The sequence below is a fragment of the Heterodontus francisci genome, chromosome 15 (assembly GCF_036365525.1).
Source record: "Heterodontus francisci isolate sHetFra1 chromosome 15, sHetFra1.hap1, whole genome shotgun sequence".
NCBI classification, from domain to species: Eukaryota; Metazoa; Chordata; class Chondrichthyes; order Heterodontiformes; family Heterodontidae; genus Heterodontus; species Heterodontus francisci.
Genome location: NC_090385.1, coordinates 42344531 through 42400675, shown reverse-complemented (window position 1 = coordinate 42400675; position 56145 = coordinate 42344531). Strand labels below are relative to the sequence as shown.

The window sequence follows — 56145 nt, the reverse complement described above, 5'->3', positions numbered from 1 at the left end:
CCGGAGTGGAAGCTATAGTGGATGATCTGCTAGTTTATGGATGCAGAGACTCAATGGAAGAAGCTATTGCTGACCATGATCAAATTCTAGTGCGACTGCTGGACAGAGCTTGCCAGATGAACCTGAAGCTGAACAAGAAAATATTGCAATTAAAGATGTCCCGAAGTCAGGTACATAGGTCATGTACTGACAGCAAAAGGTCTTTGCCCAGATCCCGAAAAGGTGAGAGCAGTAGCAGTGATGCGGCAACCAACAGATATAAAAGCAGTGTAACGATTTGTTGGATTTGTCAACTATTTAGTAAAATTCTTGCCCAATTTGTTGTCAGAGTGTGAACCATTAGGCCAACTCACTGCCAAGGACGTGCAGTGGTATTGGGGCACAGGACAAGAAGCAGCATTCACTAAAATCAAGCAACTAGTGATAGCAACATCAGTGCTGAAATACTATGACGCAAATGATGAAGTTACCCTGCAGTGTGACGCCACTGAGACAGGACTTGGAGCAACCCTCATGCAGCAAGAACAACCGGTTGCATTTGCATCCAAGGCATTAATGCAAATGGAACGACGCTATGCTCAGATTGAGAAAGAGTGCCTGGCCATTGACTTTGCTTGTGAACATTTTCATCAATACCTACTTGGAAGAGATAAAGTGACAGTCGAGTCTGACCACAAGCCGCTACTATCTTCTCCAAAGCGACTGCAAAGAATGTTACTCCGTTACAGAGATATTATCTGGGCGTGACATACAAGCAAGGGAAACAGATGTACATCACTGACATGCTGTTGAGAACTGCACTCCCTATGAAGAAAGTAGAGGATGCTACAACAGAGTGTGAAATCTTCCAAATCCAACGTGAAAGCTGCAGCTTGACATGCTCTGGAAGTCATCAACCCAGCAGAGACATTGAATCTGACAGACACATGCCTTGCTCAAATCAGGTGAACTACCCAACAAGATCCAACTCTACAAGTGTTGCAAGAAGTGGTGATGAACAGATGGCCTGACAGCATCAGGACACTCCTGTGGCCACAAAAGCATATTGGGTATACAGAGATGAATTGACAACCCAAGATGACATCTTGTACAAAGGAAATAGAGTCATTATCCCTAAAGAGTTGAGAGGAGAGATGCTAAAGCACATCCATGCAAGCCACCAAGGAATAGAGTTGAGTCTGAGGAAGGCAAGAGAAGTGCTCTACTGGCCAAACATGAGCAATGAAATCAAGGACCACATCAGTCAGTGCAGTGCGTGCAACGAGTGCCAAGCTAAGCAAGCTAAAGAGTCGCTGATGATACATGACAACCCAGACAGACCTTGGATGAAGCTGGGAGTAGACCTCTTCACTCTCACAGGAACTGATTGTCTTGTCACTGTAGACTACTATTCTGACTACTGGGAGGTAGACCAGCTGACCTCAATGACTACCGGTGAGATTGTAGAATGCCTGAAAGCACACTTCGATCATTATGGCATTCCAGACATTGTGCTGACCGACATTGGCCCTTAGTTTATGAGTGAAGAATTCAGCCGCTTCATAAAGGATTATGAAATTCAACACCATACATCATCTCCACACTATCCCAAGTCCAATGAAGGCGGCAGTGAAAATCGCCAAAGGAATCATAAAGAAATCGAGCAAATCTGGCACAGATATATACAAAGCAATCCTCAAGTGGAGAAACACACCTACCGAAGGCATGGAAAGTAGTCCAGTACAAAGACTAATGTCACACTGCATCCAAACTACTCTTCCAATAGCAAAAAAGCTACTGAAGCCAGAAGTAGTAACAGGCGTGAGTGAAAATCAAGGTGAAATGGCAGAAAGTCAAATGTCACTTTGACAAAACTACCAAATCATTGCCAGAATTGAGCATTGGAGAGCTAGTTAGGGTACAAACCTTCGATGCTCTCAACAACAGTCAGCCCAAGTGGCAACTTGGGATCTGCATAGAGCAGTTGTTATCTCAATCGTATGCGGTGGACGTGAACGACTAGATATACTGTCGCAACCACGGACACATATGCATAACTGAAGAAGCTGTTCCGTCAAAGCAGGTGGCCAATCAGGAAGATGAGAACTCACCAACTGCACAGACCACAGAACAACCATCAGCCCCAGAGGTCCACAACACCCCAACAACGGAAATGGAACAAGAAGTTACCACGGCAACATGTGTCACGGGAACGACACTCACCGGAGAAGGAAAATCAACCAGATGATCAACCAACGACAATGCGCACGCACACCATTAAGAGACCGGCACGATTTAATGACTCTGTGTGCAATGCATGTGCAGAGACTGACAAGAATGATGAACTACTAATGCATGAGAACAGTTGTGTGCATAGTGGGTAACTTAGGCAACTCACAATGTCAATGATAATGCATGCAATTTTTTTTTGTATGAAAAGGGGGATGTTTGGGATAGAAATGCAATACTATATCAATGTGCCTCCTGGCTTGCCATAGTCATGTGATCTCTACCATGAAGGACTCTGACGGGGGGTAGCCGTTACGGGCAGTTTAATTAAAGACAGAGTCCACACCAGACTTGCCCTGTGAGCTCGTAACAGATAATGTGGTTACATGCAGCTATTGTCCTGGCAGCAATCTGCAGTTATGAACCACCACAATAGGCAGATGGTTTCATCTGAAGGATGGTATCTCTGACAATGCAGCACACTCTTGGTGATCAAGATGCATTCCCAATCTGTCCTGAGTTAGCTCATCACAGCTAGAGTGATGGTGGGTCCTACAATGAGGCTAAGGAAGAAACTTCTTCACTGTTGATAAGTGCCTGTGTGTGAATATTAGGTGAGATCAGGATTCACCCCAAGATCAAATAGCCAGCCAGTAAGCACTGTTTAAGCTCAAACATGAAAAGGGATCATTTGGCCAGTGGCTGCACTTAATTGAGGTGTACAAAATTATGAGGGACCTAGATAGAGTAGACAGGAAGGACCTGTTTCCCCTAGCTGAAAGGTCAGTTACCAGGGGGCATAAAATTAAGGTGATTGGTAGAAGGATTAGAGGGGACATGAGGAAAAACATTTTCACCCAGAGGTTGGAAGGTGCCTGGAATTCACTGCCTGGATCAGTGGTGGAGGCAGAAACCCTTAACTCATTTAAAAGGTACCTGCACCTGAAGTGCTGTAACCTGAAAGGCTACGGACCAGGTGCTGGAAGGTGGGATTAGATTGGGCAGCTAGTTTTTTCAGCCACGTGGACACGATGGGCTGAATGGCCTCTTTCTGTGCCATAGCCTTTCTATGGTTCAAAAGGACTTAATTGCTGTAAAATGCTTTAGTGTGTCCTGAGGTTATGAAAGGCAATATATAAAGGGCAGCATAGAAAGCCTTTTTTCGTACAGAAAAAGAGAAGGATCTGGTAGGAAATTATGATTAGCAGGAAGATGAGGACAATCTGGAAAATCATCCTATGTTTGGTTTAAGAAATCTCAGAAATGCACTAATAAGGACAGAATTCCCATAGAGAAAGGCATCCTCCTTAAATTCATAGAGACATCCAGATCCCTATGTCTGAAATTAAAACAGAAAATGCTGGAAATACTCAGCAGTTCTGGCAGCATCTGTGGAGAGACATAAACAGAGTTAACAGCTCAGGTCAATGAAAGGTCAACTCCACAGATGCTGCCAGACCTGCTGAGTATTTCTAACATTTTCTGTTTTTATTTCATATTTACAGCATCTGCAGTAATCTGCAGCATCTCTCCATCAGTTATCACCACTACCTCCCCACAACACTGTAATCTCCAATCTAAATTTTTGCAAGTTCTCAACAATGCACCCAGGTTTATTATGCAGACAGAGAGAGGCAGTGTAATGCTGAGTATGGTTATGCCAAAACTGATGATGAATGAATTGGCTAATTGTACCAGGCATGCACGAGTTTACATCCCTCTGAGTTAAGGGTATGAAAATGGAGACAGTACAAAGGGAATTGCAGTGAGCAGAGTTCTGCAGTTAGCTGACTCAGCCAAGGAGAGGTACAATTGGTCTCAGCACCTTGGGCCTGGGCTGGGAAATTTGGGCATGGTTCTTTTTTTCCCCAAAAATATACTTTATTCATCAAATTTGTAAAAATACATTAAATAGCAGTTCAAATTTAACATTACATAGAGTGCAATTGTTATGCAGGTCCGCATCTGCCAAGAATGAGGCATAATAATTTCGCCACATGGACATTATATTTCAAATTATTGCTGGGAAGAAGAGAAGGCCTGTTACAAGGGGTTGCCAGGCCACTGGCTGGAAAGACATTTTTGCACATTAACAGACAGTGTTTGTAGACAAAGGACCGTTCCCTGACACACACAATACACAGAACAGACGTGGTGAAACCAGTTAGTCACATGACCAACCTGCTTGGCAGTCTGGGTTTTTTTTCTGAATTGTACAGTTTTGAACTGAGAGCCTGCAGAAAAGCAGAATGCTCCTGGACTGAAACAGACCTCCTCTCCTGTCTGCTCCCATCTCCTTCTCATGGAACTGAATCCACTGAAGACACATGAACCCCAAGAGGGAAAAGTCTCCTACAGCAAGCAAGAAGCATACTGGGTCCCAATGAAAAGCAAGAGCTACCTACAACCAAGAACTCTACAGTGAGCTTGAGGACATGTAACAAAAACTCTTCATATATTGCCTCAAACTTTTCCACTTTATTTTTCTTCTGCTCCTTTATGTCTCTATTTGCATGTGTGTATCGCGTATGCATGCTAGCGTGGGTGCGTCGTGTATCCATAGGCGTCGACCGAATTAGAGTTTCAGTTTAATTAAATTTCACCTTTCTTCTTTAAACCTCAGAAAACCTGTTTGTGCTGGTTTCTTTGCCTTATAATTGGAAAGCGGTGAACAAGGATTCACCAATGGGGAGCTAAAAAAATAAAACCCTGTTACAGTAAGACCAGGTGAAGGCTGAAAGGCAACCCTAGACCTCTTTCTCACCTGGTCGTAGCAGCAATACAGATCAGTTTCTTTCAATACCGTACATGATGTGCCTCAGTACACTTGCCATTACAGGTTATATTTACAATGTACAGTTACATTACGTACCAAACATTCTCTGGTGCATACAGCCCGAGTGGTTTTACACGGGTTCCAGTCCCTCGGTTCACTATGGTGGGAGGGCCTTACACAGTGGCCTTTTCCCACTGAGCTTTGCGGTGGCTGCCCCAAGCTTTACTGCGTCCCTCAGCACGTAGTCCTGCACCTTAGAATGTGCCAGTCTGCAACACTCGGTCATCAGCAGCTCTTTGCACTGGAAGACCAGGAAGTTTCGGGCAGACCAAATTGCATCGTTCACTGAGTTGATGGTCCTCCAGCAGCAGTTGATGTTGATTTGGTGTGCATCTCTGGGAACAACCATAGAGCACTGAGTCCTGTGTTATGGAGCTGCTCAGGATGAACCTTGACAAAAACACTGTATCTCTTTCCAGACCTGATTTGCAAAGGCACATTTCAGAAGGAAGTGGGAGACGATCGCTTCCCCACCACAGCCACCTCGAGAGCATTGTGTGGAGGCAATGAGACTTCGGGCGTGCAGGAAGGATCTGATGGGGAGGGCCCTTCTCCCCACTAGCCAAGCTACGTCTTGGTGCTTGTTTCAAAGTTCTGCCGATGAAGCATTCTGCCAAATGAGTTGGACAATCTACTCGGGGAACCATCCGACAGAATCCAGCATCTCCTTTTTCTGCAGGGCCTCAAAGACGTTATGTGCGGACCACTGCCTGATGGACTTGCGGTTGAAGGTGTTTTCCTGTACAAACTTTTCCATGAAGGACAGGTGGTACGCCATAGTCCAGCTGAATGGAGCGTTTCGTGGCAACGTGACCAGATCCATCCTTTGCAACGTCGGGGACAGGCAGAACCTCACATAGTGACACTTGGTGTTTACGTACCTCGGGTCTATACACAGCTTGACGTAGCCACACACAAAGGTGGCCATCAGGATCAGGGTGACATTGGGTACGTTTTTCCCCCCATTATCTAGAGGTTTGAACATCGTGTCTCTGTGGACACGGTCCATTAAAGTGGAAGATGGCTTGGGTGATCACAACGGTGTAGGAGTGGGGTAAAAACAAGAAATGCTGGAAATACGCAGCAGGTCTGGCAGCATCTGTGGAGAGAGAAGCAGAGTTAACGTTTCGGGTCAGTGACCCTTCTTCGGAACTGGCAAATATTAGAAATGTCAAAGGCTATAAGCAAGTAAAGCGGTGGTGGGGCAAGAGATAACAAAGGAGAAGGTGTAGATTGGACAAGGTCACAGAGAATAACTGACCAGAAGGTCATGGAGCAAAGGCAAACAATAGGTTAATGGTGTGTTGGAAGACAAAGCATTAGTACAGATAGGGTGTTAACGGACTGAAAATTGAACAGCAGCAAGTACAAACATGAAAAAATGTGGGTGAGCAAACTGAACAAACTAAGATGAAATAAAATAAACATACAAAAAAATGTAAAAAATAAAAAATAACTAAAAATGAAAGTAAAATGGGGGGCCCCGTCATGCTCTGAAATTATTGAACTCAATGTTCAGTCTGGCAGGCAGTAGTGTGCCTAATTGGTAAATGAGATGCTGTTCCTCGAGCTTGCGTTGATGTTCACTGGAACACTGCAGCAAGCCCTGGACAGAGATGTACGCATGAGAGCGGAGGGGGGGTGGGGGGAGTGTTGAAATGACAAGCAACCGGAAGTTCAGGGTCCTGCTTGCGGACTGAACGGAGGTGTTCTGCAAAGTGGTCACCCAGTCTATGTTTGGTCTCTCCAATGTAGAGGAGACCACATTGTGAGCAGTGAATACTGCAATGAATACTACATTGAAAGAAGTACAAGTAAATCGCTGCTTCACCTGAAAGGAGTGTTTGGGGCCTGGGATGGTGAGGAGAGAAGAGGTAAATGGGCAGGTATTACACTTCCTGCAATTGCAGGGGAGGGTGCCATGGGAAGTGGACGAGGTGGTGGGGGTAATGGAGCAGTGGTCCAGGGTGTCGCGGAGGAAACGATCCCTTCGGAATGCTGACAGGGGAAGGGAGGGGAAGATGCGTTTAGTAGTGGCATCACGCTGGAGGTGGCGGAGGATGATCCTTTGGATATGGAGGCTGATGGGGTGGAAAGAGAGGACAAGGGGAACCCTATCACGGTTCTGGGAGGGAAGGGAAGGGGTGAGGGTCGAGGTGCGGGAAATGGGCCGGACACGGTTGAAGGCCCTGTCAACCACAGTGGGGGGGAATCCTCGGTTGAGGAAAAAGGAAGACATATCAGAAGCGCTGTCATGGAAGGTAGCATCATCAGAGCAGATGCGTCGGTGACGGAGAAACTGGGAGAATGGAATGGAGTCCTTACAGGAGGCAGGGTGTGAAGAAGTGTAGTCGAGGTAGCTGTGGGAGTCGGTGAGCTTATAATGAATTTTAGTAGACAACCTATCCGCAGACATGGAGACAGAGAAGTTGAGGAAGGGAAGGGAAGTGTCAGAGATGCACCATGTAAAAATGAGAGAAGGGTGGAAATTGGAAGAAAAGTTGATAAAGTTTTCCAGTTTGGGGCGGGAGCAGGAAACGGCACCGATACAGTCATCAATGTACCGGAAAAAGAGTTGGGGGAGGGGGCCTGAGTAGGACTGGAACAAAGAATGCTTGACATATCCCACAAAAAGACAGACATAACTAGGACCCATGTGGGTACCCATAGCAACACCTTTTACTTGAAGGAAGTGAGTGGAGTTGAAGGAGAATTTGTTCAATGTGAGAAAAAGTTCAGTCAGACGGAGGAGGGTGGTGGTGGATGGGGACTGGTTGGGCCTCTGTTCAAGGAAGAAGCGGAGAGCCCTCAAACCGTACTGGTGGGGGATGGAGGTGTAGAGAGATTGGACATCCATAGTGAAGAGGAGGCGGTTAGGGCCAGGAAACTGGAAATTGTTAAAATGACACAGGGCGTCAGAAGAGTCACGGATGTAGCTGGGAAGAGACTGGACCAGCGGAGAAAAGATAGAGTCAAGATAGGAAGAAATAAGTTCAGTGGGGCAGGAGCAGGCTGAAACAATGGGTCTGCTGGGACAGTCCTGTTTGTGGATTTTGGGAAGGAGGTAGAAGTGGGCTGTCCGGGGTTGTGGGACTATGAGGTTGGAAGCTGTAGAGGGAAGATCTCCAGAGGAGATGAGGTCAGTGACAGTCCTGTGGACAGTCACTTGATGTTCGGTGGTGGGGTCATGGTCCAGGGGGAAGTCGGAAGAAGTGTCTGTGAGTTAGCGCTGAGCCTCTGCAAGGTAGAGATCGGTATGCCAGACAACAACAGCACCACCCTTGTCTGCAAGTTTGATGACCATGTCGGGGTTAGACCTGAGAGAACGGAGTGCCTCAAGTTCAGAGGGGGACAGGTTAGAGTGAATGAGGGGGGCAGAGAAATTGAGATGACCAATGTCTCGCCGATAGTTTTCAATGAAAGGATCAAGAGCGGGTTAGAGGCGTGGGGTATGGGCCAGACCTGCACCATGTACAGCAACACTGAGAGCGCCCCGCACCTGATGACCAGGTTCTTACCTGCAACGGAGAGGGACTGTTGCTTCCACATTTCCGGTTTCTGTTTCATCATGGCTATGTGCTCCTTCCAGTTTTTGGCACACATCCCGGTCCCTCCGAACCATAACACCAGCGCCATCAGGTAGTCTGACCTGACGTTAAAGGGGACAAAGGATCTGCCAGCCCAGTTCTCAAGGAACCTGGCCTTGCTGTTGCCGTGACTTTCTTTGACTTCTGAGGCCAGCTTGAACTGGTCACAGATGCTCATCAGTCTGCGAACTGGCAGAGGATCCAGGGTACCTTCTCCCTGTCACTGTCCGGTTATGCTGGAAACTAATGTATGTGGAATGTAAGATGAGGACTGCATGGCTTTGGGCTCTAATGCCCTTCACAGTCAAACAGGCTGTCGATACCCACTGTGTGGGCTCAGGTACGAGAGGGTCGAGGGTGCCCATGAGTCAACAACTTCAGAAAAAGAAAACAATCGGAAGGAGAAATAAACTGGGAGATTTACTGGGGAATTAGGGAACATTTCTGCCTATATGGACCGGTTACCAGAAATATCAAAACTTAGCTTCTGCTCTTTTTAACGTTAATTCAGAATAAAGTTTTATTTTATCTTTTGTTCCCTTGTCTATGCTCCTCCTTCATGATAGAAGCTGCCAGCTCAGCTCCTGCTGCTTGTCTGTTATCTCCAGGTCATTTGACGGATAAGAGCATGTGTTGTGTGACCATCTTTGGGCAATACACAATCCGACTCCCTCTTCCTATACGCTGGAGAATTTCTTCCAGGCGGCAGAAGATGTTTCTGGAATATCCAGAACTCATTGATTTAAATTTCTGGGAACCGGATCTTGCCTGCTATTCCCGGGAAGAACACGCAAAGTGAAAGTGACACGATGTCGGAGCTCTGTTATAACAGAGGCTGCGGGTTGCGCTTCCAACTAAACAGCAACAGAGACGGTGAGTCACAAACTTCATCAAACTGTCTCTGTGTAATCAGAACAGCCTTTGCCGTAGCTATTGGCGTCCCCGCACTCGAGAGAATTCATTTTTGTTGCACAACTTTCTCACGAAGCTTCATTATTTTAGACCGTTCACAAAGCTTGTTTAGGCAAGGTAGTGCTTTGGAATATTTCTGTTCAATCTTTTTTCTGCTGGTCGCCATGCGGGTGAAAGGACCTCCTTTTCCCTCTACGTATGGTATAGCCAAAGAGTTTCATGCTCCACGTTCTCGCTCTATTCAGTATTCATATTACTTATAGGGGCTGGCATCTTTATCCTTACCAAGCCTCTGAAGACGACACTGCTTGCTTGGGTCATTAATGGTGTTCCAATGGCTCCGTCGTTAAGGCATTGCCCTCTATTGTACTGGTCCGTTCAAACCACAGAAGTTTACAGCACAGGAAATATTTGGCCCATCCCTTTAGTATTCTTGGCTCCCTGCTAGAGCAAAGCAAAACTATTCCCATTGCCCTGCCCTTTCCCCACAGCTGCTTCAAATGTTCAGCCATTTTCTCTTTGAAGGAAGTGGCTGCAGAGATAGTGGAGGCATTGGTCGGAATATTCCAGAACTCACTGGATTCCGGGAGGGTCCCAGCAGATTGGAAACTGTTAATGTGATGCCCCTGTTCAAGAAGAGAGGGAGACAAAAAGCAGGATCAGCCTAACATCGGTCATTGGGAAAATGCTAGAGTCTATTATTAAGGAAGAAATAGCAGGACATTTAGAAAAGCTTAACACAATCAAAAACAGAGTCAATATGGTTTTGTGAAAGGGAAATCATGTTTGAAAAATTTGCTAGAGTTCTTTGAGGATATAACAAGCAGAGTTGATAAAGGGGAACTGGTAGATGTAGTGTATTTGGATTTCCAGAAGACGCCACATAAAAGATTATTGCACAAGATTGGAGCTCACGGTATTGGGGGTAATGTATTCGCATGGATTGAGGATTGGTTAACTCACAGAAGACAGAGAGTTGGGATTAATGGGTCTTTTTCAGGTTGGAAAGATGTAGCTAGTGGAGTACCACAAGGATCAGTTCTAGGGCCTCAATTATTTACTATCTATATTAATGACTTGGAGGAGGGGCAGAGTGTAATATATCCAAATTTATTGATGATACAAAAATAGGTGGGAGGGCATGTTGTGAGGAGGACATAAGGAATCCGCAAGGGGATATAGATAGGTTGAGTAAGTTGGTAAAAACTTGGCAGATGGAGTTTAATGTAGGAAAGTGTGAGGTCATGCACTTTGGTAGGAAGAATCAAAAGGCAGACTATTATTTAAATGAAGAGAGACTTCAAAAAAGTGCAGCACAGAGGGATCTGGGTGTTCTTGTGCAAGAAACACAAAAAGTTAGCATGCAGGTGCAGCAAGTAATTAAGAAGGTAAATGGAATTTTGGCCTTTATTGCTAGGGGGTTAGAGTTTAAAAATAGGGAAGTCTTGTTACAACTGTACAGGGTGTTGGTGAGGCTGCACCTGGAGTACTGTGTACAGGTTTGGTCCCCGTATTTAAGAAAGGATATACTAGCATTGGAGGCAGTTCAAAAGAGATTGACTAGGCTGATTCCTGGGCGGGAGGGGTTGACTTATCAAGAAAGGCTAAACAGGTTAGGCCTTTATTAGAGTTTAGAAGAATGAGGGGTGATCTTATTGAAACATACAAGATTCTGAGGGGGCTTGACAGGGTAGATGTTGAGAAGATGTTTCCACTAACGGGGGAATCTCGAACTAGGGGACCTAGTTACAGAATAAGGGACACTCATTTAAAACTGAGATACGAAGGAATTTCTTTTCTCAGAGGGTAGAGAATGTCTGGAATTCTCTACCCCAGAGAGTTGTGGAGGCTAGATCACTGGAAGTATTTAAAGAGGAGGTAGATAATTTTTTGAAATATTGGGGAGATGAGGGTTATGAAGAGCTGGCATGAAAGAGGAGTTGAGGTCTGGGGCAAATCAGCCATGATCTTATTGAATGGCGGGGCAGGCTTGAGGGGCCGAATGGCCGACTCCTACTCCTATTTCTTATGTTCTTATGTGATGGTCCCTACCTGAACTACTCCTTTGGTAACATATTTCATGTTTTAACAACTTTCTGCATAAATACATTTCTGTTAACCTCTCTCAATTCACTTAATAACAATGGAAATTCATAACCTCTCACCACTGATTCCTTATCACAGACTCCCCAGCCAGAGGAAATACTCAGTCCCTATTCAGTCTTTCATAAGCCTTCATTATTCTAAAAGCCTCTATTAAATCTCCTCTTAGCCTTCTGTGCTCCAGTGGTGCCAGTTGTAGTGTATTGTTCTTTTGAAGTGACCATGTATGTTTGGTGCAGCATGTGCAATGTGCCATTAGACAGAATCGATCATAAAGTTTCAGTTTACAGCAACAATCCAGAAGGTAGAGCCGTGTGTTTCTTTCAGAGATTTACAAAAGCAGATTTACAATGTGAAATCTTACAATGGCTATGAGGACAGGATCTGTATTTACTATACAGCCAGGTATAATTCCCTGTGCTTTCAGTTGTGAACTCCAGGTAATACAGATTGTCAAATACGGATGCAGGACAGCCATTTTGTCTCATACACCAATGCAAGGGTAGTTTGGTCTGTTTAAACCTTACAGAGAATTATTGCAGGATTGTAGCACCCCATGAAATGTGCACTTGTTTCTTCCACATGCCATTATTACTTTTGATAATGTCTATGTGATTGTGCCTGTCGAACATTATCCTGGATCCTTGATCACGCACTGTCACTGCACTGACAATCAGGATGGTGATGGCTATGCCCAACTATCACATTTTGATGTGCACTCTGAGTCCTCATTTGTGTTCCCTCGTTGGCAGAAGTGGCTGCAACGATTTGTGGGTGCAATAGATGGCTTTGGAATCACCGATGATAAGAGAAAAAAGGCCTTACTTCTCCATTATGGAGGAGAAGAATTGGAAAATATTTTTGAGACATTTACGCCTGTGCAAGATGATTATGGCTCAGCAGAAAGTGCACTAACCGCTTATTTCATGCCCAAGAAGAATGCAATATACGAAACAATTATTTTACGACAAACCAAACAAGACACACGATTGAGACAATAGGCAGCCAAATGTGCATTTGGTGACGTCAAACAGGAAATAAAAACACAAATAATTGAAGGTTGCTTCTCCAGTCAAAAATGCAGAAAAACACTCAAGAAAGACAGAAAGTTGTCAGAGCTGCTGGAGCTTGCAAGATCACTATCCCTTTCAGAGTCTAGAGCTGCTGAAGTTGAGGCTGCCAACAACAACTGTCACACTTTAAGCTCAACTCCTGTGAACGGTGTTACTGCTTATGTGTCAGGCAATCACATGCAAAGCAACAACAGCAATCTCACGAACAAGATCATGACTTGTCCAAGCACTGTGCCGGTACTTAGCGACACCAGACATTATGCCGTGCTGCTGGCAAGCAATGTAAAGCTTGTGAGAAACTCAACCATTTTGCTCATGTTTGCTGCTCATCAACAAAATCAAGGGATGGCGCAGTGGTTAGCACCGCAGCCTCACAACTCCAGCGACCTGGGTTCGATTCTGGGTACTGCCTGTGCGGAGTTTGCAAGTTCTCCCTGTGACCATGTGGGTTTTTGCCGGGTGCTCCGGTTTCCTCCCACAGCCAAAGACTTGCAGGTTGATAGGTAAATTGGCCATTGTAAATTGCCCCTAGTGTAGGTAGGTGGTAGGGGAATGGAGGGAAGGTGGGGATGTGGTCGGAATATGGGATTAATGTAGGATTAGTATAAATGGGTGGTTGATGGTCGGCACAGACTTGGTGGGCCGAAGGGCCTGTTTCAGTGCTGTATCTCTTAAAAAAAACTTTAAAAAAGACTGTAGTACCGATACTACCAAAAAGTGCCATGAACCTGTACCACACCATAAGGGTGCAAGAATGTAGCCAATGTAGAGATACATGACCCTGAATATACTTTTGTGCTCTCCTCTGGACACAGCAACCAGCCACGTGTGACAGTGACCATTGGCTGCTCGACAGTAGATGCTCTCATAGATACAGGAGCATCTGTCAACGTCATGGGAGTTAAAACGTTCAACAACCTTCAGGACTGCCCCATTTTTTGCAAACCAAGGAATTCAAAAATCTTCCCCTACATCAGTAACAAACCATAGAAAGTTCTTGGGACTTTTGAAATGCTAGTCACATTAAAAGACACCAGAAACAATACTGTATTCTATGCATATCTGGAGAAAGTGACATGTTCATCAGTTTCCACATAGCAACAGATCTGTGCATGATTGCGGTCACATACACAGTTCTTACATGTACCAACAACATTCTTGAACTGTATGCTGACCATGGCTTTCGCCAAACTGAAGGGTGCTGCATTCAAGCTTCACGTAGATCCCAAGATGCGTCCAGTCGTGCATCAACATAGACAAATACCGTCCCATGTCAGAAAGCAGACAAGGAAGGAAGTTCAGTGCTTGCTTGATCTCAACATCATTGAGAATGTTAGGGATGAACCCACCTCTTGGGTCTCACCCATGCAAGTAGTCAAGAAACCCAAGTGTGAGAACAAGATCAGAATCTGCATCAATATGCAGTCACCAAACCAAGCAATCCGAGAAAGACATTTGACACTGACAATTGACGATATTATAGAGAAAGTAAATGGTTTTGCTAAACTTGACCTTAATGCAAGCTGCTATCAAATCAAGCTTGCAGACGAATTTAGTTATTTAAATGTTCTCCATTCACATCAGGCTCTTTCGATACAAAAGGCTCAACTTTGGAATCAACTGAGCAGCCGAGGTATTTCAACACATGATTCAGTCTGCACTGCAAGGGCTTGAGGGCACGCTGAATGTCAACGATGACATTTGCATCTACGGTCGCGCTGACACGCCTACATGCATGCCTACAACGTCTTGGAGAATACAGCCTCACCCTGAACAAAGACAAGTGCCTGTTCACTGAAAGCAGAATCGAATCCTTCGATCATGTATTCAGCAGTGAAGGAGTCTCACCTGATCTACGGAAAGTTGAAGCCATTGCAAATGCTGCAGATCCTACGAACGTGCATGAAGTCCGGAGTCTGCTCAGGCTCATCATATACTGTAGTCGGTCCATTCCTGACCTCTGTACACTGTCTGCCCCCTTACATGATCTGACAAAAGAGATCACCAAGTGACAGTGGTCTGAATTACGCAAACAGACTGTACATCAGATGAGCAAGTTGCACAAATGCCTTCTTTGACCCCAAGAAAACTAGCTAGCAGTGGATGCGAGCCCAGATGGCTTGGGTGCAGTTCTTGTGCAGAAAGACAAAGCAGGTCACCCATCAATTGTCACAATGGCAAGAAGATCATTAACGCCCTGTTATGATCAGGTGAGGAAGGGGTCTCAGGCTCCCCCTTTCACCCCTTCTCTGGTTTGGCCATAACAGAGTTTATTCTTTTAAGACAGTGATTTTAGCTTACCACCTCAGTGAGCCTTTGCTCACTGTTCCTCGAATATAATTACAAATGAACCAATCAAACAGGTTTTCTTTGGTTTAACAAGAAAGATGTAAGTTTATTGACCTTATCACTCTAAACTGGTTACAATTACTAAAACATGCGCATATCCACACTCATATGCCTACAAGAGGCACATACACACAAATAGATACAGAGGGGAAGAAAGAGTTGGGCGGTCGAAGTCAAGTTGGTAATAAATGGAATGTAAATACTGAGTTGTAATGTCCTTAACTGAAGTTAAAGTCTTGGAGTCCTTGCTGGGGCCACATGCACAATTTCAGGGTTGCTTCTCTGGTTCCAGAAGGCCGAAGGGAGGTTTAAACTGTCTCCATGGTAGTCGCCTGTAAAGTTCTATAGACTTGAGGCTTAGAAGCTGCCACCGTGGTTCACCTGGGACTTTGCTGGAGGGAGACAGAGAGAGAGAGAGAGCGAGATCCTTTCTCTTGAAGTTCAGATGTAGTCTCTCTTCTTTCCCTGAGGCACAATTCAAAAACCTCAGTGTTACACCAGCAGATGTATCATGTAACCATCTCTTTGTTTGAAACAGCAGTTCCTGGAGGATTGTTTAAATTTCAGAGTCTTTCAGACATACTCGGTTGGGGGGCGGAATTTGGCTCTTTCAAAGTGAAAAGGTGTCGACGTCTTTTGATTACCACTATTGACAAAACCAATCTCTCTAACTGAATCAGGGAGCACCCCCCATTGTTCCAGCTAGACTGGGGTAATTTACTTCTGTCTCTCAGCCAGCCTTTGTCTTCTCAACATGTAAATGTGTGTCACCATTCTTAGCTGTTCAGTTCTGCTTTTTAAAAAAAAAAGTTATTTGTAGTGTCCAGTAAAAATTTCTCAAGCAGCGTTACATACGATGAAATTAATATTTTTCCATTTGGCATGTGTGATTTCCGTCACAGCCCGTAGAACAACGATATTTGCAAAGAGAGAGAGAAGCACTCTCAATTACCTGGAGCATCCTACATTTTCATCTCTACTTGTATGGAAGCGAGTTTGAAGTGATAATTGATCATAGGCCACGAGTGAGCCTGTTTAACAATCAGCATAGCCACCTACTCGAATAGAACATTGGATACTCAAACTACAAGAGTACAAGTTTCATGTTAAGTATCAGCCAGACAAGCTTAACCCAGCGGACTACCTTTCGCACCATCCTTTGCTGACAACTACCAGTCGCAAGAACAGACTGCTGACAACATCTTAACTATGTAAATGCCATGCCAAAGTTGCTAAAATTAACTGACACAAAATGGTAACAAAACAAGATGAAGCGTTGCAGCTATGTATGACAGCTACGGAATCTCTAAATTGGAAAGACATGATTGAGAGAGCGTTTACAAACAAAATCGCTCACACGCTACAAGGTCTTCAGAGTGTTCGAAATGCATTCACAGTTGCAACTGCTTCTGAACTCGTGTTACACGGCAACTGCATTGTCATTCTGCAGTATTTAAGAGAATGTGTTGTAGAAATAGCACATGAGGGCCACCACGGAATTGTCAAAACAAAGCAACTTCTTCAGGAAAAGGTATGATTCCAGGAATTGGCCGCATGGTGGATCACAAAATCAATCAGTGTTTGCCATGTCAAGCAACCATCATGTCAAATCTGGACAGAGTAGATAGAGAGAAACAGTTCCCACTCGTGAAAGGATCGAGAACAAGAGGGCACAGATTTAAAGTATTTGGTAAGAGAAGCAAAAGTGACATGAGGAAAAACTTTTTCACACAGCAAATGGTTAAGGTCTGGAATGCACTGCCTGTGGTGGAGGCAGGTTCAATTGAAGCATTCAAAAGGGAATTAGACAGTTATATGAAAAGGAAGAATTTGCAGGATTATGGGGAGAAGGCAGGGGAATGGAACTGAGGGAGTTGCTCTTTCAGAGGGCCGGTACGGACATGATGGGCCGAATGGCTTCCTTCTGTGTTGTACTGATTCCGTAATCTTTGTGTTCCACTCAACATGTCTGAGCTACCTGCAGTCCCATGGACTGAAGTCAGTGTAGACTTCGCAGACTTGCCCACTAATGAGCACTTTCTTCTTGTAACTGACGCCTACAGCAGATTTTAAATCATAGGAATAGTTACCTCAGCGAAAGCAGTCGTCCCAAAGCTTGACCAGATTTTCGCATTGATTGGAGTCCAATGGTGAGAAGTGACAATGGACACCCATTCAACAGCGCTGAGATCAGTAAATTCACGAACTAGCTTGGCTTCACTCACTGAAAAATCACATCCTGTTGTACTCGAGCCAGTGGAGAAGTTGAGAGATTCATGCGTACATTGATAAAAGTGATTCATACAGCTACTGCTGAGAGCAAGTCGTGGAAGCAGGAGTTGTATTGTTTTCTTCGCAATTACAGAGCAACTTCTCAGTCGCCCACTGGAAAGCCTCCAGCTACGCTCACATTCGCACATCCTATGTCTTCCTGAGCAACCCCACAAAGCTACTAATTAACACACAGGCGAGTGTGATTGTGGACAGAAAGATCGCATGAAAGCAAACGCACAGCAAAACATGAAATTCAGAACTACACCGCTAAAGCAAGGAGACAAAGTGCTTGTGAAACGTGATGGTCATGTTGGAAAAAAAACAACCCCCTTTGACATCCAACCATTTGTTGTGACCAACACAAAAGGATCAATGATCACTGCTAAGTGTGGTTCACAAATCATCACACGAAACACATCATGCTTCAAAGTGTTGCAAACACCATCTGCAAGCGTTGCGTCTGATCTACACATCGACACTTCAGATGAAGCACATGGGTTAAACGAGACAACACCTGATGTCACATGTTGATATCCTACTAGTGAGCAAAATGTCTGCCATACTTAAGCGATTATGTTACAAACTGAAGTAATATGCAAACAGAACAATGTAAACAAACCATTGAAACTCTCATTTACCAAGAGGGGATGGATGTAGTGTATTCTTTTGAGGCCACTGTATATGCTTGCTGTTTCATGCGCTGTGTGCGATAATACAGTTTCAGTTTACAGCAGCAATCCAGAAGGCAGTACCGTGAGTTTCTTCCAGAGATGTACAATAGCAGATTTACAATGTGAGATCAATGTGTCTCAAGTTCCATCTCATAATGATAGCATCGTATCCCTGGCATCATCCTGGTAATTGACACTGTATACTCTTTATGATTTTTAATCTATCTAGTAACTTCTGGAAGTGTAACTGTATCATTACTTTGCTATTGTATTCAAATCCCTGCTTATAAAACCAAATGTTACTGGCCTTTTATGGCTTTATTTTTTTATTCATTCATGGGACGTGAGCGTCGCTGGCAAAGCCAGTATTTGTTGCCATCTCTAACTGCCTTGAGAAGGTGGTGGTAAGCCACCTTCTTGTGCTGCCGCAGTCCATATGATGTAGGTACACTCACTGTGCTGTTAGGAAGGGCTTACCAGGTTTTTGACCCAGTGACACTGAAGTAACGGCAATATAGTTCCAAGTCAGGATGGGGTGTGGCATGGAGGGGAAGACGCCCTTTGGTCTTCCCGAAACTTGCTGGTTTTCCAGCGCAAAGAGTTGTCCATGACCGAATGTTGCAGACTGGCACATTCCAAGGTCCAGGAGTACGTGCTGAGGGACGCACTAAAGCTTGGGGCAGCCGCAGCAAAGGCTCAGTGGGAAAGACCACTGTGTAAGGTCCCCCCACCAAGCTGAACAGAGGGGCTGGATCCATGGGAAACCCCTCGAACTGTATCGGGAAAATTTTCGTTTGCTGTAAAATGTAAAAATGTATATGGCATGACAAATGAAATGGAAGGGTTGTGAGGCAACTCATGATTGTATTGAAGGAAGCTGATCTCCTTTGCACTGTTTGTATTTTTTGACTCGGTGCTGTTTGAAACTGTTTGGTAATGTATTTTTTGCAGATTTTTATGAATAAAGTATATTTTGGAAATAAAGAAACAGGAGGGGAACTTGCAGGTGGTGGTATTCCCATGTGTCTGCTGCCATTGTACTTCCAGGTGGGTGAGGTCTTGGGTTTGGAAGGTGCTGTCGAAGGAGGCTTGGCGAGTTACTGCAGTGCAACAGTGGTGGAGGGAGTGAATATTTAAGGTGGTGGGTGGGATGCCAATCAAGCTGACTGCTTTGTCCTGGATGGTGCAAAGCTTTTTAAATGTGGGAGACAATTCAATGCATTTTGATTTCATTAGTGTACTGGTATGAAAGTGATAGCTTAAAGAATATAAGCAAGCATATCTCGTAATGCCCTTTGTCAGGGAAGCTTGCACAATTTGTATCACTTCTTCCCTTTTCACTGTTGTGCACTCCTAATTTTAGTATGTTCATTGTAAGCTTTTGCCTTTTTCTCCAACAGATGCTTGCTGTTACCATCCAGGGGTTCCCATCTTCCATGATGCACTCAAGGTAGGTTCAAAAGTACAAACTATTTCCAGGTATAATTAAATCCTGCTAAACACGGGAAATTAGATTGCATTGAACTGGGTGTTTTTTTTAATTTGTTCGTGGGATGTGGGCGTTGCTGGCCAGGCCAGCATTTGTTGCCCATCCCTAATTGCCCTTGAGAAGGTGGTGGTGAGCTGCCTTCTTGAACCACTGCAATCCTTTGGGTGTAGGTACACCCACAATGCTGTTAGGATGGGAGTTCCAGGATTTTGACCCAGCAACAGTGAAGGAACGGTGATATAGTTCCAAGTCAGGATGGTGTGTGGCTTGGAGGGGAACTTGCAGGCGGTGGTGTTCCCATGCATCTGCTGCCCTTGTCCTTCTAGGTGGTTGAGGTTGTGGGTTTGGAAGGTGCTGTCATGGGAGCCTTGGTGAGTTGCTGCAGTGCATCTTGCAGATGGTACACACTGCTGCCACTGTGCATCGGTGGTGGAGGCAGTGAATGTGGAAGGTGATTGGTGATATGCCAATCAAGATGGCTCGTGATGGTCGTGTTTAGAACATTTCTGTAAGGTATGATTCTGTGAGTATGACTATGTCAGGCTGTTGTTTGACTAGTCTGTGGGACTGCTCTCCCAATTCTGGCACAAGCCCCCAGATGTAAGTAAGAAGGACTTTGCAGGGTCGACAGGGCTGGATGTGGCATTGTAGTTTCTGGTGCCTAGGTCGATGCCAGGTGGTCCGTCTGGTTTCATTCCTTTTCTTAGACTTTGTAGCAGTTAGATACAACTGAGTGGCGTGCTAGGCCATTTCAGAGGGCAGTTAAGAGTCAATCACATTGCTGTGGGTCTGGAGTCACATGTAGGCCAGAATGGGTAAGGATGGCAGACTTCCTTCCCTAAAGGGCATTAGTGAACCAGATGGATTTTTGCAACAATCGACAATGGTTTCATGGTCACCACTAAACTAGTTTTAATTCCAGATTTATTAATTGAAAACAAATTCCACCATCTGCCATGGTGGGATTCGAACCCATGTCCCGAGAGCATTAGCCTGGGGCTCCAGGTTATCTGGGTACAGCCTCTAAATGTGAATTGTGGCCTATGTTTCATGACTCACACGCCAAAACTTTTCCCCATCTTTAATCCTTCATGCTATTCAACATTTCCAGTATCGGTCTGTTGAGCCAGCCCCTGGGGAGGAAATTGTCTGACACTCTGATCTGTCATTCCAAACAAACACTTGTGTGTCACATGGCTTCATCCTCTATGCTACTCAGTGGGTGAGACAAAGAGCCTGTAGGTGGAAGTTTGCAGTTACAAAGCTCTGAGTTAAAACACAATGCCCTGGTTAGGAAGGGGTTAATTGAGCCCAATGAAAAGTGTCAGTAATGAGCTCCAACAGCTGGTGGTAAACTCAGCCACCCAGTTGCTCCTGGGACTGAAATCAGAGAATGCACCTCGAGAGCTGAATAAAATAATGTAAGCAGGATGATCTCCCGACTATATGTTTCCATACTTGTTACCACAGCATATTCAAATTAATTCACACATTTCTAATTTCAATATAAAAAACATTACAATTACGCAATTAATTTTTTCACCAGAGTTTTCCTACCTCCTCTCTTGAAGTTAATGGAGTACAGTTCCATGGGTACTGGCCAACTCCGAAGTGATCATTCTCTACATGGGAACCTAAACAGTGAGTGTTGACAGGATATTTTATAGTGGGGCATTAGAAACAACCTGTTCCTGTTCTCACCTAATGTCCAAATACTTTACAGCAGAAGTCACTGGCTGGTGACCAGGCATTAAAAGAATTACAGTACTTAGAAAATAGGACATGGAAACAGGCTATTTGTCTCAACAAGTCCATGTTGGTGCTCATCCTCCACATGGACAGTCCTAATACCATGTACCTGCTCTCTTCCCATATCACGTTCTCTTTTCCATCAATCACGTATAAGAACATAATATCATAAGAAGCAGGAGAAGACCATTTGGTCCCTCGAGCCTGTTTCTCCATTCAGTAAGATCATGGCTGATCTGACTGTGGCCTTAACTCCACTTTCCTGCTTGCACCCCCATAACCCTTTATTCCCATGTAGATCAAAAATCTGTGTAGCTCAGCCTTGAAAATATTCAATGACCCAGCCTTCACTGCTCTCTGGGGAAGAGAATTCCAAAGATTAACGACCATCTGAGAGAATAAATTTCTCCTCATCTCTGTCTTAAATGGGAGACCCTTTATTTTGAAACTATGTCCCCTAGTTTTAGAATCCCCCATGAGGGGAAACATCCTCTCAGCATCTATTCTGTTAAGCTCCCTCAATTTCTTATATGTTTCAATAAGATCACTTCTCATTCTTCTAAACTCCAATGAGTAAAGCTCAACCTGCTCAACCTTTCCTCATAAGACAACCTCATCATCCCAGGAATTAACCTAGTGAACCTTCTCTGAGCTGCCTCCAATGAAAGTATATCCCTCCTCAAATAAGGAGACCAAAACTGTATGCAGTACTCCAGGTGTGGTCTCATCAATGCTCTGTACAGTTACAGCAAGACTTCCCTACTTTTATATTCCATCCCCTTTGCAATAACGGCCAACATTCCATTTGCATTCCCAATTATATGCTGTACCTGCATGCTAACCTTTTGTGATTATTGTATGAGGACATCCAGATCCCTCTTTACTGCAACATTCTGCAGTCCCTCTCCATTTAAATAATATTCTGAAATAAAAACAACAAGTGCTGGAAATACTCAGCAGATCTAGCAGCATCTGTGAAGAGAGAAGCAGAGTTAACGTTCCAGGTCTGTGACCTTCCCAGTTCTGAAGAAAGATCATTGACCTGAAACGTTAACTCTGCTTCTCTCTCCACAGATGCTGCCAGAGCTGCTGTGTATTTCCAGCACTTTTTGTTTTTATTTCAGATTTCCAGCATCCGCAGTATTTTGCTTTTATTAAATAATACTCTGCTTTTTACTTCTTCCAACCAAAGTGAACAACCTCACATTTTCCCACATTATACTTCATCTGCCATATTTTTGCCCACTCACTCAACCAATCTATATCCCTTTGCAGACTCTCTGGGCCCGCACATGTGGCTTTTACTCTCCGGAGCTGATATTATACGCGGCGGCTCATTTACATGTCCGGGGTGAACCGCCTTTCCCGATGATGTGGAGCGGGCAGGTGCTCCTTGCCCAGCAACAGCATCCGGTGCCAATGCACAAGTGCCAGTGCCAGTTTTAAAGGGCTTCAAGCCCTTCCATTGAATTTTACTTTTTAAAGTTACAGGCAGTATAAATTTAATTTAAAAAATTTAAGAAAAGATTCAAGCCCCTCTCCCACCGCCTCCCCCATGACTAAACAATTTATTACTTGCCCTCTCCCCCTGACAAAAATGTACTTGTGATCCCGACCTTCCCCTCCTCTCAAAGTTTATATACTATGAACTTTACCCCTTCCCACCACCCCCTTGAAAACGTTTAACCCTGCTCACCCGCCTCTCGCCCTAAAAACCTATCTCCCGCTCCCAACTAGCGTTCCGTCTTGGACCTTCGTACAGAGATCTGAAGGCGTGGGAGTCCCAGCAACCTACCTGAATATTGCAGTGGAACGGTCAATGGGAGCAGGTAGGTCATTAATTCATTAATTTACATTCATTTAAATATTTAGATTCTGCTCCCATCGCCGAGGAGCAGAGGGCTGCCATGAGGCCTCGCCCCTGCCAGTAATCTGGGGCGGGGCCTTCCTGGCATCGAGGCCTGTGGCAGCCCTCTCCCAGAGGCATTTTCCGGTCCCCCCTCACCCTCGGCCACGACCTCGGAGGGGGCCGGTAAAATTCAGCCTTCTGTGTCCTCCTCACAACTTGCTTTCCTACCTATCTTTGTATCATCAGCAAATTTGGCTACAATACACTCGGTCCTTTATCCAAGTCATTAATATAGTTTGTTAAATAGTTGAGGCCCCAGCACTGATCCCTGTGGCACTCCACTAGTTACAGTTTGTCAACCTGAAAACGATCCATTTATCCCCCATTCTCTGTTTCCTGTTCTTAACTATTGACATGATTTCTACTTCAGTCACCAACTCGGATAGGGTTATGAGGCTGTAGACTAAAAAAGGTTTTTCCTACTGTCTATCCTCATCTTTTACACTCAGTCTTATATCTGTACCTTAGAACAAGAACCCTGCCTCATATATTCCTTCCCTATCCCGGGTGTGCTAATGTCTATTACAGTAGCTCTATTGCCTTAATTGAGATCAGTATTGACCAGGGATTGATCGGGGATATCAAACCTGACTTATGTTATACAGTTGTACATTTGTTTCACCATCACACGTCAAACATGTCCTATTTTACATTATATATTAGCCTACTGGAGAGGAACAATGGCAGAGGGCAAATCACACTCACCCATCAAGAAGTGAACTGGCACAATCAGAGTTTGGACAATCAGCCGAACTTATATAATGGTGGCAAACTCTCAGCATCGGGAATACAAGTCATTGGCAGCTCACCGTTTGGGGAGCTGAAAGTTAGGCTGCGGGACTTACAAGCCTATCATCTCTAATCCCTGTGGCAGAAAAGAGTTTGGGCTCTTGCAGTGGTACATGGAACTAAAGAATGTCCATCTCAGGACTCAACTGCTATGAGATGTCCCAAGACGTTCGCATTTACACATAGCAAGCAGTAATTTCACACATTGCTACCACTCTGGTAACACCAAGGAAGAGCACTAGTTTAGGGTTAAGTGTTCACATAGAGATGCCGTCTTTTAGACGAGACGTTAAACCAAGGTTCTGTCTGCCCTCTCAGTTAGATGATAAAGGTCCCTTGGCACTTTTCAAAGCAGAGCAGGGAATTTCCCCCAACGTCTTGAGCAATAATTATCCCTCAGCCAACATCACTAAAACTGCTTAATTGGTCATTTATCTCATTATTGTTTGTGGGAGCTTACTGTGTACCAATAGGCTGCCATGTCTCTGTATGTTACAACAGTGAGTGCACTTCAAAAACCACTTCATTAGCTGTGAGGTGCTTTCAGACATCCAGAGGTTCTAACAAGCTTTTTTATGCATGTTCTTTCTTTCTTTCATCAAAGAGGAAACATGGTAGTACAAAGAAATTAGGGTATATAACAACCTGGAGTGAGTTTCCCACTTACTTTCTTACATTACCACCTCATTTATCTTCAGTAATAATCATGCCTAAATGTGTGGTCTCCATTCAGCATCTCTCCATGACAGCATGGCAGGAATTCAGCAACTTAGTACCTGGGGTGATGCAGACAGTTCTAACTTGGTGCCTCTCTTGGCTTTGAATCCTTCTGGCTGTTGTCCAAAATAGCAGGCATCAGATCTGCTGTGCTAATGCTTGTCAAATTGGGCAGGTGGGAAAAAAGCAGAATGATTATAATGGTTTCCTATTTCACTTAGGGATGGTCCTGCTGCAAAAAAAAGACAACTGACTTTTCAGAATTTCTGGCAATCCCGGTAAGTAATCTTCAGTGTTCACATTAATACTAGGTAAAGTCGGATTGTCATATTAGTTAATATTTTTAGAAATAATGGGGTCAATTTTACTCCCCTGCATCTCTGAGTTCAAGTGGACTCTGCCCAATGGGATCTAAACTCACTCGTATTTGTGAATCAGGTCATTATAATGGCTCTGATGCTCTCCCCCGGTGCAGAATGTCCCTTGGTTAGGGTTTGTGTGCAATGATGGAGGGGCAAACTTTACTGCTGTACTAGGCCTGAGAGGATTGCAGCATGAATAATGGCTGTCAGCTTTGCATCTGCTGACCAAAACATGAAAAGGCCTGAAGCCATGGTGCATGTCCCACTGACTGCTTCCTGGTGGGACAAATATCAAGCTTGCAAGCCTTTTTGGTGCCTCCAGAGATTTTCTGCCCGTCCCTTCTCATATCTTCCAGTTTTAGTGAGGTTGTGTGCTGTGGCCGGAGCTACTTTTGGGCCTCTGCCAAGCAAAATCCCAGGAAAACAAGTTAGTGGGTCTGGTGATAATATTTCTGCCTCATTAACCATCACATTTACTTACTTGTGCTTCTCCAAGAGCAGGCAATCCTCGCCACTCTCAGGGTATCACGGCTGAACCTTGCTTTTATAAATCTCACCTAATATTCACAAACACACATTTTCCAGCAGGAGAACAAGAATATGAGCAGGAATCGGAACCCTGGCTAAATTATCTTTTTTCTATCACCGGCCTAAGTGCTGAGGCCAATTGTACTGGCTGAGATCAGCTAACTCAGAACAGTTTAGGGCCTTATCTGGCACTTTTCTGGTCTGCATGGTTCAATACGATATTGGATAGTGCACGTATCAACCAAGGCAACAGGAAGTACTCCCATTTAAAGTTTGTTTTGACAGATTTTATTTTCACTGCAATTGTGGCGCATAAAACAGAACAAAATCTGTATTTCCGAAAGTAAGAATTTCTACATCACAGGGCTGATTTCCCTGATGTTTGCACCTGGTGCACTGGTTGGGAAAGTGAGAGAGTAGGTCTAAGGCCTGCTTCTTACCCTATTCATTGAGAGTGGCTTTCTGCACCCATATCCTGCTTTGTGCAAAAATGGCCAGCACATGTCTCATGCAATGTCCTCATTAAGTCACCCAAAATTATTTAAATGCATGTAAAGTGCCTGCTAGTCCTATTTCAAGTTTTTCACCAGGCATGCGTCAGCCTCAGTAAGTACCTACTTTGGGCTGGATTTTGTTGTCTTGCTGCCGGGAGTGGTGGCGGGTGCAGAAAATGGTGCCCGCCCCGCGCGGGATCCGCGCTGCAGCACCGCCACGATTCTGCGGCAGGCGGCCACTTAGCATATTCATAGCGGCCGCCACCTCAATCACATGGCAGGACGGCATTGGCGACACCATTCACAGCATCGCCTGATGTGGCAGCAGGTGCTGGCGCCATTTTTAACAGGCAGCCAGCTATACAGACAGTTCAACAGAATGCAGAGTTGACCCCTTCCCCACCTCGGTGGCACCAGCTTTCCCTGGATGGGAAATTGAAGGCGCGTGAGTGCCACGCATCGCCCCGAAGATTGGGAACTGAAATTAAGATCGCTGCAGGTTACATTTAAATTAATGCAAAGATCTAATTACCATATGGAAAGCAGAGTCCCGTCGCAGAGCGACTGAGGGGCCACCACGGAGCTTCCCTGCCTCCGGGAAGATTGGGCCTGGCATTCCCAGTGTTGGGTTCTGTGGCGGCTGCTGCCGCTCCGATTCTTCGGCCTCTCCCTGCCACAGAACCCGACGTCGGGCTGGGTACAAAATCCAGACCTTTAAATGAGCACTAGAGAGAAGGACCAGTCAGACATTTGGGGAGTGCAATCCTAAAGGTAAGTGCCATTAGCATTTTCACAAATTATTTTACTTGCATTATTTGGTTCATTATCAGAATTATTTTGCATATTTTTCATTATGTGGGCTATGGTTTGGGGTTTAGCCGAATAATACTTTTTCCTAGTTTTTTTGTGAAGGGGTTGTTGCACTTTGAACCCACGGTCTACTCACAGCTGCAATTCATGTTGCTGCAACCCCAGTTCAGAAGTTTGGCATCCTGCTGGGTGTAATCTCTTTCTTTGCTTGTTTTGGATGTAGGTCTGAGGAGGGTGATCTGTTCACTCCTGTTTACAAAGAAGAATGTGAGGCAGGCTCCCCACACACTTCCTTATCCAGTCAATTATGTCGACAGAACCAAGATGCAGCTACCTAAGTACATTTGATCTAAGTATATATACCCCTGGAAACTTTTAAAGTTTGGCCAGGAACAAATAAATCAAAAATATATATCTCAAATCAAACAAGACTGTCAATCAACATGTCTGCTGTGTTGATCTAATAAATGTTAGACCAGATGCATTTGTCAGCAGATTACAAGTTTTATTGGCTTTTATGGAGCAGCCATGGAACAACTATCAAGAAATATTGATCCAAATGAGTTTGGAGTCAGTCACTTAACATCCCAGCTCATTTGTCTCCTAGAATGGATACTGTGGCTGAATGAAATGCAAAATCAAATTCTGGGTTATTTATGTAAATTATCCTGGCTTTAATCCAAAAATTACCATAATAAAAATAAACCATGGATAAAAAAGCAATGTTTTGTCACAAACACTGCGTGGAAGCTTTGCCAGTTCCAGAATTCTTATGAGAATTTTTTCCCTATAAAGTTTAACTAGGCCAATAACCTGAATTGTTTTGAATGAATTTCCAGTATTGCCAAGGAGAAGCTAATGTTGCTGAAACCTGATGTGCAAAGTTAGGACATTTGTTGGATGTTTCAGTAGCACTTTGATCTTTGCTAACCAACTCATCTATTGTTTTTCCACATTTTGTCAGCCAGCTGCCAAAGAGTCTGTGATAATAGATCTAAAATAATGGTTTATGATTGCTCTTCTGTCAAAGATCCTCCTGTTAGGATAGCCAACTGTTCTCTGTAGTGACTCTTTGAAATCTATTTTGGTTGAGAATTTTGATTCATTGTGAATGTACATTCTTTTTGTATCAGCTTGATTTCAAAGACAAGGGAAGTATTGAACTCTGATCAATAGCCTAGTGATTGCAAATTAAGCACTGTAATCTGCTTTTCTATGTTAATGTTTCTGCTTAATTCTACGTCCTAGAATTTCCAATTTCCTCCTTTACCAAAAATCACTAGCTTGTAGGCCCCGGATGAAGTGCTGAATTGATTGGTTTAATTGAGCATTCTTGCTGTGCCTCAGGGATGCACGAAAGGCCACCACTCTAACGTAAAACCTCCAGAACCTCTGAAATCCGAAGTGACATGTAACAAGGATCCAACAGATAACTTGAAGCCACAGTTTGACACAGAGTACATCATCAAGGGAGCCAAGTCAGCAGAGTCAATGAAGAGAGAAAGACCAAGGTACCATGTTTGCACACAGTAATTGGTTTAAAGCATAGAGACAATCTAGCAAACACCTGCTTGACTCTCATATTCAAAAGGCAAAATTACAACAACAAGGAATAAAACAGTAATTTGAATGGTCTGAGGACTGCAAAACTGACCCATAGGATTGGAATTAATTTTTCGGCCCAACTTGGATATACAAATAGATTTGATTACTTATTTCACCATTGTGAATTTGACAAATATCTGCACTAGGTTGATAATCTTGTTCAAAGCCATCTATTCGGGAAACAGAATTGTCATATTGGTGCAAAAGGGAGCATTCTTCTGAGATTAGGTAAGGCACCTTGTCGGCACACTGCAGAGGGAGTTTTATCCTGCATCTAATTTGTGCCAAACTGTACAGAAAATAATCAAAAAGACTAATGGAATGTTGGCCTTTATATTGTGAAGACTAGAATACCAGGGGTTAGAAGTCATGCTTTAACTGTACAAAGCCCTAGTTAGACCACACCTGGAGTACTGTGAGCAGTTCTGGGCACCACACCTTTGGAAGGATATATTGGCCTGGGAGGGAGTGCAGCGTGGATTTACTAGAAAATCATGAGGAGGGATTACAGAAGCTTGGATTGTATTCCCTGGAATTTAGGTTAAGGTTGATTTGAATGAAGTTTTCAAGATATTAGGGGGAACAAATAGGGTAGATAGAAACTATTTCTGCTGGTTAGGGGGGCATAGTCAAAAAATTAGAGCCAGACTTTGAAGGAGTGAAACTGGAAACACTTTTACACACAAAGGCTGGAATTTTACGGCCCCCTACCACCACCCCCGGGAGTTAGCTGGAGGGGGGCTAAAATCGTGTAGGAGGTAAGGGGCGCCGTTCCCATCGCCTACCCACCCCTGCTGCTATCTTATCAGCGGCGTGGGAGGTGGTAAATGGCCTGCCAACCCCAGGCCAATTGAGGCCCTGAAGTGGCCCATTAATTGCCACTTAAGGGCCTCTTTCTGTTACTGCTTGTATCTTAACAGCGGCTTCCGGCACTTCAGCAGCTGAGGAGGCCACACAGTAATTCCTGGCAGCCTCCTTGCGAGCTGCGGGGTGGTGGGTGGGGGATTGCTGATCGGGCACCCTGTGCCCCATGGAGAAGCCCCCCCCCCCGCCCCAACAGTATGAGCCACCCCTGCTAAAACTAACACCCCTGCCCTAGACTCCAACCCATACGCCGCTCGCTGGGGCCCAGCCAATTGTCCCCAGCAAGGCCCGAACCCCACTTCACTTCCTGAAGGGCGACATCCATCGTCCTCTTCTTGCTGGGTGCAGTTCCAGAAATGACCTGATGGCGATGCTGGGACTGAGGGACTGCAGGCTCTCTGGCTGGCAGCTCTTGAAGGCGGCACTTCCTGCCTCAGAGGCGTGGAAGTCCCGACCGAGGCCAATTAAGGGCTTAGGGCATGTAAAATTACAGCCTGACTTCCAGGACCAGCGGAGGCAGACTCGCCTCTGACTTTTTAGCCGGTGGGCGGGGCTGCCACTGCAACCTAAAATTTTGGCCAAAGGGTGGTAGAAGTTTGGGACTCTCTTTCCCAAATGACAGTTGATGCTAGATTGATTGTTCGTATTAAATCTGAGATTGATAGGTTTTTGTTATGCGAAAGTATTAAGGCATATGTGAAAATGGTGGGTATATGGAGTTAGATCGTGGATCAGCCATGATCTCATTGAATGGCAGAACAGGCTCAAGGGGCTAAATAGCCTACTCCTGTTTCTACTTTCCTAGACATGACCTGAAAGTGCTTGATAGAGTAGTAGGGAGTTTTCTGCTTTATTTAATCCATGCTGTACCCAAACTGTGTGCATTTGGTGACTGAGGGGACATAATAGGACAGCATTGGAAGCTTCATTCTCTATCTGGGAGCACTTGACAGTACAATACAGAATGAGTTTACTCGATTTCTAACCCATGCTGCACCTGACCTGAGAGTGCTGGACAGGGCAGGCTAGAAAGGAGTTTACTCTGCATCTAATCTTTTCTCCACTTGCCCTGAGGGTGGTGTTGCTGACTTTGGAGGGGTGTCCCATTCCCCACTTCTGAAAATCATCCCTTTGAATAGCACTGATGCACCTATTAAAATAGTAGATCTGAATAATCTGCATGATAGGTTGCTTTTGTTAATTGTTTTCTTTATTCTGATAGTTCTGATGAACCGTTGGTAAAACTGCCTCAGAAAGTCTCTAAATCACTGCAAGAGTCTCTGGAGAAGCTCAGTGAATCAACTCAGAAAATAGGCACAAAGGGAGGTAAATACTAGAGCAACAACAAACAACAACTTGTATTTATCTGGCACCTTTAATGTAGTAAAATGTCCCAAGGCACTTTGCAGCAGCGTTATCAAGCAAAATCTGACACCGAGCCACATAAGGTGATATTTGGGCAAATGACCAGAAGCGTGATCAAAGAGGTAAGTTTTAAGGGCAGAAGGAGGAAGGAGAGGCAAAGAGGTTTTGGGAGGGAATTCCAGAGCTTAGGACCTTGGCAGCTGAAGGCATGGCCACCAATGGTGAAGCAATTAAAATCGGGGATGTTCAAGAGGAGCACAGATATCTCGGAGGGTTCGAGGAGATTACAGAGATAGGAAGAGGGAAGGGCATGGAGGGATTTGATAACAAGGATGTGAATTTTAAAATTGAGGCGTTGCTTAACCAGAGGTAGGTAGACTCTAAGGGCTGAATTTTAACTCCCAAAAACAGGTGGGTTGGAATTGGGTTAGAGACTTAAAATTCAAAAAATCTGAACCAGGAACCCAACCCACCTCAAACCCACCCTCTTCTGGTTTAAACAGAGGTGGGATGAGTGGCAGACAACCAATCAATTTGCGGGAGGTGGGTTGGTCATTTAAATGGTATAATGAATCTGCGTGCCTTCATTTCAACAGTGATTCTATTTTTCACTAATGTCAGCCGGGTTTCCTAGTTCTTGGGAACACAGCAGGTGAAAGGGGGTGAGTAGGATTGAATCCATGAGGCAAGTGCCTTTGCAGTGTAGCTAGTGGGTGAAGAGGAGCAGGGGTAGTTCCCCCAGCCCCAACAACACCCTCCCCTCCATTATCGAATGCCCTCCAACCACCATCAGACCCCCCAACCACCATCCATACACCACCCCCACAACCATCAGATCCATCTGCCGCCATAGGACCCCACAACTGTGATTGGACCCCCCAAGGATGATCAGAAACATCCCGAATGATCAGGAGCCTCCCCCATGTTTGGGACCACCCTGTGAATTTGACCCCCGCCCACGATTGGGCCCTCTTCCCCTGCCACCTGCTCCTCACCACACACCCCCACCCCGCTACTGGCACAATCTCTCTCATTCCCCACTAAATCTACCTGCTCGCCTTGGCTGCGGCCTTGTGCTGCAAGTTTCCCAACCCAACAAACCTCCTACCTGTCAATCAGGCTGCCTGTAGGCAGGAAACCGACACAAAAAATTTAAAGTGTATGTTCAGGAAACCTGTTCTTTTAGTTTTTGTTTTGACCTCCAAACCACAGCCCCCCACACAGAATGTGCCTGTGGGCTAAAATCCAGCTTTAAAAGAATCTATTATTTAAAAAAAAATTCATTCTGGGGATATGGGCATCACTAGCAAGGCCAGCATTTATTGTCCATCCTTAGTTACCCTTGAGAAGGTGGCTGTGCCTTCTTCAACTGCTGAGTGTGGTGAAGGTGCTGCCACGGTGCTTTTAGGAGGGAGCTCCAGAATCTTGATCCAGCAACAATGAATGAACGACGATAAACGTCCAAGCCGGGATGGTGTGTGCCTTGGGGGGGCACTTGGGGTTGATGATTTTCTCATATGACTGATGCCCTTGCCCTTCTAGGTGGTTTGGTGGTGGGGGCGGGGCAGTGGGTCGCTAGTTTGGGAGCTTCTGTCAAAAATTCTGCAGGTAAATTCGCATCCAGTGAAATGTAGCTCCTGTACTGCTGGAGCAGGGGACTGAGATTTAGGAAAGGCTTGCTGAAAGTTAAAAGTAGTCTCAAAGGGGCCATAGGCATCTCTCTCCATTAGAGAGAGAGAGAGACAATTGGGATCAGAAAGATGTTTTTCTTCCTTCAGACTTGATGTTGTCTGTGGAGGATGATAGATCAGAGTTAAAGAGTCAAGATATGAAGATAGATGGATGTTCTGAAATCTTGGGCTGGATTTTTGAGTTGGGGCAGGAAATGGAAGTCAGGACCATTTCCGGGTCCCAAACCCATTCCTGTGGGAAAACAGAAATGAGTTCCAAGTTTCATGGGGGCGACCCCTGAATTGATAGGGAGACGGATTTGGCAGCCAATTAGCAGCCGCAGGGGTGGGAATGGAAGCAGGGAAACTCAAGTGCGGGCCTTCTTGAACCACTGCAGTCCATGTGGGGTAGGGACACACACAGTGCTGTTAGGAAGGGAGTTCCAGGATTTTGACCCAGTGACAGTGAAGGAACGGCGATATAGTTCCAAGTCAGGATGGTGTGTGGCTTGGAGAGGAAGTTGCAGGTGGTGGTGTTCCCAACCATTTGCTGCCCTTGTCCTTCTAGGTGGTAGAGGTCGCAAGTTTGGAAGGTGCTGTCCAAGGAGCTTGGTGTGTTGCTGCAGTGCATCTTGTAGAAGGTACACACTGCTGCCACTGTGCGTCGGTGGTAGAGGGAGTGAATGTTTGTGGATGGGGTGCCAATCAAGCGGCCTGCTTTGTCAGGAATGGTGTCGAGCTTCTTGAATGTTATTGGAGCTGCACCCATCCAGGCGAGTGGAGATTATTCCATGACACTCTTGGCTTGTGCCTTGTAGATGGTGGATAGGCTTTGGAGAGTTAAGAGGTGAGTAACTTGCCACAGGATTCCTAGCCTCTGACCTGCTCTTGTAGCCACGGTATTTATATGGCTACTCCAGTTCAGTTTCTGGTCAATGGTAACCCCCAGGATGTTGATAGCGGAGGATTCAGCGATGATAATGCCACTAAATGTCAAGGGGAGATGGTTAGATTCTCCCTTGTTGGAGATGGTCATTGCCTGGCACTTGTGTGGCACGAATGTTATTTGCCACTTATCAGCCAAAAGCCTTGATATTGTCCAGATCTTGCTGCATTTCTACACGGACTGCTTCAGTATCTGAGGAGTCGCGAATGGTGCTGAACATTGTGCAATCATCAGCGAACATTCCCACTTCTGACCTTATGATTGAAGGAAGGTCATTGATGAGGCAGCTGAAAATGGTTGGGCCTAGGACACTACCCTGAGGAAGTCCTGCAATGATGTCCTGGAGCTGAGATAATTGACCTCCAACAATCACAACCATCTTCCTTTGTGCTAGGTGTGATTCCAACCAGCGGAGAGTTTTCCTCCTGATTCCCATTGATTTCAGTTTTGCTAGGTCTCCTTGATGCCATACTTGGTCAAATGCTGCCTTGATATCAAGGGGAGTCACTCTCACCTCACCTCGAGTTTAGCTCTTTTGTCCATGTTTGAACCAAGGCTATAATGTGGTCAGGAGCTGAGTGGCCCTAGCGGAACCTAAACTGAGCGTCACTGAGCAGGTTATTGCTAAGCATGTGCCAATTGATAGCATTGTTGACGACACCTTTCATCACTTTACTGATGATTGAGAGTAGACTGATGGGGTGGTAATTGTCCTGCCTTTTGTGTACAGGACATACCTGGGCAATTTTCCACATTGCCAGTGTCGTAGCTGTACTGGAACAGCTTGGCTAGGGGTGCGGCAAGTTCTGGAGCACAAGTTTTCAGTACTATTGCCCGAATGTTGTCCGGACCCATAGTCTTTACAGTATCCAGTGCCTTCAGTCATTTCTTGATATCACGCGGAGTGAATCGAATTGGCTGAAGACTGGCATCTGTGATGCTGGGGACTTCAGGAGGAGTCCAAGATGGATCATCAACTCAGCACTTCTGGCTGACGATTGTTGCAAATGCTTTAGCCTTATCTTTTGCACTGATGTGCTGGGCTCCCCCATCATTGAGGATGGGGTTATTTGTGGAGCCACCTCCTCCAGTTAGTTGTTTAATTGTCCACCACCATTCACGACTGGATGTGGCAGGACTAGAGAGCTTAGATCTGCTCCGTTGGTTATGGGATCGCTTAGCTCTGTCTATCGCATGCTGCTTACACAGTTTGGCATGCAAGTAGTCCTGGCTTGTAGCTTCACCAGGTTGACACCTCATTTTGAGGTATGCCTGGTACTGCTCCTGGCATGCCCTCCTGCACTCTTCATTGAACCAGTGTTGTTCTCCCAGCTTGATGATAATGGTAGAGTGGGGATATGCCAGGTCATGAGAATGCAGATTGTAGTTGCGTACAATTCTGCTGCTGCTGATGGCCCACAGCGCCTCATGGATACCCAGTTTTGCATTGCTAGATCTGTTCTAAATCTATCCCATTTAGCACGGTGATAGTGCCACACAACACGATGGAGGGTATCCTCAATGTGAAGGTAGGACTGCGTCTCTACAAGGACTATGCAGTGGTCACTCCTACCAATACTGTCATGGACAGGCGCATCTGCGGCAGGCAGATTGCTGATGACGAGGTCAAGTATGTTTTTCCCTCTTGTTGATTCCCTCACCACCTGCTGCAGACCCAGTCTAGCAGCTTTATCCTTTAGTACTCGGCCATCTCGGTCACTCGTGGTGCTACCAAGGAACTCTTGGTGATGGACATTGAAGTCCCCCACCCAGAGTGCATTCTGTGCCCTTGCCACCCTCAGTGCCTCCTCCAAGTGCTGTTCAATATGGAAGAGTACTGATTCATTAGCTGAGGGAGGGCAGCAGGAGGTTTCTTTGCCCATGTTTGACCTGATGCCATGAGACTTCATTGGGTCCGGAGTCGATGTTGAGGACTCCCAGGGCAACTGCCTCCCGACTGTTTACCACTTTTCTGCCACCTCTGCTGGGTCTGTCCTTCCGGTGGGACAGGACATACCCAGGGATTGTGATGGCGGTGTCTGGGACATTGTAAGGTATGATTCCGTGAGTATGTCTATGTCAGGCTGTTGCTTGACTAGTCTGTGGAACAGCTCTCCCAATTTTGGCGCAAGCCCCCAGATGTTAGTAAGGAGGATTTTGCAGGGTCGACAGGGCTGGATTTGCCATTGTCATTTCCGGTGCCTAGGTCGATGCTGGGTGGTCCGTCCGGTTTCACTCTTTATTGCCCATGTAGCGGATTGATATAACTGAGCAGCTTGCTAAGCCATTTCAGAGGGCAATTAAGAGTCAGCCGCATTGCTGTGGGTCTGGAATCACATGTAGGCCAGACCAGGTAAGGACAGTAGATTTCCTTCCCAAAGGTCTGGTCTGCCCCAAACAGCGCATGCAGCCCTCCTCTCCCATGAAAATCTCAACACCCCCCCATTAACAAACTCATGATGAGCTTCTCAACCACCTTAATTGGCTCTAATCAGGGATTGGGCAGGATCGTGATGCCACCCTCCCCCAACCCTGAACACAACCAGGTGGGACTGGCATTGGGAAATAGGCACGCTGCCCAGCGCCTGTGTTTTCAGGCCCCATCCGCCTCTGTGACCACCCCCAGCAGGACCTGAAAATTCAGGCCCTTGTTGGATTATCTTTGGGCATCAAAAAGTATTTATATTGAATATTCCCTTGGATGATTAAATGGGTCTGTGATGTTCTTTGAATTGTGTGTATGTGCTATTTAGAAGGTTTGGATTTGATGGGCCAAAAGTGCTTTTCTCATTCCATGCATTCTTATGTTCTCATCTCCATTATGAAAATATATTACTAATTTAGCCCATAATGCTGCATCATGTCACTATTCAAGAACATTTTTCAATTGATGATAATGATTCCCCACTTCTTAGTTATTAGATTGGCCAATGTTAGAGGTACCTGGGAGGAGAGTTTCAGCGGTAACATATCCAGGTTAAAGTGGCGAATGATTGAACTAAACCTGTATTATCTTCTATTTCAGAGGAAGACCCCAGTAGTGGAGTTAAAGTGGACACTTTATGTAAACATGCTGGCTGTAAGAAGGTGGGTTGTACTCTAACTGTACTCTAATTTTATTCAGATTAAGAGTTTGTTTTATATTTTTTCTCCCTTTTGATCAGGGCTTTATTAATAGGGGCATAGCGTACTAGAGCAAGACAATTATGTAGAACTTATACAAGACACTAGTTCGACCTTAGCTGGAGTATTGCGTCCAGTTCTGGGCATCGCACTTTAGGAAAGATGTGAGGGCATTGGAGAGAGTACAGAAAAGATTCACGAGAATGGTTCCAGGGATGAGGAACTTTAGTTATGAAGATAGATTGGAGAAGTTAGGACTGTTTTCCTTGGAGAAGAGAAGGCTGAGAGGTGATTTGATAGAGGCATTCAAAATCATGAGGAGTCTAGACAGAGTAGATAGAGAGAAACTGTTTCCATCCCGTGAAAGGATCGAGAACAAGAGGGCACAGATTTAAAGTAATGGGTAAGAGAAGCAAAAGTGACATGAGGACAAACTTTTTCACAGAGCCAGTGGTTAAGGTCCGGAATGCACTGCCTGAGGACATGGTGGAGACAGGTTCAATTAAAGCATTCAAAAGGGAATTAGACTGTTCTCTGAAAAGCAAGAATGTGCAGGGTTACGGGAGAAGACGGGGGAATGGAACTGAGTGAATTGCTCTTTCGGAGAGCCAGTGTGGACACGATGGGCCGAATGGCGTCCTTCTGTGCTGTAACAATTCTGTGATTCTGTGACATTGTCACCACACTACTCTCCCCGGCTAAGACTACAGGCAGGTGACCTTCTCGCCAAGTCTGTGCCGTGCATTCCTGGAGCTGGTGGTCTAGGAGGTGGTCTGGCTGGCAATTCTTTCTCCAAGTGTTGTTCTTTTCTTGTGTCAAAATGTCTGGCATTTGCTTGGACCTGAATCTGTGACCTGTTTGTCCATGGGGCATCACCTCTTGCCACCTTCATGGAAACAGTAACATGGTGGTCTTGGGAATGGTAGCATAGCAGTTATGTTACTGGACTAGTGATCCAGAAACCTGGATGAATGTTGTGGAAAAATGAGTTTAAATTTCACCACAGCAGCTGCCAATTAATTAAAAAACTCTGGAATTAAATAAAAAGCTAATATCAGTAATGGTGAATATTTAACTACTGGATCGTAAAAACCTCTTGGTTCACTAGTGTTCTTTAGGAAAGAAAATCTGCTGTCCTTACACAATTTGGCCTACCTGTGACTTCAGAGCCACAGCAAGGTTGTTCACTATTAACTGCCCTCTGAAATGGTCTGACAAGCCACTCAGTTGTATTCAAGAAGGCAGCTCACACCATCTTCTCAACGGCAATTAGGGAAGGAAAATAATTGCTGGTCTTTCCAGCAATGACCACATCCTGTGAATAAGTTAAAGAAAAATTTCCATCAATAAAGCGTGCTTAATGTAGTAAAGCAACACAGGAGTATTAGTTTGACACTGAGCCACATAAAGACATATTAGGACAGGTTTCCAAAAGCTTGGCCAATGAGGTAGGTTTTTGAGGAACGAATTAAAGAGAGAGGTAGAGATTTAAATAGGGAATTCTGGAGCTTAGGGCCTACCCATCATGGGTCAGTGAAGTACTAGCACAAGGGAAGACCCAGGAGAAGGCACATTTCCTTAACTTTGTGATGTCCTTCCCTGTAGTGCTCTTCTTTCATTTTCTCTGACAGACATTTCAAGGGCCAGAGAGTGATCTGGAAACATGCAACTTTCATCCTGGAATACCCATCTTCCATGAAGGGTGAGTTTTCACAACAATAATAACAACTCCTTGAATTAATTCATTGAAATTTACTGAGTTACATTTCTATGAGCTTTATCAGTCCTCCAATATCTTGCCTGAATGGCTATTATTGTGTAAGAAAGTGAATGCCATCTGATTATTTTGACTGCAGAGGGCATCACAGTCATGCCTGATCCTATTCTTCCCCAAAACCCACACATGCACTTTTTAGCAGAAGTCAATGGATAGCAATCAAAAGTGAGAACTTTTGCTGATTTTCACCTCCTTAGCCCAGGGACATGGAGACCAATTGTAGTGCCAATCTGCAATCTCAACTGAGATTGACCAACTCAGCACAGACTGCTGTTAGAGCCATGATCGTTTTGAATGGCAGAGCAGGCTTGAGGGGCTGAATTGCCTACTCCTGCTCCTAGTTCTTATGCTCTTAGAGCTTGGGATCTTCCTGATCCATGCAGATTGTTACCATGTGGTGTAATTACCTCTGGGCCATTGGAGCTCCCTTCCCTTCCCCTATTGACTTTCTCTCCAATAAGTTCCCATTTGTATATATTTTGCAGGTATGTCAGTGTATGAGTCATAGAGTCGTACAGCATAGAAACATGCCCTTCGGTCCACCATAATGCCTATCTATACATGCCGACCATAATGCCTATCTATACTAGTCCCACCTTCCTGCATTAATTCCATATCCCTCTACGCCTTGCTCATTCAAGTACCTGTCCAGATGCCTCTTAAATGTTGCTACTGTTCCTGCCTCCACCACCTCCTCAGGCAGCTCATTCCAGATACCCACTATTCCTTGTGTGAAAAATGTACCCCTCTGATCCCCTTTAAACCTCCTCCCTCTCACCTTAAATCTATGCCCTCTAGCTTTAGTCCCCTACCATGGAAAACAGACTCTGGCTATCTACCCTATCTGTGCCTCTCATAATTTTATATACCTCTATCATGTCCCCTCTCAGTCTCCTTCTCTCCAGGGAAAACAGACCCAGCCTATCCAATCTCTCTTTATAACTCAAGCCCTCCAAACCAGGCAACATCCTTGTGAATCTTTTCTGCACCCTCTCTAGCTTAATCACATCTTTCCTGTAGTGCGGCAACCAGAACTGCACACAGTACTCCAAATGCGGCCTAACTAAAGTTATGTACAACTGTAACATGACGTCCTAACTCTTGTACTCAGTTCCTCGGCCGATGAAGGCAAGCATGCCATACGCCTTCTTCACCACCCTGTCTACCTGTGTTGCCACTTTCAGGGAAGTATGTACTTGCACCCCAAGGTCTCTCTGCTCAACAACACTCCCCAGGGCCCTGCCATTCACTGTATATGTCCTGCCCTGGTTTAACTTCCCAAAATGCATCACTTCGCACTTGTCTGCGTTAAATTCCATTTGCCACTCCCTTGCCCACTTTCCCAGTTTATCTATATCCTGTTGTAACCTTAGACAACCTTCTTCACTGTCCACTATACCACCAATTTTGGTGTCATCTGCAAACTCATGCCCCCTACATTCACATCCAAGTCCTTTAATATATATGTCAAACAACAGAGGGCCCAGCACCGATCCCTGCGGCACACCACTGGTCACCGGCCTCCAATCTGAAAAGCAACCCTCCACTACCACCCTCTGCCTCCTATCACCAAGCCAATTTTGTATCCAATTGGCTAGCTCACCCTGGATCCCATGTGTTCGAACCTTCTGGACCAGCCTACCATGCAGGACCTTGTCAAAGGCCTTGCTAAAGTCCATGTGGACAACGTCCATCGCCCTGCCCTTGTCAATCCTCTTGGTCATCTCCTCAAAAAACCCAATCAAATTCGTGAAACATGATTTCTATTCTATTCCTAATCAGACCTTGCCTTTCCAAATGCATATAAATCCTGTCTCTCAGAATCCCTTCCAACAACTTTCCCACCACTGATGTAAGGCTCATCAGCCTGTAGTTCCCTGGCTTATCCCTGCTGCCCTTCTTAAATAAAGGCACAACATTAGCTATCCTCCAGTCTTCCGGTACCTCACCCGTGGCTAACGATGATACAAAAATCTCTGCCAGGGCCCCAGCAATCTCCTCCCTTGCTTCCCACAGCATCCTAGAATGCATCTGGCTAGGCCCTGAGGATTTATCCACCTTAATGCGCTTCAAAACTTCCAACACCTCCTCCTTTGTAACGAGAAGTATTCATTTAAGACCTCGCCCATTTCCTGTGGCTCCACACATAGATTACCACACTGATCCTTAAGGGGACCTACTCTCTCCCCAGCTACCCTTTTACTCTTAATATACTTATGGAATCTTTTAGGATTCTCCTTTATCTTATCTGCCAGGGAAATCTCATGGCCCCTTTTCGCCCTCCTAATTTCCTTCTTAAGTGTACTCCTACATCCCCTATACGCCTCGAGGGACTCGCTTGATCCCAGCTGCCTATACCTGACATATGCCTCCTCCTTTGTCCTGACCAGACCCTCAATATCCCTCGTCAACCAAGGTTCCCTAAACTTGCCAGCCTTACCCTTCCATCTAATAGGAACATGCCGGCCCTGAACTCTTCCTATCTCACTTTTAAAAGCCTCCCACTTGCCAGACGTCTCTTTGCCTGTAAACTGCCTCTCCCATTCAACTTTTGAGAGTTCCTGTCTGATGCCATCGAAATTATCCTTCCCCCAATTTAGGACTTCAACCTGAGGACCAGTCCTATCCTTTTCCATAACTATCTTGAAGCTAGTAGAGTTATGGTCACTGGTCCCAAAGTGCTCCCCCACTGACGCATCAACCACCTGCCCATCCTCATTTCCCAAGAGGAGGTCGGGTGTAGTCCGTTCTCTAGTAGGGCCATCCACACACTGCTTCAGAAAACTATCCTGGACACACTTAACAAATTCTTCCCCATCTGATCCCTTAACACTAAGGCAGTCCCAGTCAATATTAGGGAAGTTAAAATCATCTACTATTACAACCCTATAATTGCTACACCTATCTGTGATTTCCCTACATATATGCTCCTCCAATTCCCTCTGACTATTGGGGGGCCTATAGTATAATCCCATCAAAGTGATCACCCCTTTTTATTTCTAAGTTCAACCCATATGGCCTCGCTGGACGTTCCCCCCGGGATATCCTCTCTAAGTACTGCTGTAATGTCTTCCCTAATCAATAGTGCACTCCCCCTCCTCTCTTACCTCCACCTCTGTCACGCCGGAAGCATCGGTACCCCGGAACACTGAGCTGCCAGTCCTGCCCAACCCTCGACCACATTTCCATAATAGCTATAATATCACAATCCCATGTACCGATCCATGAGTTCATCTGCCTTACCTGGAAGGCTTCTTGCATTAAAGTAAATGCAGTTTAGCCGACCAGACCTTCCATGCTCCCTGTCCTGCCCCTGCCCGGCCTGCCTACTGGATTTGCTTGCTTTAACCTCTGCATTTGCCTCAACTATCTCATCGTAGAGACTACTACTTTGGGTCCCACCCCCCCCTGCAAGACTAGTTTAAACCCTCCCGAGTATTACTCGCAAACCTTCCTGCAAGGATATTGGTCCCCTTCCAGTTCAAATGCAACCGTCCCGCTTGTACAGGTCACCTCTGCACCAGCAGAGATCCCAATGGTCCAAGTAGCTGAAGCCCTCCCGCCTACACCAGCTCTTCAGCCACGCATTCATTTGCCTTATGCTCCTATTCCTACCCTCACTAGCACGTGGCACAGGGAGTAATCCTGAGATTACAACCCTAAAGGTCCTGCTTTTTAACCTTCTGCCTAACTCCCTATATTCACTTTGCAGGACCTCATCTCTCTTCCTGCCTATGTCGTTAGTACCAATATGGACCACGACCTCTGGCTGCTCACCCTCCCCTTTCAGAATGTCCTGCAGCTGATCCAAGACATTCTTGATCCTAGCACCAGGGAGGCAACATACCATCTTGGAGTCTCGTTTGTGGCCACAGAAACACCTATCTGCATCCCTTATGATAGAATCCCCTATCACTATAGCTCTTCCAACCCTTTTCCTCCCCTGCTTTGCAACAGAGCCCTCCGTGGTGCCACGGACCTGGCTGTTGCTGCTTTCCCCTGGGAGGTCATTCCCCCCCAACAGTATCCAAAGCGGTATATCTGTTTGAGAGGGGATTGGCCACAGGGGACTCCTGCACTACCTACCTGTGCCTACTACTCCGTCTGGTGGTCACCCATCCCTTTTCTGCCTGTGCGGCCATTATCTGCAGTGTGACCATCTCACTAATCGTGCTATCCACGACGTCCTCAGCATTGCGGATGCTCCACAGTGAATCCACCCGCAGCTCCAGCTCCGTAATGTGGGTAGCCAGTAGCTGCAGATGGATACACTTCCTGCACATATGGTCATCAGAGACACTGGAAGCGTCCCTGATTTCCCATATAGCACAGAAGGAGCATATCACGGGGCTGAGCTCTCCTGTCATGACTTACCCTTAGATTAATTAGTTAGTCCCTTAATTAAAAAATATTAATTACACTGGGGGTCTTGTTCTACCCACTACAATCTAAAGTCCTTAATAAGCTACACTGAATTTAAAAAAAACACTTTAGTAGTACTCACCTTATCACCAGAGGTTTTTTTTTCAACAAAAAAAAACTTTCCCCTTATTTTTTTAAAGATATTTAAATGCACTAACAGCAGTGACTCACCAAACAATCAGCTTGCAGCTCTCCTCTGACGTCACTGTTGGCTTTTTTTTTCTTTTTTTTTCACAACTTCGGCACGCTGGATGTGCTCCTCTCCCGGAAGGTAAGAGCAGTATGGCAGAAAGAAGATTTCAAAAGATAATATTGAAAACTACGAGAACAAAGTGCTGACAGATATAGACTAAAGGGTAAATGTCACATTCCCAGCATTCATTTGCACCTGAAGGTAGTGTGGGTTGGGGAATTAGGACTACAACATTCCCCTGGGGTGCAGCTCAATACCAGGGGAATGTTTTCACTGCATTTTCTGTAAATCTCACTACTTAAAATGGCCACAACAGGTGACATGGTCGCACAGTGTATTTGAATTTTGCTACTCTGTGCCACAGAGCATCAGGAGGTGATAACTTATTCATGTTTGCCATGGCATTGTAGGAAGTGATGGCCTGGGCGAGTGTTTCTTAATCGGAATGGAGGAATGGAATATTGAAGAGAGTTACTTTAAGAAAAGGAGAATGAATATTGGGAAGATTCATTGCAGGGACAGAAGGAAGGAACAGTGCAGAGAATTGCTGAGGGGATGGGCGTCAGAGGGAGAATCTTTGCAAGGAGGGACTATCTGGGAGAGCATCACTGTAGGCAGAGAGGGGGAAACAAGGGAAATACTGCAAGAGAGAGGGAGCAAACAGTCAGTGCAGTGATGGAGGCAGAGAACATAGAATGAGTAACTGCGGGGAGGGGTGAACACTGCCAGCTGCCTTCCCAGACCTGCTGTCAGTTGATTATAGAACCCCATCATCAGCTGCTTCATCAATGACCTTCCTTCAATCATAAGGTCAGAGGTGGGGATGTTCGCTGATGATTGCACAATGTTCAGCACCGTTCGCGACTCCTCAGATACTGAAGCAGTCCATGTAGAAATGCAGCAAGACCTGGACAATATCCAGGCTTAGGCTGATAAGTGGCAAGTAACATTCGTGCCACACAAGTGGCAGGCAATGACCATCTCCAACAAGAGAGAATGTAACCATCCCCCCTTGACATTTAATGGCATTACGATCACTGAATCCCCCACTATCAACATCCTGGGGGTTACTATTGACCAGAAACTGAACTGGAGTAGCCATATAAATAACGTGGCTGCAAGAGCAGGTCAGAGACTGAGAATCCTGCGGCAAGTTTCTCACCTCCTGACCCCACAAAACCTATCCACCATCTACAAGGCACAAGTCAGGAGTGTCATGGAATACTCACCACTTGCCTGGATAGGTGCAGCTCTAACAACACTCAAGAAGCTCAACACCATCCAGGACAAAGCAACCCGCTTGATTAGCACCCCATTCACAAACATTCACTTCCTCCACCACCGACGCATAGTGGCAGCAGTGTGTACCATCTACAAGATGCACTGCAGCAACACACCAAGGCTCCCATGACAGCACCTTTCAAACCCGCGACCTCTACCACCTTCTCAAGGGGATTTAGGGATGGGCAATAAATGCTGTCCTAGCCAGCGATGCCCACATCCCATGAATGAATAAAAAAAAAAGCATTGTTCTTGGGAATGGAATGTGGCACAGAAAGTTATGGAAGGCAAAATAAAAAAGAGTTTATTTTGAATTGTTCAGTTTAAAAAAAGCTGCCTTTTGCTTTATGGAAAGAAAACTTAGAAGAAACTCAGACCTTTGGAAAAATATTGTGGCGACGTTTGGGCTACGACAGTGCTCTCAAAATCTTTCAATAGTTGGATGAATAAATTGAGAGACAAAGATGATCAGTAGAAATGTTTTGCAAGGAATGCAACTGTTCAAGATAATGGAGGAGGATTTTGGAATTTTGCCTGATTTAACTTTTGAGGGCAGGGAATAACTTTGCTTGAACCTTTTTGGGCTTGATGGGCCAAATACCATTTCTCTTTCTATGTTTTTATTTTCTAATAGAATGAAATATTGGAGCTGCTGTAAGATAAAGACTACAGAGTTTGAAGACTTCATTGAACAGCCTGGCTGCGTTAAGGGCAAGCATCTCTGGACCAAGAAAGAAGCGGTAAGTCCTATGTGGGATCCCATCTGGTCTGCGATAAAATGAGCCAGTCTGGATGAAAAATATTCCTGTTTTTGTACAGTTAGCTACAGATTGAATCCAGTCTGCCAGACACTTTTGCAGTAGCCTACTAGTGTAATCTATTATTGACCTAATATGCACATGCCAGCCTCAGATAAAGGAGTTCAAAGATGGTGAAGTGAGAGATCACTTCAGCCATTGGGATATTGTAGCAAGGATATTCACCAGTTAATTACTTCAGGAATTACTACTGGCTCCCTGTGATGAAGAATCCATCATGCATAAAACCCTGAAACTTTTAGATTAGATTAGAGATACAGCACTGAAACAGGCCCTTCGGCCCACCGAGTCTGTGCCGAACATCAACCACCCATTTATACTAATCCTACACTAATCCCACATTCCTACCAAACATCCCCACCTGTCCCCATATTTCCCTACCACCTACCTATACTAGTGACAATTTATAATGGCCAATTTACCTATCAACCTGCAAGTCTTTTGGCTTGTGGGAGGAAACCGGAGCACCCGGAGAAAACCCACGCAGACACAGGGAGAACTTGCAAACTCCACACAGGCAGTACCCGGAATCGAACCCAGGTCCCTGGAGCTGTGAGGCTGCGGTGCTAACCACTGCGCCACTGTGTTTTATCTACTTGCTCCCAGAAGATAGATGAGCCGGTAAGTGACATAGAAAGGATTTGGTAAGTGCACTGGCAAGTGTGAAACTGAACCATATAGACTAAGAAGGACATAGGTTTTATTCCCAATCAGTGCTGGGCAATCTGATCTCGGCCAGGCTACAAGGTGCATGCTGTGGTGAAGGCTGACAGCAGGAAAGTGCAGCAGGTGAATGAAGTGCTAAACAAGTGAAGTGCCTTCCAAGAAGTTGGCAATCACTCGTCAAGCAGTGAATGCACTCTCTGAGAGAAGTGCTTTGAATAGCAGCCTCTCACCTGGTCATGGCTGCAGCGCTTCAGTTTCACTGATCAAAGCCTTCCCAATTTGTCAGTTTCACTGAAGAAGCTCTTCAGGCTGTGCACGTGCCTCGGTGACTGGTGAATTGCTGGCAGGTTGGAAAACCGTTGCCTTGGCTTGAAATCCAGAATTGAGGATTAAAACAGCACTTAATTTGCTTTTTAAGTATCTTAATTGGTTTCCTGACAGATCCAAGGGGGGGGGGGGTGTGACACAGTGAAACCCGGAAGATGGCAGGATGATGTCAGGATCCCGACTCAACGTCACTTTTAAGGGATTTAACTCCCCACATGCACACAAATCTGCCTCCCCTTACCTGGGAAAATTCCCCCCCAAAAATGTCACAAGTAGAATTAATGTCCATGGTGTGCGAAACCTCAACTGACTATTGAATCATGATTCATACTGTATAAAGAGAACCCTACCCATATTGCCATAGCTGTGTGATAGTTACTTAGCTGTGCATTTATGAATTTGAGACAACCATTTCCTTGAACTGGCCTGGCAGTTGACATAAATGCACATTTTTCACCCACAAGTATTTACCATGCCCCTGTCTTATTGTTTTAGGATAAAAAACTGGTTGGCTGCCGGCATGACTGGCACCAGACTGGCAGTGTGGTAGTCATCACAATCTATGCAAAAACATCTAACCCAGAGCGCAGCTACGTAGATGCTAACCGTACAATGGTAAGTACAACATCATTTAAACCCTAGAATTTAAAAACCTTCAACAAATACAGATGGAAAAATAAGAGAATCTTAAATCAGAACTTTTATTTATTTTTGGGAAACTTGAGTGAAAGCTTTTAAACATAAAAGATACCATAAAGGAACTTTAGGTGAAAGTGGGTGCTGCTGTAAGAAGCTTCACTCTAGTTGTTTTGGAGGAGGTGCAGCGATAACAGTGAACTAAAGCTTTTTTTATTTTATTTATTTTTTTATTTATTTAGAGATACAGCACTGAAACAGGCCCTTCAGCCCACAGAGTCTGTGCCGACCAACAACCACCTATTTATACTAATCCTACATTAACACCATATTCCCTACCACATCCCCACCATTCTCCTACCACCTACCTACATTAGGGGCAATTTACAATGGCCAATTTTACCTATCAATCTGCAAGTCTTTGGCTGTGGGAGGAAACCGGAGCACCCGGCAGAAACCCACGCGGTCACAGGGAGTACTTGCAAACTCCGCACAGGCAGTACCCAGAACTGAACCTGGGTCGCTGGAGCTGTGAGGTTGTGGTGCTAACCACTGCACCACTGTGCCGCCCACAAGCTTGGTAGGTACTAGGCCATAGAAGGCAGATCTTTAGGACCTGATTCAACTTGGGTCCCACCAGTGCATCACCTGTCTGATACTCAGTGGGGAACAGTGTGTAAAGTGGCTGTGCCTTGCCAACTACACAGGGCAGGATTTTTAGGTGCTGATGGGGGCAAGAGCGGAGGTGGGCAGGCACGGAAATTCGGACTGCTTGTCGGCATGCTGGTTTTGTGTGGCTATTCCCGCCGTTAGCAATTTTCCCCAAGACAGGGTTAGGCGGACCCAGGCAACCTGCCCGATTTGGAAATGAGGCCAATTAATCTTGTTGACCAGCTTACTGTCAGTTCATTAAGGGTCAGTTTGAAATTTTGGTGGGGGCGCACGGGTTGCACACTGGATCAGGGGCAGTCCAGGTACATGGAAGTGGCAACACAGCGGGGAGCCAGTCATGGCTGTGCCATGAACTTAGCTGGGCCCATAAAAGGGAGCATGGCTGAGAGGGACACTCAGCCATTGGCACACAGATGCCATCAGGTGTGCAGAGTTTGCAGAGAGAGTGTTCTTACGAGCTCGGCCAGTGGAGGGGGTTGTGACCCTCCTGGCACCGTGGGGGCATGGTGGGTGGTGGTGGAGTGGTGATGGTGGAGAGATCATTGTGGGTGTCTGTAAGCAAGGCAACAGCTGGTGATGGGATTATGGTTCTCAAATATTGGGTTGGATTTTACCAAGCCCACGATGTCAGGCTCCGTGGCAGGGGGGAAGTGGGGGGCGGAATATGGGTTCGGCAGCTGCCCATCATGGAGGCTAACGCCGGAGGGCCCGGCCTAATCCTCCTGGCGGCGGCTAGGCTCTGTGGTGGCTCCCCTGCTGCTGAGTGACGGGAACTGAATCTAAATATTTAAATGAATGACTTGAATAAATTTAAATAAACCTACCTGAAATCTTCCGGGCCCACTGCGATCTTCGTCGCGACAGCCGTCACTCCCACGCCTTCAAAACCCTGTCCAGGGAAAGTTGGTGTGACACTGTGGGGAGGGTGGAGGAGTTAAGATATTTAGTGCAGGGGGCGGGGAACGGGGTTAAATAAACACAATGGGTGTAGGGGATGGTGGGAAGGGGTGAACTTTAAACTTTGTGCAGTTTGTGGGGGGAAGGTCAGATTTAAAAGGTAAGTGTTTTGGTGGGGGATAGGGCAAATACTTAATGTAATTGTTATTGGGGGTTGGGAAAGGAGCTTAGAAATTTATTTGATAAATTTTGGGGGGAATATCTTGAAAAATGTAAATATGCCGGTAAGGCTGCCTGCCCTTTAAAAATGGCGGCAATGCCTACGCACATCAGCTGACTCCATTGCCATCAAAGGAAAGCCCGCCCCCTCCACGTGATTGAGGGGGGCTGGCCGCCCCAGCTATTTAAATGAGCTGCCATGCGGGAGATAGTGGCGGCTCTTCGGCATGTGGCGAATGGACTCCTCCATTCTCAACCCATGACCCCGCACTGCCTCAGGGAACTCTTGACATGTGGGTACACAGCTCACGCTGCTTGCTGGTCCAAGTCGAGCCTCCTTTCTTGTAACTCCCGAAGCCCTGCATCTGCACCCAGCTGAGCATGGCTTTGTCTGACCTCCATCCTCTGAGGGGGACTGCGCACTGCTGCCTCTGCCTCTCTAACCTCCTCCTTCACACCAGTGCCCTACTCTTCACCCAGTCCAACGCTATTTAAGTGCATGCAAGGACCCAGCAACATGAGTGTATCTGCGCTGGTGGGCGCGCTTGTAAGATGTGACATTGCTGGCTGTGTTGTTACGGTTTCTTGCAATGGCCCTGGGGTAGCAACAGGATTCAGGCATTCCCCCTCCACAACTGATCCTGTGGGAGACACAAAAAGTAGATCATAAGAACAAGCCTTTGACAGCAGTAGCCTCTGCAGAGCTGAGGCTTCCAAATGCAGCTGATGTGATGGGTATGCCCATCTGTCCTTGCCCCGCTTGGTCCTGCGGGGCCACCCTGGCAAGTTCCATCACTGCCTCCTCCACTGCACTGACAATGGCGAGCTGGGGCACTCCTCCTCCGATGACAGCCCTCTCCCTGTCATTATGTGTCCTTTCCTCCTGCAGTGACAAAACTGCTGGACTCTCTGACCAATGCCATTGGCTCATTTACATAAGAAGCTGCATGTATCAATGCTGCCAGGTTATCAACGGTGCTATGGCTCCAGGCATTACTGAGGGGTCAGTAAGTGCCTCGGGCACACATTCCTCACAAATTCAGGACCAGCATATGCCCTCAGGCTCCTCAGCTCGTGTGTCTGCTGGAGGTTGAATACCTGGAGGCCTGTCAGCAGGGTCTCTTGTTGCACTCACTTTGGCAGGGCAAAGACGGTCATTAAACTTGTTGCGGCGCCGCATCCAGTTCCTCCATACTACACTTATGCTGCTGACAGTCTCAGCCACCGCCAGCCATACCTGTTTTATTTGGCTATGTGGCCTTCTCCTGCCACCCTCCGGAAAGATGACCTCCCTCCTCTCCCTCATGGCCTCCAGGAGTACCTCAAGGTCTGCATCAGTGAAGCGTGGGGCAGCCCTGCCCCGGGTGCCAGGCCTTGTCTCGCTTCCTGTCTCCCTGGTGCTTGCATTCCTGCTTCCTAATGGCTGCCACAGTTATGGCTGTCGTGATGCCTTTAAATTGGGCCTGCACTTTCAAGCCCTGTCTCCATCCCACACCTGCTGCTGCTAACTGGCCACCCAAACCATCCTCCAGCCAATTGGCAGTCCATCTCTGTGCAGGGTGTGTCCCCCCCCACCCACCCCTGGGCCGGGGTCAGGATCTGGGAATGGTCCCAACATCACGTTGCTGACCCTGGAGGCAAACTCCTGCCCATAATTTCAGGATTGTGTCAGTTCCTGGAACCAGATTTGAGCCAACCTTTTCTGAGATCTCTGATCTTCGAGCAACTAATTTCTAAAGTTATGAAAGTGGATGGAAACATCATAAAGAACATAATAAAGGTTATAGTAAGTGCACTGCCTTGCCACTGTTAAAATGTAGTTTTGTGCCAGGCTCTTATTATACTAGTGATGCAAAGCCCCAAGTAATGTTAGGAAAATGTTTCACATCTCTCACTTTGGTGTACTGAGGAAGCACTTGCTAAGAGAACTACCAGTTATGCATCAATGCATATCCAAAATCTCTTTGCATTGGAGTTGAAACTTTTAATATAGGTGCAGTCAAAAAGGTAAAATTGATGACCACAATATTTACTAGTTTTTTTCTTTATCTTTTTACAGTTGACTATCCATATCATGTTTGAACAGGATAAAGTGTTTCACAAAGTATTAAATCTGTGGGGTGTAAGTATTCTTTGTGTTTTTTTCCCCAATTTTCTCTCTTGTTTCTTAAAGCTGCTGCCTCTCACTAGGGTATGATATTTCTAATACTTCCCCACTACCCCTAATGGCTATATTTTATGAGTCTAGACAGCAGTGTCAGCCAAATGTAGCACCTCCACTGCTACCTTAAGAGATTAGCTAACTCTGTACAAGCCAGGGGATCAAACCAGGGATAGAGCAGTTCTGTAGGACTTACTTCCATGGTGGCCAGTGACTGAGCTACTGGGGGTCTTAACTTTTCTTTGAGATTGGTTTTTCACCACCTTTTCATTGTTGGGACCTGGCTTGCATCCAACTACAACCATTGGAACAACAGTCTCCCTTGTGTGGGCTGTAAGTTTTTTGTTGAAAAGCATTTGGGACAGTCTCAACCTAATTCCTAATGGATGCAAGTCTGCCAACACAAAATTACTCACTGGGCAGCAAATTAAAACAGTTGCAAACTAATTTCTTGTAGGACCTTTAGAGCCAAGAGATGGAAGAAAGGCTACTGTTGAACCCAGTCCCACAGAAGCTCTTGGTAACAAAACATAAATGAGAAAAACATTTCAGTTTTTCTTCAATATTATTTGTTAACAATGTATAGCTGTAATATATTTTAAATCTTAGATTTGCAATCCCCATGTGCAACATCAAGGGAGATTGTCGAATAATTTATCAAAAGTCTTATGACTGAACATACTTCTAGTGTCACAATTTTGTCACACTTCTGACATGTTTTCTCAAGCACCTGTAATGCCAGCTTTATAACTACCTGTCCATATTCACCATTGTATCCTACTTGACATTTATAGTGTACTCTAATCTCTGTGTCAGGAGCTTGTGGGTTCACGCCCACTCCAGAGACTTGAGCACGTAATGTAGGCTGACAATTAAATGCAATACTGAGAGAACATTGAATTGCTGGAGCTGCTGTTGTTCAGCTAAAAGATTAAACTCAGGCCCCATCTGCCTTTTCAGGTGTATGTAAAAGATCCTGTGGCATTAATCAAAAAGAGCTGAGGGGTTGTCCTGGTGTCTTGGCCAACATTTATTCCTCAACCAACACTACCAAAACAGATTATCTGGTAACTTATGTTATTAGCAATAGTGGGACCTTCCTGTGCACAAATTGGCTCCTGCATTTGCCTACATATCAATGCTGACTGCACTTCAAAATAATGAATTAGTTGTGAAGTGCTTTGCAACATCCAGAGGACATGAAAGAAGCTATATAAATGCCATTTCTATATGTTTTCTACACTATTCTGTCCTCCCACAATATTGCACCAAAATTACCACTATGTTCACAACTAATAGGATATTTTGTAATTCAGCTTTCCTGCCACTAAGAGTAAGGTATAATTTTTATTTCCATTTCTTTCTAACTTCTATATCTTTCCTTTCACTATTTCTTCTATCTCCGCTCATCTTGGCTGCTACTGCATGGCTCTGCACTTCCCCACCATCTCAGGTTTCTTGCCACCATGTAACAGGAACTGGCACTTATGATCCTATTATTTCAGGCTTCTGGCCCCAGCCCCCAGGCCACACCCACCTACGGCTATAGATTTGCCACTTTTGCTTGGGCTCTGACTGTCCCTATCCTACTCTTGGACCCCAGTGCACGTTCTTTGATTCTGCTATCAACTGTATCTGCCTGCTTGCTTACACCATCTAGTGCCCTACAGCTGCTGTGTTTTCCAGTTCTTAGGCTATCTGCATTCTGCTCCTAGCACTGCAGTCCAAACTCCTTACCTTCTTTGCTGATTGCTGTTTTTGTCTTAGGCTTTTGCCTGTTCATTGTCCTCAACCCACTTTGCCAATTTCCTATCATCAACACAGTGGGAGATATACTAGTTTATACAACAATGAAAATTAAATGCGTGCATTCTCCTCATTTAAGACTCTCCTTAAAACCCACTAACTAAAACTTTGGTCACCCCTCTTAATAGCTCTTTTGGCGCAGTGTCAAATTTTATTCTTCCAATTACAACTCTATGAGTGCCTTGGGATTTTATGTTAAAGGTGCAATATAAGGATGTTGTTGCTATTGCAACTGCTAAATTAATGAAGATGTTAACTCAAAATGAGCCAACACCTTTATTTAAAGTAGCACACAGAGGAATATCCTATAAATGCATTAACATGTCTGTAAGTAATATTATACAAGATTTCAACCCATTTTATTTGCAGTTGTTGAGTATATTTTAATGGCATACAGATACAAAGCTAATTTTGATGTCTGAGCAACTAAATTAAGATTTCTTTCAGTGTCTACAGGGGGAATTTTATGTTCACCCCACGGTGACTTTGGGGACAGGGAGAGCATATAAATGGGCGGTATGTTGGTGGGAGCAGGGACATCGTTTCTACTGAAATTAAGTCCGAAGAGGGAAGGCCTGTGGACGGTCTACGCCCCCCCCCCCCACTGCCAATTGACGCCCTTAAGTGGGCGATTAATGCCCAGTTAAGGGTCTCACCCTGTCACTGCCAGTATTAGCCCAGCGGTGCATTGATTACTCACTGCATGGGGAGCACACCAAACAAACCCGTGTGAGTTGCTGGCCGGTTCTGGGGGAGGGGGGGTGGATCCGTCATTAATAAGCACAGTGCCTGATCGAGCGACCCAGCATTGGGAAGAGGGGCCCGCTGACAGCCGCCCCCCTGCCCTTGCTGCTGACCCCCTTCCCACACGACCCCCACCCCACGAAACCCCTGCCGCTGAGACTTTCCTTTGGCCTGGGTCCATGGCCTCAGGTGAGTGCTCCGCTGCCTCCGTGGTGACACTGCTCAGTAAAGGAGGGTCTTCTCTCGCCGGGGTCCTTAATCCTGGGAAAGGCCTGCTGCTCTCCACCTAATTGGCACGTATACGGCAGGCCTTCCCCAGAGGAAGCGAGGCAGGGCTCACGCTGGCGCTTTTGCCGGTGGCTGAGACCACCGTCGCCAAGACAAAATCCCAGCCTGTATGGGTGAACTGACTTCTTAATAAAGTAGCAGATCCAGGAGCACACAAATGTGCTAGCAATTTAAAGGTTAAATAAAAAATTACTGACAAAAAGTATGACTGGCTAACATCATAAATAATTGAACACTCTTCTGAATGGATGAAGACAAATATAGTTAGTTAAATCAACATTGGAATTGTAACTGGTCAGTAGAGGGTGCTCTTATCACATGCTCTGCAATGCAAGTAAATGTCCTTAAAGTTGCAATATTTTTATGAGAAAATATTTGGCAATTGGTGTAAATAGGTGAAAAACCTTCATGCCACTTGGATGTGACATCACTCTGTGGTGCAACATTCCTGAGAGTAGCCATCAAGCAAGCCTTCATTAGGATTGTAACCCTTGGCAAAATGAGTAACCCCAGTTGAAATTAATTCCTTCCTCAGGTCATTGATGTAGAGAAAAGCTTTGCTAATATGGGTCCAACAAAAGTGGAAATCAGCCTTAAAAAAATGGATCCTGTCACCTGGGCCAAACTTGAACTGCCACCCCTCAAAATTGAAGAGAAAGAAAAGAATGGAAAAGAAGAGAAAGAAAAAGAAAGTAAACGTTTAGCCCAGGAGAAAAAAGAAATCTATTTGGGTGATGAACCACCCCCTTTGGAGGATGATGAGTCTGATGACAGTTTAGGACTGTCTGATACCGATGAGGAATTTGATTGATGACTCATTTGATGTTGAGTAGCCGTGTTCTAGACTCCACACTATGTATAGTGAAGGACTGTGCTACTGTGCAGTTTCACTTATATGATGTTGTCTATCAGATTATTTTGTGGTGGTTGACTTATATTTAAGACCTTCTGGAACTTAGTTAGCAGTGTGGACTATTTTGTGATGCAGCAAATATATGCTGATCAGAATGTAAAAGACTAAAGATTGAAAATAAATGATCATTCGATGACAGTATTGCCAGAGCTCAGTCTGAATTTGAAGTGCATTCATTTTACATTTTTATATACTATAACAGCATTAAAGTAGGAGGTATCTCAAACCAAATGTTACCACATGTTTTGACCTCGGGGAGATTGCTAATGTGGCAAAAAATACAAGATATGAACCCCCAGATGAAATACATGATAAGCTTTCCCATTTTAAGTCTTATTATAACAACTAAAAGAAAATCCCAATTAACCAACTAGTTCTTTGTAAGTAATTGATACCCCAAGTTACAAACAAAGGTGTTTTCTGTACTTATACAACACTTGAAACCCTCACACCACACTTTTATATGTTACATAGTCCTTTATGATGATGAAATTCTTTGTGATTAAAATTCCCAAACTTCTGCCAGTTACAATGGGTTGGATCTCGCAGACTTTTCAAAATCAATATTATCTTTGCTTCCTTCTCTGAGCAATTTCAACCTGGACATCTGTGAATAATGTGATTTCCGGTGATCCATTACTCCTCTGCCAGCTTCGATTCTCCAAACAGGTTCAAGTCTCCACAGCCTTTCGCTGTATATCTTCAGAGAGCAGGCATTCTTTCTTTCTCTCTCTCTCTCCAGCTGCCATTGCTGGGTGTCTTCTCTTACAACTTGGCCTGAGGCTGCAGCCTGATGGTTTTCTTCTCACAGCCTGTTTGAGGCCACAACCTGATGGTTCCTTCCTTGCAGCCTGTTTTTCTGCAGAAAGTCTGTTAAATTTATCTGGACTTAGAATTCAATAGTTTATTGTTCTGCTCCAAAATGCAGAGACCAGTAGGTTGAGTTCCACAAAGCTACTTAGCCTTTCCATTGCCCCCAGGTGTTCACACCTGCTTGGTTCGTTTGCATGTTCTCAATGGCTGACTCTTCATTTTATGATCCAAAAGTCTGGGATGGCGAAACCTATTGTTGTTCAGCTGTTAGTGTTGTAGTCTCTGTTCTTCAGAAGACAGTCTTTGATTTGTTCTCTCTGTTGTCCTGGTAACCTTTCACAGAGTGGAGGTGAGGTCAGCTGACCTTTGAGACTCTATCTTGAACTTTTAGAGATCACAATCTTTCAGACATAATCATGTTACAAGGTCCAGCATTCATAACACCAGGAGAGATGTCTCATCAAGTGGACTCCCATAGTAACGGAGAGCACAAGAAGCGCATTTCTCACTGTGGTGATGGCTTAGAGGTAGACATAGAAAAGAACTGTGACCTGTAAAGAGTGAGGATTTTTTACATTTATGCTCAATTGTTAAGGGAATAAAATATGAGGAAAAATAGAGAAGCTTAAGCCTGCAGTCTAGAGTGAAAGTTAGGGGTTTCTAATGTATTAAATGGTTATAGATAAGGTGAGTCTAGCTTATTACTTTAAGTCAGGCCAGTAGAACAAGAGGACATACATATAAGTTAGTGAAAAAGACATGCAGAACAGATATACTAGGAAAATGTTTGTATTTAAAGGACAATTAACAGTTAAGGAAGTAGAATGCAATTTAAAATTTGATTCTAGGTTGCATGAACTGGAGTATTGAGGGACAAGTTTTGACTGGCCCTTTCTCAGCCTCAACTTCTCTTATTTAATTTGTGTGTGTGTGTTCAAGAGCAGGGACTAACCAGTAATTATATGGGCTGATTTGATAATTAAGGGTTTTGCAATAACTCATCACATCATAGTCACTGGGCTCAAATAGCAACGTATCTGTTCATAGAATCATAAGAGTGATATAGCACAGAAGGAGGC

General features: G+C 45.2%; 1 protein-coding gene across 1 annotated transcript; it reads left to right on the top strand.

Annotated features, from left to right (window-relative positions):
* The first annotated feature begins 9259 nt into the window (after positions 1-9259).
* Positions 9260-54394, top strand: LOC137377618 (cysteine and histidine-rich domain-containing protein 1-like). Its single transcript, XM_068047458.1, has 11 exons — positions 9260-9504; positions 19414-19463; positions 24888-24944; positions 28208-28371; positions 30552-30655; positions 36336-36397; positions 38065-38135; positions 44741-44846; positions 46413-46532; positions 50401-50463; positions 53876-54394. The coding sequence occupies exons 1-11, from the start codon at positions 9441-9443 to the stop codon at positions 54149-54151; spliced, it is 1137 nt and encodes a 378-aa protein (XP_067903559.1). The 5' UTR covers positions 9260-9440; the 3' UTR covers positions 54152-54394.
* The last annotated feature ends 1751 nt before the right edge of the window (positions 54395-56145 follow it).

Bases quoted from the DNA above. Each gene is read 5' to 3' on its own strand.
- LOC137377618 (XM_068047458.1), top strand. From the start codon at position 9,441: ATGTCGGAGCTCTGTTATAACAGAGGCTGCGGGTTGCGCTTCCAACTA. The intron at 28,372-30,551 runs GTACCATGTTTG...TTATTCTGATAG, and splicing joins ATGAAGAGAGAAAGACCAAG to TTCTGATGAACCGTTGGTAA. The intron at 46,533-50,400 runs GTAAGTACAACA...ATCTTTTTACAG, and splicing joins TAGATGCTAACCGTACAATG to TTGACTATCCATATCATGTT.